Raw genomic sequence first — 69,061 nt, forward strand, 5'->3', positions numbered from 1 at the left:
GGAGGTGGTTCCCAGGCTGGGTAGGAGCAGCAAGCTCCAGAAGAGGAAGAACCCGTGGCAGGGAGAGGCAGAAGGGAAGGAGCAGGCCATCCTTAGCTATATCAGGAACTTCTGACCTCATACTGACCTTTGGGTACGTGAGCCTAGACCAGATATAGTTCTTGCCTCACGGGGGATAACATTTGGGTTAGGGAAAGGGGTCAAATGGCGAGGCCTCTGCTCTCTCTTGGGATCCCATGATTTCCAGTGGCTTCTAAGGGTCCCCTGCTTCCAATAAGGGGTCCAACCATGTTATAGGATGGAGCTCCTGGCTGGGATGGCCTTTGTGCTTTAGAATTGAGGAATTTCCTGCTTTTGCCTGAGCTCTCTTTTTAACATTCAGGTCTGGGAATGTGGGAGATAGTGGCTGAAGGGAGAGGGGGCATGGGGAGGGGTACCTCGCTAGACTTTGCTGCTCCTGCCTACTCCGTGGTCCCCTACCAGAACATGGAGCCCAAGGCCTTGAGCAGCATGTGGTTCTCTGCTTCAGAGGGCATACACCTGCTCTTAGTGTATCCACTGTTGGTCACTTTCTTCGGAGACAAGGGATCTGTAGCAATGTAAGGAATCAAGACTAAAGGATCATCTGAAGTTCAGGCCAGAAGTTTGTTTGTGAGCATACGGTGCTCTCTGGGCCTGAGGAAGAGGGAATGGGGTAGGGGCCTGGCATGGGGCTGGCTTAGAAGGGTGCAGTTATTCCCTCTCACGTGGAAATAAACATTTTGGATTGCTGATCATCTCCCTGGGGGCTAGGACACTGGTCAACAAAGTCAAAGTTGGTCCTGGATCTGCAGCTCTGTGTGTTCCAGGACAGGCTGGGGGTGGCACTTCCCTTGAGGGCTATTTCCCTCTCTTCTTTCACAGCTGGTGCCCTGGTAATCATCTCTTCCATCTGAGGACAGATGGAGCAGCCTGATTTGATTGAGAGGTTGGGGTTTTGTCAGGGTGAGTATGCGGGTTGGGAATTGGTGTGTGTGTGTGTGTGTGTGTGTGTGTGTGTGTGTTTGTGGTGGGAAATGGAATATTCAGGAAGGTGGCGGAGGAGGGAGGATTAAACTTGGTGTTTCTTTGACTCCCACTGCAGTGATTAGCACCTCCTGCTGCCCACAGGGGAAAGAGCAGCCCCGGCTTCCCAGCCTCAGTAGGTCCCTGCTCCCGCCCACCTCCTTGGTGATGTTTCTGAAGCTGCTCAGTCCTCCTCTAATTGCTTGTGCTCCTTTGGGGATCTCCAGGCTTCTTGTTGGACTCTGGCTTCTGAAGAGGTAAGGTCAAGTGAAGGATGTAGACTTGCAGTGTGGATGGCTGGATGCTCATGTCACAGGAGTTTTGGGGGAGGGGGTTAGATTGGACCTGACAATCACCATGGAGGCCTCCAAGTTCCCAGGTCAGGCCCTCTGGCAAGACTGCAGCAAGGGGTGCTGGACCAACATGAAGGGCACAGAGGACAGTCCTGTGGGGGAGAGGCTTGAACCTGCACTGTGGAGTCAGAGGGGCCAGGACATTGCATTGTCCTCGTGACTTAGGCAATGGGTGACTATACATGGAGCATCTTCCTTTGCTTCTCTGTACCTTGGAAAGGGACAAGGTAGGATCCAGCAGTCCCCAGAGCTTTGCTGGGTGGCTTTGCCCAGAGGAGGGCTCTCTATTCCCTGCTCTACTGGGGACATCTGCAGAGAGGCTGGCAGGGAATAAGCTATTCAGTTCCCCTCGGAGTTCTTTTCTTTTTCTTTTCCAAACTCATTCCAGGGTGTCTAGTAGGATCAGTGTTCAAAACTAGTGACTGTCTTGAATGTGTAAGGGCTTAGCCATTGCAGGAAGAGGGGGCAGGGGTAATCATCTAATGAGCACAGGCCAGGGACTTTCCAACAACCCCTGCCTCCCACACAGGCTCTGTCCCCATCCCACACTGAGCCCTCTTCTCCCTGACTCTTGCCCCACAGGACTTTTATTCTGAAAGGACCAACGCCCCTGGAGGTGGGGAGGTGTCCAGAGGCTGGAGCTGGCTCTGGCCCTGAACAGGCCCTGCCCTCTGGGCTCTTTTCCGGCGTATTCTGGGACCCTTAGGGAGGGGCCATGCTGTTCTCACTTCTCCCTCTTATCCTCTGCCCCGCCTTACTGGCCTTCAAGCAGAGGATCCCTATAGCCAGGTGTGTCAGTCTTCTCCCTACTGTTGCCTTCACACCCCCATGTCCCTCATCTTCCTAGCCCTTGGCCTTGTATTTTCCATCTGTTTCCCCTTTCAATCTTTTCTAGCCTTCTTGCTGCCTATCCTTCCCAAAGCAAACACGGAGGCTAGGTCACTATTCCGAAGCTTCATAACCTCCTCCAACACTAGACAAAGGTCTCACCCTGTCCCATCCCACTTCCCCAAAATGTAGCATGGAAATATAAGATAGCCAGGATTCACTCAGACATTGGTACATGTGGTCTGTTGAACTCTGTGTGGGTGAGGCCTTGCCTTGGGCCAGGTTCTGCTGAGCACATGCGGCTTTCTTGAGAATAAGGACAGGAAACAGACAAAAGACTCTACCAGTAGTTCCTGTTTAAATTCTTGAACCCCAGTCAAATTTCCAAAAGTTCTACCAGGACAAAATTCTCACTTGTCCCCAAATACTCAAAGCTTAGTTCTTTCTTAGATGGAAAATAAGGGACCAAATGAACTAAAGAGAGTTGAGATCCATTGTTCTCAAGGGGTCTTTCCCCTTTGTCCAGTTCTTTCATCCAGGAGGCCAGACCAGGAATTGGATCTGAGGCCACTACTGAGCAATGGAGTGTGAGGAAAAAGGACTTTGGCCCGGGGGCTGCAAGTTATAGATTAACATGGGGAGGGGTGAGGAGAGAACTGGAGGCAGAGTAAGTGGCCCGAGAAAGGGACTGCTGACCTGGGACAATCTGGGCTTGAAGGGTTATGAGCAAGAGGAGTCTGGGGACCAGTGCAGTCTGGAGGGGCCCTCAGCTCTCCTCCGGCTACTTGACCTTCCTGAAGACCTGCTCGCACACTGCATCCCTTGCAGTCAGTTCCTGGGGACAGAGTAGGAATAATGAGGAGAGAGAAAGAAGGTTCTTACCAGCCAGAGTTCCTTTCTCTAGGTCCCTGAGCTCTGTTTAATCCTTCACGATACAACAGCTAGAGCATTTGATGTATGGGGAATTGTATCATTGTCCCACACCTTCAACTTTTCACCCCCGAGGAAGGAAGGGAGCTGGGTCACGGAATGTGAAATGGCTAGTCTCCATCTTTGGTCAGGATTTATGGACATTCATCTGACTTGTAACCAAGGCCCACCTGGCCCCTGTATTTCTTCCTCTCTCTACTCTTCCCAGGGCTTTTGTTTTCTTTTCTTGGTTGCCCTCCTTGGAGGGGGGCAGGGAGTAGAGTAGGGGACTGATCTGATTTGGGCAAGGGGATGAGTCCTAGCTGGAGGCCCCTCTCCCAGTCCTCACCCAGCTTACCAGATACAACTTCTCTCCCTCCAGCCAGTGTCTCCAGCCTCGGTTGGGGACCTCCCCTTTCTGCACACATACCAGCTGCTCCTCTTCCCAGGTTACAGTGGTCTGTAGGGAAAGCAGGAACAAGGGAAGATTTGGGGGCAGAACACCCCAAATGCATCCAACTCACTCTGGCTGGGCTGCCCCCCCCTTCACACCACAGCTGATACGGTCTTGCTCCAGCCCCTTCATTCTGAATAAGATGACTGCTCTGAGTCAGCAGGACTCCCCTCCCCAACTCCCAAAGGCCACTGAGGGGGGCCCATAGTTCGTCTACAGTGACTGCTAGGGCAGAGCAGGGATGGAGCAGGATAACCAGGGGCAAAATTGGGGGTGGGTGGGTGATGAAGAACAAAGACTTTGTCCTTTGGATACTTCCAGCTGGACTGGAAGGTCTTTTGGGAAAGAAGAGGATTGGCTGGAAGTCCCATCAGGGAATCTCTTTCTCAGTTTCAAGGACAGCTGAAGTGTCCCTGAGAGTGAAGGATCACCCTCCCATCTCTGAATCAGAGTGGGGTGGGCCTGGGCATTCCAACCAGCATTTATTAAACCCTCCCATAGGATAGGCCTGCTAACCAAGGAGCTCAGACTCTTGGTCAGACAGAGCAGAAAACAGGTGCCTGTGATGCCAGGCAAGTGTTGGGCATGGGAATGGGGAGGCAAGAGCTGAGTCTTCAAGGAAGTGAGGAGTTAGTTAGATTGGAGACACTGGGCAATTTCTAGCAAGGAAAGGAACAGCATAGAGGTAAGAAAGAAGGTCACATGGTTGTAAGGGGCTCTAAACTAGAGTGTTTGTGGGAAAGACCCTTGTATGCCACAGACCTCATCTGGAATGTAAGGGATTGTCACTGAGAGGGTTTCATTCATGATCACTTTTACATTTTAGGTAAATCCTTGTGGCTACAGTATGCAGAGTGGGTTAAAGAAGGATTAAGACTGGGAGGCCAGATTCAGGCACCAGGCGAGAAATGAGGGCTTGAATGAAGGTGGCACTAGAAAAAGGCTAGGAAGAATCAACAGTGGAAATATAATGGCCCATAAACACAAGCCACATTAGAAAATGCAAGATTCCCAGTAGCTGTGTTAGAAAGGGAAAAAGAAACAAGTGAAATTAATTTTAATGATATATTTTATTTAACCTAGAATATCCAAAATATCATTTCAGCATGTGATTAAAATAAAAATTAGTGAGATGTTTTACATTTTTTTGGTATTGTCTTAAAAACCCACTATGTATTTTACACTTTTTTTTTTTTTTAAGATTTTATTTATTTGACAGAGAGAGACACAGTGAGAGAAGGAACACAAGCAGCAGCAGAGGGAGAGGGAGAAGAAGGCTACCCGCTGAGCAGGGAGCCTGACGCGGGGCTCGATCCCAGGACCCTGGGATCATGACCTGAGCCGAAGGCAGACGCTTAACGACTGAGCCACCCAGGCGCCCCTGTACTTTACACTTATAACACACCTCAGTTTGGATTAGTTGCATTTCAAGCATTCAAAGGCCAAATATGGCTAGTAGCAACCATACTGGACAGGAAGAAAAGTTGTAAAGACTTCTTGACCAACTAGATGTGGTGTGTGTGTGTGTGTGTGTGTGTGTGTGTGTTGGGGTGCAGGGGTAAGGGGACAGAAGATACTGCTCTGACTCCCAGGTCTCTGGTCTAGCTGGTTATTGCCATTAATGAAGACAGTAAATATAAAAGCAGGAATAGTTTGGGTAGGAAGATAATGAATTTGGCTTCGAGCTTGAGGCATGCAGATGGAAACATTGTGTTGGCAGATGAAAACTCCACTGTGGAGCTCAGGAAGCAGCTCTGGCCGGAGAATCCATGTCAAGGACAGTTTATAGATGGAAGCAGAAAGCATGGGTATAGATGATTTAGCCCATGTTTTCCTGAACAGACAAAAGAGAGGAAGTCAAGAACAAAATACTGGGGGAAACCCCAGTTAAAGGGATTAATAGGAGAGCTAGGGTCTGCAAAGGAGACCAAAAAGAGGGCATTAAGAAGCAGAAATAGAGGAGAGTGGACTCATAGAGGCTAAGGGAAAAGAGACTCTGCAGTGACCAACAGGGTCACAGGCTAGAGGGTGAGCAAATATTTCTTCTTTGGACTGAGGGTGACCTGCCCTTTTTGTCCTTTTGGCTGGCAATAAGAGGGGGCAGGAGAGAGCAAGTTGGGGGACTGTTATCTTGGGGACTCTGCAGCCTGCTGTAGTGATCACTTTTCTCTGGCTCTGGCTGGGAAAGGTCACTTCGTTTTGCCCCAGATTGTTAAGAGGCACCTACCTGCTCACCCACGTGCCCTCCCCGAAGCCCGAGGAAAAGTACCTGGCATTTTCGTCCATCCACGATCCTTAGATCCTCCTCAAACTCAACTCCCACCTCGAATTCCAGAATGTAGTTGTGGAACGTGCTGAGGGTCTTCACTATCATGTGGTTGCCCTGATGATCAATCTCCTTGTCTGGCTTGAGCAGCAGTGCTATCTTCCGCAGAGGCATGCTGATGTCTGGGGGTGGGGGGCTGTCTCTTAGCGGGGCTCCTACGAGCCAGCCAGGGGCTCCCCCACCTGCAGCAGCACCACGGGGCTGTGGGCTGCCCCTTAGCTGGGTCTGAGACTGTAGACCGACTCTTCCTACCAATGCCCTGGCTGGAAATGGATCCCAAGTCAGGTGCCACCACCTGAACCTTTCCACAGCATCCAACCCCAGCAGTCCCTTTTCTCAGTGGGATAGAGACAGGGAGGGAAAGGGGAAAGGGGGAATGAAAGGGGTCTGGGAGGGTGAGGCCATTACTTAGGGCTTGCAGGTAGTTCTCCATGTTCTTCTGTGAGACAAAGCGGTAGTAGCCGGTGAGGTTGGGAGGCATTGTCTGGGCTGGCCGAGATGCAGATGGAGATTTCAGGAGAATATAGCCGGCAGGGTGTGGAGGGAGTGGGTGTTGTCTGGCAGGTGAGGCTGAGAGACTCCAGGCCAGCCTAGACACACACACACGCACACACACACACACACACACACACACACAGAGACTGTGTAAAGGTCTATGCTTACCAGCATTTTTATAGGGCTGGGCCCTGTTGCAATAAGAGTTCCTACCAGACTTCCTCCCTCCTCCCATAATGAGTATGGGGCTGGTGCCTGCAGCCTGAGGGACGGGTAGGAACTTGGCAGCTTGGTGCCTGACCTCGGCTTTTCCTGAGGAAGGAACGTGGAGCAGGATCTGGGGCTGTCAGTCATCTAAGACTTGAGCCTTTTCGAAGGTCAGTTTTGGCTTCCAGCCCATTTTCAACAGGTTTGGGAAATGTCCCAGAGCTCTGAGGGGGGCAGTCTCCCCTGGGAGAGGTCTGGTTTTGCTGTGTGGAGTGGGGACTTCCAGGCTCATCCAGGGATGAGTTCTAACAATATCCTGAGATCCTAGGACTGAGTCAGGATCCTGAAAGGCATGAGGAAGAAGAGGTGGAGAAAGAGGGGGGACAGTCTGCTGGCCAGGAGCCACAGTGAAGGAGAGGCTTTAGTGCTGCCTCCCACAGCTCCCTCAGACAGCTCTGCTGAGCTGGGGCCCTGACTCTGGCATTCCAAACTCTTTGTCCTATAGGGCCATCAGGAAGGAGGCAGAGAAACTGCTCTTCCCAAGCACGGAAGGGGTTGTCAGCTTGATGAGGTGTTGAGTTCAAAGTCTGGGGCAGAAAGTGAGGGAGGAGTTTGGTTGGCTATTCTGGAAAATTTTGGCTTGGGACCCAGGGGTTTCCCTCTCCCTCTGGAGTCACTGATGGTACCATCACCTCCAGTTCCCAGCCTTTGGACAGCACATGCTTACCAGATGTATTACCATGGTGGGGGCTGCCACCTTCACCCACACCCCCTTCTGTGTCTCTCCCTCAAACCTACCAACTTCCTTGGCTTCAGAATCAGCTGAGTTGGTTCATCATGGTTTAAGATGGGAAATTCGGGGAGAGGGAGACAGGGAGCCTAGGCAGTGGAAAAAATCCCACCTAGGAGTGAATTGTCTGGACAGGTGTGGGTGTGTGTGTGTGTGTGGAATCTCTCACTCTTCCTCCAGTCCCGGAACCCTTTCCACCTCCCTGCTGACCATCCCATGGTTTCCTCAGACACCTGGGGCTGGGAATGGAAATGCTAGGATCTTTTGGGTTCAGGCTGTGGGTTTTGCTTCAAGGCTCCCAGGAGGCACGCAGCAGGGACCTGCTGATGGGCTGGGCTGTGAAAAGAGGTTAATGCAGAGTTGGTTGTGTGTGTGGGGGGGAGGGTGACGTGATACTGCCCCTCCTCGCCTCCCTCAGGTCTCCGTTGACGTCTCCCTTTCCCACCCCCGGGCTTCTAGCTTCTCCATTCTCCCAACGTCCCTCTTATTTCCCACCCCCTCTACGGTTTTCCAGCTTCCGCCCCAGCCCCCGCAGTTCCCTTGCTCCCCCAAATTGCAGTCTAGGGAAAAAGCCCTAACACAGTCTCCCGCCCCTGCTCCCCAGTCCCATTGGCTCCCTCCCCCCGCTGCAGCACCTGGCCCCCCCAGCCACCCGATTGGCCAGCGGCCCCATCAGTCCTCGCCTGGCCGTGCTGACGTCATCCTGCAGTAGCGGGGATGGGGTGGGAATGAGGGAGAGAGTGAGGACGCCCGGCTCGAGAGCGAACGAGAAGCCACTGCAAGTCCCCCACCTCAGCCACCCAGGTTGGGGTCTGACTAGGTCTGCTCTATGGACTAGTGTGGGCGGCAGGCTCTTTTCTCTCCCTGCCCTGCGGCCCACTATCTTCCCTCCCCTCCTTGGAGAGACCCTGCATCCCTCCCCCAAGGTGGAATCAGCCGGCTGGAGGCTCCTGGGGGAGAGCAATCGCCCGGCCCTGCCGTGCCCTGCCCACACCACACCATGACCCTTCTGCTGTTGCCCCTCTTGCTGGCCTCCCTGCTCCCCTCCAGCTCCTGTAACAAAGGTGAGTGAGGTGGGGGGAGGGGGGCACTGAAAGAGGGGTATCCGGCAGAGCCATGTGGGGGTAGGGGTGAGCAGGGGCTGTTGAAGCTCTCTGGCAAATGACAGGTGTGGGTTCTTTCCATCCGTTTTCTGAGAGCTGCCCCCTTCTCTCCCTCACATCCCCTTCCCCACATCATCCTCTCTGGGCTGTTTCTACCCAGTGCTTCTCTGGTTCCCATATGGTCCTCATTTCCATCCTGGGGTCTGTGTCTCCCCCTCCTCCAGTTTTGCCTGCTGGAGAAATCTCAGGTCTCAGAAGGACTTGCCCCTGAAGGGTGACAGACATCTCTGGATGGTTCTCTGTGTTCACTGGGGTGTGCCCGCACTCAGGGTGTGTGGCAGATCCATCTGGTTCATCTCCATCCCATCCTGGGGAGAAACAGTTCCTTGCAGCTCAGCAATTCGGAGCACGTATGTTTTGGCGTGTTCCTCTGCATCCATATCCTGCATACAGCTGGGCTGAGGGTTACCAGAGCTGCCCTCTCTGGCAGACAGCAGAGAAATTCAGCTGGGTGAGGCCAGCACAGGGACCAGGGTGGAGGGGGCAGGGAGAGAGGGGTTGGGGGAAGAGGGCTCAGGTAGGTGGAGAAAGGCAGGTAAGGGGAGAAGTGGGGGTGTGTGTGGGGGGTGCTAAATGAGTGGTGAGAGGGAAAGCTGAGAAGGACAAGGGAGATGAGGCGTGGGAGGGGGATGAGAAGGAGGGTAAAGAGGGTAAAGGTGGAGGCGGGGGGGAAAAAAAGAAAGAAGATTGAAAGGGGAATCAAGAACAGGTGAGGAGAGGGGGAAGGGAAAGTCAAGGAAGGAAGGGCAGGGAGCCAGGAGTGAGTGAAGGAAGTGAACACATGGAGAGTCTGTGGCCAAGAGGAGAGGAACAGAGAGACCTGGGGGCAAGCTGTGGAGAAGGTGCCCAACATTGGCCTTGCTGCTCTGCAGCCCCTTCATCTTCAGGCTGTGATTCCTCACCTCAGTCTCCGACATCAGCCCAGGTTCTTAGCCTCCTGCCACTTCCTGTGCTTGCTTTCTGAGCACCATCTTGTGGCTTTCTCCTCTGCCATTAGAGAAGGGGGTTTTGGTGGTCATCTGCAAGAAAGGAGCAGGCATTCGGGTACCAGAAGGCTTTTAGTGGTGTGGTTGGAGGAAAGATAGGAAATCAGGATTTTTTATTCACCATCACATACGGGGCATGTTTCCTTTTGGTGACTCAGTTTCCCTTTGATGATATGTCTTCCTCCACCCATGTTCCACTGACAGGCCATCATGAATGTGCTTTGGGAGCTTGGTGGTTGGCATGGTGGGATTAGATAGAGCAAGCAGTGGCAGTTGGGGTGGGGGGTGGTTTAGAGGGGAAGGGAAAACACTGTGCCTTCCCCGTAGCCCCTCCTCAGGCTAATGGGAGGTCGGTCCTGGGGAGGAGACACAATTGAGTGAGCTGAGTGTGGCAGGAGATGGGGAAATCTAGAGGCTGAGTGAGTCTCGCATCCCTCCTGGTTGGCTGGTGGTTGAAGGGAAGAGGGGTGGGGTAGGCAGGAAGTAGGACTAAGTCATGAGTCTGTATAAAAAGTGGGGTTCAGGGAGTGTGGGGTTTGGTGGTCTTATGGGGGACACAGAGATGTGCTGGCTATGAGTGTGCTCTCTTGCGTGTAGGGATGAGAAGCAGGGAGGGGATTTGTCCTGTTTCTAGGCCAGTTCAATAATCCCTTAGGATGTCGGCTGTGCTGGGTCCAGTCATTTGGCATTGATTCCTCTACTCCATCCCTGCCCCTCTCTGTCCCCCTCCTTCTGTCCTATATTTTCCCTTCTCTTAGGATGAATGGACTTAGGTTGGGGTTTGGCTGGGAGAAGTGCAGAGTGGAGGATCAGGACTGAAATGGGGTGATAGTGGCGGTGGAGAGGGTAAACACTCAGGATCTCAGGAAACATCTAGATCTTCTTTTTCTGATCTCAACTCTGCCCTTAATCTATGCCTTCCCTTTCCCAGGGCCTGCTGATGGCCCACCACTGCTCCCTGAATCTCCAGTCTCCACTCTCTAGCACTTGAAATCCCTAAAGAAAATTCTTCACCTCTGACCACGTTTCCCAGGGGAGAGAGTGGTCCCCCTCCTCCCCCAGGGTAGGCTGTTGCCACGGAAACTACCAATCCTGCCGTAGGAGAAGGCTGTGACCTCTCGCAGACCCTCTGGCTCTTTTAATGCTGATTTCTTGTCCTCAGCCCTTCCTCCTGCAGGTGTTTCTGCAGCGGGTGGAAAGGGTGATAATGCTGGAGTGTGTGTCTGGGTTGTGTGGGAGTGGAGAGCCAGCTCACAGGTGCTTCCTCTCCTCTCCCTGGGTGGGGGTCAGCCAACAAGCACAAGCCATGGATCGAGGCAGAATACCAAGGCATCGTCATGGAGAATGACAACACGGTCCTGCTGAACCCACCACTCTTTGCCTTGGACAAGGATGCCCCCTTGCGCTATGCAGGTGATTGGGGTTGGGGGATGGCAAGGTGGGTGGGACAGAGAAAAGTGGTTGGGAAGGCAGAGGGCAAGGGAGGAGAGGGGAGGAAGTCCCCGGAGGGAGAGCAGTGGAAGTGGGGAAGAGGTCTTGGCAAAGTGGTAGAAGTAGGCTTAAGGATGGTGGCTGAGTAAAGGGAGCCAGAGAGAAGGACGTGGGCAGGCAGGGGTTAACCACATCAAGATTTTGTCAGATCTCAGACCCAGTAGCTCTGAGAGGTTGCAGCTCCAGGAAGCTGGTGTTGGAGCTGTACGTCTGATAATTAACAAATTAACATTTTCACATATGCAAGAGAAGGGCTGGGGTTTGGAAGGAGAGGTGAAGCCGAACCTGAGGCAGGGAGGTTGAGGCTGGGAAGAAGATGCTGAAAGTGGCAAAAGAGAAGGAGCCTCATCCCTCCTTCCCCCCTGGACCAGGTGAGATCTGTGGCTTCCGGCTCCATGGGTCTGGGGTGCCCTTTGAGGCTGTGATTCTGGACAAAGCAACTGGAGAAGGGCTGATCCGGGCCAAGGAGCCAGTAGACTGTGAGGCCCAGAAGGAGCACACCTTCACCATCCAGGCCTACGACTGCGGCGAGGGCCCCGATGGGGCCAACACCAAGAAGTCCCACAAGTGAGGAAGCCCTTGTCTCCTGCTCCCTGCTGCTAGGTCCTCCTCCCTCTTCCTAAGTCCCTCACTGTCCTCTGTCCTTGCTGTCATTGTTACCTACCCCCTCCCCTCTCTATTCATTGGGGTCAGGGACAGGGGCCGTGTCCTCCAGGAGCCTTCACTCAATGTGATAGAAACATGTAGTAGAACTTATGGGATCCAATCCTGGTTCTGCATCTTATGACCTTGGGTGACTTCCTTAGCCTTTCTTGGAACATGATGATCCCTATTTCTCTAGGTTGCTGTGAAGGGTAAAGGAGATGGTTTATGTAAAAAGCGTGCACCACAGTGCCTGATACATGGGAAAGGCTCAGTACATGGGAGTTATGATGATGAGGAGCATAATGAGAAGGACAATGAGCACCTCAGCACACATCCGGATTCCTTCCACCTGCCCCACCAGTCTGCAGTATGCACATACTCACACACATGGTATACTCATGCCCAGCGCTAGGTGAGGGTGGGCAGGAGAGGGCTCCAGCATGAATGAAGCCGGGGCCTGAGAATCTTATGACTGTGTCCAGCTAACTTCTCATCTGAGAATGGGAGAAAGATTGGCAGTCAGGGTTCCTGGGCCGCTAAGAGGCTGTGGTGATACACCGCTCCTTGTGATTCAGTTTCCCATTTGGAGATAGGGCCCTGCCTCTGGGACCTGGGTGCCTAGATCTTGGTGAGGGGCAGGGCTCAGTACGAAGGGCAGAGCCCCAGGGCTGCTTGCCTCATGGGGCCTGAGTATGGGGGGGCACACCTGACATGCACATTGCACACGGATGCACAAAAGGCAGCACTCCTCTTGCGCTCATATCAGATGACTTATGGCTCTTATATAAATACCACTTCCCTTCTCCTGGTTGGTCTTAAAGATTTTATTTTTATTTTTATTTTTATTTTTTTTAAGGACTTATTTATTTGAGAGAGAGAGCGGGAGAGCGCGCATGAGCTCGCGGCTGGGAGGGGCAGAGGCAGAGGGAGAGAGAAACTCAAGCAGACTCTGAGCTGAGTGGGGAGCCCAATGTGGGGCTCGATCTCAGGCCCCTGAGATCAGGACCTGAGCCAAAACCAAGAGTCGGCCACTCAACTGACTGCGCCATTCAGGCGCCCCATAAGGATTTTTATTTTTTGGTAATTTCTACACCCAATGGGGGCTTGAACTCACAACCTTGAGACCAAGAGTTGGGTACTCCACTGACTGAGCCAACCAGGCACCCCATCTCTTGGTTGGTTTTAATTTGGCTTTTATTCTGTGTCTTCCTTGATTATCCCATTGGATTTGATTATTGTGGAAGAACAACCGGCTGGATATAAAATTCTGTTTTACCCCATGTCTTGGCACCCAACCTATAGCATTTTGTACAGGAGTCCTCCAAGTCAGCTGCTGGTGTCCCCTGGGGTTGTTCCTTACCCCTTCTATCAGTCACCCCTTCCCTTGTGGGGCCTGGTGTCCTGGGGGCGGGGATGAGCATGTCCAGGGCCTTAGGCTTAGGACACACGGGCTCCTGTCTGCTCTGACTCCCTGTCTGTGTTCCTACTTGTGCCTCTCTTTGTGTTTTGAGGCTGGCTGACTCTTGCTTGTCCCCTCTCCTGCTCTGGTACATGCAGGGCGACTGTGCATGTGCGGGTCAACGATGTAAATGAGTTTGCCCCCGTGTTTGTGGAGCGGCTGTACCGTGCTGCGGTAACTGAGGGGAAGCTGTATGACCGCATCCTGAGGGTGGAAGCCATCGATGGTGACTGCTCCCCCCAGTACAGCCAGATCTGCTACTATGAGATCCTCACACCCAACACCCCCTTCCTCATCGACAATGACGGTGTGTCCATCCCCCGCCCGCCCCAGCTGCCCAGCCCTGTACACCCACATCCATCAGAACACCCCGGGGCTGAGCTCTCCACTTGTGCCCCTCAGATCCTCATTCCATAACCTCCTTCCCAATGTAGAGCCTTTTCCCCCAGATACCTCCTTCCCAGCTTCCTGCTGCCTAATTCACCTGTTGCCCAATAGACTCATGAGTCTTCACCTTGCCCCCTAGGCTTTCTCTAGTGCTCCTTACCCTCTTTGTCTCCCCCCACACCCATCCCAGGAAACATTGAGAACACGGAGAAGCTGCAGTACAGTGGTGAGAGGCTCTACAAGTTCACGGTGACGGCTTATGACTGTGGGAAGAAACGGGCAGCAGATGATGCCGAGGTGGAGATCCAGGTGAAGCCTACCTGTAAACCCAGCTGGCAAGGTGAGGAGCTCCACTCTGTGACTCATCTTGTGAATCATCTTTCCCCTTGGTCTCCCTTCTTGTCCCTTCTGACTATTGTACAGGGGAGAGATATTTGGGGGCAGGCTTGCAGCTGTCTACCCTGGCTGTCTACCCAAGAATGTCAGGGGACATGACAAGAGCAGAATGGTTAAGAGGGGCTGCCTTCCTCTCTTCTCTCTCCACTACCCTCTCCCTTTCCCCTATGCAGGCTGGAACAAAAGGATTGAATATGCACCAGGTGCAGGGAGCTTGGCTTTGTTCCCTGGTATCCGCCTGGAGACCTGTGATGAACCTCTCTGGAATATTCAGGCCACCATAGAGCTACAGACCAGCCATGTGGCCAAGGGCTGTGACCGTGACAACTACTCAGAGCGGGCCCTGCGGAAACTCTGTGGTGGGTGTGCCCTCCCCTTTCCAGACCGCTCCCTGACCTTCCTCTGCCTCTTTCCTAAGGCTCTGCCTTACACCTTCCCTTGCCCACCCACAGGGGTATATATCTACAGAGGTTATAGCATGTGGTTAACTCTGTGGCCCCCAAAGCAAATCAATATGTCGTTTGCAAAGACCCATGATCCTAGCACAAGACCATCACCAGGTACGTTGTGGAACAATGGTAGGGAGAGATGAAGAGCTGGAGCATGAGTTAATTGGAGAGCCATTCCTAGAAGAGAGGTCCACCCTCTGGTGTCTTTGAAAGGCCAGAAGAGGCCATGAGACTAGCTGTGGGAAATCTCTCTCCTTCAGTCACTCTTGCCCTGGCTGCTTCCTGTTTCCCCATCTGCTGCTTCTCAGCTCTGACACTTGTGCCTTCTGGGGCTTCTGTAGGTGCTGCCACTGGGGAGGTAGATCTGTTGCCCATGCCCGGCCCCAATGCCAACTGGACAGCGGGACTCTCGGTGCACTACAGCCAGGACAGCAGCCTTATCTACTGGTTCAATGGCACCCAAGCTGTGCAGGTGCCCCTGGGTGGCACAGCTGGGCTGGGCTCTGGACCCCAGGACAGCCTCAGTGACCATTTTACTCTGTCCTTTTGGATGAAGCATGGTGTCACTCCCAACAAGGGCAAGAAGGAAGAGGAAACCATCGTGTGTAACACTGTCCAGAATGGTGAGCCTTCCCCAGGGCACTGGCCTGAGAGTGAGGAAACTGGCCTCTTATCCTGCCTCTGTCACTGCCCAGTTTCTGGCTGTGGACAGGTCACTTCCTCTCTCTTCATTTGTAAGATGGCAGTGCTAGGTTTGATGCTTCCTGAAATTGTGTGACTTACTGCCTGCATAACAGGTTGAGACCCTACTGCTCTCAGAGTGCAATGGGACCACTCGCTGCCCTTCTCACCTGCAATCACCCAATGCCCCTGCATCCCACCATGTGGTAGGCTGCCCCCCAGTCTACTCCCATTAAGCCTGTCCACTGGAATGGAAAAGCCTGGATAGTGGTGTACCCCATTCTTTCTCTCCCACCACCCTCCTATCCTCCTCTTTGAAGGGCTAGTTGGCTCCATTTCCAAGCCCCCCCTTCCCTGGACCGCAGTGGCATAGTCCCGCTTGGCTCAGTCTTGTCCAGACCTTTCATTTCTGCCACTTCTCCAAGCTCACTTTTCTGGACCTGAAAAGAGTTGTCACCCATGGAGTTTTCATCAACCAAAGGACCAGTAGAGATCTGGGTGGGAGCAGGCTGGCCAGTGTTGCACCTTGGCCAATCAGAATGCTCGAGAAACCCTAGTGATCACTTGGACTGGACTCTGTGTGTGTCAGAGGGAAAGAAAGGGAGGAGACTCTAGGGAATATGGGGTGGGGGGAGAGCACCTGAGAGAGTAATGAGAATCCCATGTCCTCTCTCTCTCTGGTGCTTTGAACCTGTTCTTGCCTCAGGCCCTGTGTTTGACCCCTGTCTCCATCCTCTCCCCCTCAGAGGACGGCTTCTCTCACTACTCACTGACCGTCCATGGCTGTAGAATTGCCTTTCTCTACTGGCCTCTGCTGGAGAGTGCCCGCCCAGTCAAGTTCCTCTGGAAGCTGGAGCAGGTGAGGCCAGTGCCAGGCTCCTGGGAGAGCTGGGTGGGTATAACTTACTTCCAGGAAAGGAGGGTCCTGGGGCAGGGGTTGGCATTTTCTGGGTTGCTCTGTGCCCCCTTCATGCTCCACTTTCAGTTCCTGACCATTCCGCTCCCAGGTTCTCTTGTTCTCCTTTTCCAAGGCTTGTCTCCTGCAGAAAGCACTCTGGGATTAAAAGGAAATTGGGAACACATTACTACTAACATCATACCCAACCAAACATCTTTTCTCCCTTGTTTTATTTCATCCCTTTATTACCTAGAACTTTAACAGTACATATCTCTGACTCCCAAGCAGTTAGCATGTTGTAAGCCAGAAAGTAAGTAATTCTGAGGTATGCAGATTGGGTTTGAGTCTGGCCAGGGCAACTCACTAGCCATGAAATCTTCCTTGGTATGTCTAAATCTCAGTTTCTTGGCCTATTAAATGGGAATAATAGGAATTGTATATCCCAGGGGTGTTGCAGGATTAAATGATGTGATAGACCTTATAAGTCAGAAGAAGTGTTAATTCTCAGTACTAGTCTCTGATTATGAAGGATAGACAAAAAAATTGTAAAATCCTTTCTTGAGCTGACAGTTGCAGCCTGTGCTTTATTCATTCTCTAAGCTGACCACGAGGACCAGTGGGGACTAATTTGAGTTCCCATCTCCTTTTATTTTTCTTGTAAGCCCCAGTGGAGTGTCGAGTAAGCAAATAGCTGAAAAAAGGCAGGAAGTGGAAGAAAGAGAAAAGGAAAGGAAGGGTCTAGAAAATCCACAAATTGGATAATTGAGGGCTATCTACAAAAGCTTTTGCTTTCTGTGGCACTCTTTAAAAGAGACAGTCTGCCATTTGCTGCTGCTTGATCTTCCCCCCTTGTTGCGAATATTAGTAACACGACTCTGCTTTTCTTTTCCCTTATTTATTCAACAAATATTTGTTAAATACCAGGCAAGGCTCTGCCATTCTGCTTGGTTCTGAGGATACAGTGGAGTATAAGATGGAACAAAATCTTTGCCTTCTTTGAGCTTACATTTTAGTTGGAGAGGTAGATTTTTAAAAACTAAGATAGTCATATACAAATGGTAGATTGTAATAAATTCTCTGAAAGAACAAGCAGGGGACTGAAGTAGAGAATGGGGGAAGGCAAAGAGAGAGGAATTCACCTTAGATCAGATGTTCAGGGAAGGCCTAATTGAGGTGAAATTTAAGTTTTGTTCTAAAGGATGAGAAATGGGTGAGAAGAAAGTGTTTTAGGCAGAGGGAAGAACTGATGCAAAGGCCCTGAGGCAAGAAAGCGCTCAGCATGTTCCAAGCATGGGAGGAAGGCCAGTGGGGTTAGAATATAGTGAACAAGGGGGAAAGACTGGACATGAGGTTGGAGAAATGAGCAGTGATCAGGTTGTACAGTGGACTTTGTCAGCTGGGGTTTGTTTAGATATTGTCCTATGAGAGGCAGGAAGCCTTTTGAAGGGTTCAAATCAGGGAGCTGATCTGATCAGATTTACATTTTAAGACGATACCCTTGGCAACTATGGGAGGAATGTATTGAAGGGACATAAAAGTGGAAGGACCCAGATAAGGCTGTTGCCACAGTAAAGGTTGAGGTCTTGACTGATGCATGGCAATGTAGAGAACTGCACAGAAACCCACAGCTTTTAGCTCTGTTTGGACCTAGGATCAACAGCACTGCTGATGGATTGGATGTGGAAGGCGAGGGAAAGAGAAGGATCAAAGGTATCCTGTAGGTCATCCATTTGAGCAGCTGGATGGACAGTGGAGCATTTATGCTGCCCCAGGGAGAAGTGAGGGGATTGGGAAGGGGTATGGACTTCCATCTTACACATATTAAATTTGAGAGACCTGTGAGACATCCAGGTGGAAAGCCCAGCATTCAAAGGAGAGCTCTGCACTGGAGATGTAGATTCTGGAGTTACCGGCATAAATATCTGAACCCACGGGAACAGATGAAGTAACTCCTAAGAAGAGCATGTAGAGAGAAAAGGGAAAAGGGTCTAGGTTGAATCTTGAGAGGCATTCCAGTACTTAGAAGCTGATAAGGCAGAGAACTCTCTACCCCCTGATTCCTGTGACTATCCCCCACCTCCATCTTGACTGACCCTAGGAGAAACCTTCAAGGGGAGCCTCTTTGTTTTACTGTTTGGTTACAAACTTCTCTAGACCTTCCAGTGCATACATACATACATACATATACATTTTTGGGGAAAAATTTATTCATAAAATAGTGTGGTCCTCCTCTTAGGAATGTTTATAGTTTTAGAGATTTGCCTGAAAAATGGAATTTTAGGTACTTACTTGGTGCCTGATAGATTTTGGGCAGGGATGTTATTTCTTGAGCTGGGTAGGCAGCAATTCACTAGTAAGCCCTGCTGATAGAGCTGGGAATATGAGGGACTGTACCCTGCCTCCCAGGAGAAGGGGCAGTACCTTGTGTTAGTTCCCTGAAGATAAAGTAACTGAGGGTTCTTGCCCTTATGCTGCCCCCCCCCCAGGTCTGTGATGATGAGTGGCACCACTATGCTTTGAACCTGGAGTTCCCCACAGTGACACTTTATGCCGATGGCATCTCGTTTGACCCTGCCCTCATCCATGACAATGGTCTCATCCACCCACCCCGAAGGGAACCTGCTCTCATGATTGGGGCCTGCTGGACTGGTAAGTCCCCTGAGCTCAGTGAAGACACTGAAGGTTGGAACCTCTAGTGGCTTAGGATTATTGGTGAAGGAGAAAGGGCAGCTTGACTTCATGCATCACCCTGCAGTTGGGCGGGATGACTCAGAGAGATCTCCAGTGGAGGAGACCACAAAACCCCCAGAACCCCCTCACCCCATTTGCAACCTATTCAACCAGTCATCACCTCAGGCAGCACCGGAATCTCTCTTTGTATAACTCTGGCCAGTGCCCACATTGTTCCATCAAAGGGATGATTTCCACAGTACATTCCCTTGCTGGAAGTCAGTAATATTTCAGAGAGTCATCAATTTTCCTTAAGCTACTTCTTTCATTTTTTCCTTCTGGGAGCATGTGTGCACGTGTGTTCCCGTGTGTGTGTGTGTGTGTGTGTGTGTGTGTGTGTCTTACCCATTGAGGGCTATCTACAAAAGCTTTTGTTTTCTGTTGCACTCTTTAAAAGAGACAGTCTGCCACTTGCTGCTGCTTGATCTTTCCCCGCTTGTTGCGAATATTAGTAACATGACTCTGCTTTTCTTTTCCCTTATTTATTCAACAAATATTTGTTAAATACCAGGCAAGGCTCTGCCATTCTGCTTAGTTCTGAGGATACAATGGAGTATAAGATGGAACAAAATCTTTGCCTTCTTTGAGCTTACATTTTAGTCGGAGAGGTAGATTTTTAAAAACTAAGCAGTCATATACAAATGGTAGATTGTAATAAATTCTCTGAAAGAACAAGCAGGGGACTGAAGTAGAGCATGGGGGAAGGCAAAGAGTGTTTGTGTTTTCTCAGCAACATAGTTGGGGGTTGGTCTCTAGCAGAGGCCAGAGAGATTGAGATGTGACATCGGTGGACAGGTTGCCAGTCCTACACAGGTTGGGACAGAGCAGGGAAGACCTCTTCTTCCTTGCTGCCAATCTGTCCCCACAACCCTAAACTCATTGCCACTTTTTTTTTTTCCTCCAGAGGAAAAGAACAAAGAGAAGGAAAAGGGAGGAGACAACAGTACAGACACTACACAAGGTACTCTGTGCATAAGAACTGGAGACCAGAGAGCTCTCACCTTAACTTTCTGTGCTGTGCTCCTGATTCCATCCCAACCCCAAATCCCAGCCAGCCTCATAGTTACTGCTGCCCATGCCACCAGGGGCAGAGCCTCCATGAACTACTGCAAGGCAGGGCTCCCTTGGAGAGGTAAGGCCAGATGGAGCTTGGTGGCATCCTGGGTGTCCCTTCCTGCCCACAGAAGGAAGTGGAGGAGTTCTCTTGCTGGCTTTCCACGTAGTGGATCGGATTGTGGGAGGCAGGCGGCGGTCCCACACAGGGAGATCTGGGCATCTGCGAAGCTCCACACGTCCCCCTGGGTCCCCTTGCATGACCTGTGACCACGTCCTCTCGCCTTCTTTTCCTCCACTGGCTCCTCTTTCCTCCCTTTGGTCCCACTCCTGTCCTTCCTCCCTCTCCTGGGAGCTTTTCTCATTTCTGTTGCTTTTGGTTTTCACCCTTCTCTCCTTGGATTTATTCCCTCTTTGGTCTTCCTTTCTGCTTTCTCCAGTCTCCCCCAGCCTCATTTCCTGGTCTCTTCTTTCTTTTTCATTTCCACATTTCTCCTTCTCATGCTCTTTCTCCAGCCTTCTGCCCCTCCTCTGTGCCCCTTTTCCTGCTCCAGCCGCCTCTCCCCTCACCCACTCTCACCTCCCGTTCGCCCCTGTGTTCCTGCCCTAGGAGACCCCTTGCTGATCCACCACTACTTCCACGGCTACCTGGCTGGTTTCAGCGTGCGCTCAGGCCGCCTGGAGAGCCGCGAGGTTATCGAGTGCCTCTATGCATGCCGGGAGGGGCTGGACTATAGGGATTTCGAGAGCCTGGGCAAAGGCATGAAGGTATAGCCCCTTCCTCTAGCCCTGTCCTTCCGGGCATGCCCCCTGCCCCGGAACCCTGCCCACCTCTCCTCCTCTGCTCCCTTCCTCTCCTGCCTCCTGGTCTTGCTCTCAGCTGTCTGTGTCTGGGACCCAGGTCCACGTGAACCCCTCGCAGTCCCTGCTCACCCTGGAGGGGGATGATGTGGAGACCTTCAACCATGCCCTGCAGCATGTGGCTTACATGAACACTCTGCGCTTTGCCACGCCTGGCGTCAGGCCCCTGCGCCTCACCACTGCAGTCAAGTGAGTGTTGGGTGGGGCGGTCAAATCACAGAGCAGAAGAGCCAGATGGTGTCAGAACTCCTTGGCTTTAGAGGTCACCCAGGGCTAGGCACACCTCCCTTACTGTATGGATGGGGAGATTGGGCCCCCAGAGACAAACTGACCTACCTGCTCAGTTGACATAGCAATGTTTGTAGAAGAGCCTGGACTAGACTGAAGGGTTAAACAACGGATTCATTACTCTTTCTGCCAACCACCCTTCCAGGACTTTGGGGTTTTAATTTTCTCTGTGCCTCTATGCTGATATGTAAAGTGGGACGGACAGGGTACTGGATTGGGAGCTGGGAGATCTGACATTAATTCTGACTCAATACTAATTGCCTGGATGACCTTGAGCAAATAGCTCTAGTTGTTTCACCTATTTTAGTCTTGATTCATCAAGTTCTTGCAAAGTCAAATAAGATGATCTAAATCTGGGGGTTGGCAACCAATGGCCCTGGAGCCAAATCTGGCCTGCTGCCTGTTTTTGTAAATAAAGTTTTATTAGAACACAGCCATTCCCATTCATTTGCATATTATTTCACACTATGATGGCAGAGCTGTTACATGCAGGCATTTTCACCCCTAGTGTTTGTGGGGGAGTTTTTAGGAGATACTGCCATCTAGTGGGTGGATTACACAATGTAGGAGTCAGGATTCCTGAACAAGCATACCCATGCTCTGCCTCAGTTTCTCCATAAGCGATATGAAGATAACCATCTTTGGCTTGTCCCTCTCCTGGGAATGGTGGGTTTAGAGATGGGGGAGGAGAGAGCTCTGAGCCCTACAGAGTGACTGGGCATGATTATCAGATCTCACAATTAGAGGTCTGGAAGGCCAGGCAGCCGATTTTGGGAATCATTCTTCTAGCCTGTGGTGTGGTCACAGTATAGAGCTGAAGGCCACAGGTAGCTGGGGTCACGTGGGCACAGACCAGAGCTGAGCATGCCCCCCCTCCCCCATGTTCTAGCTGGAACTCTAGCTGTTGAAGGGCAGTCATGCAGTTATATAGGGTTTAACTCACCAGAGACCAAGCAATTGCCTCATGCCCTTCACGTGACTCAGGAGCCATGTCAGAAGGGACAGCACTGTCTTTTGGCTTAGGATGGAACTCTGCAAGGAGGAGTTGACATCCTCTGTGTTGATGGATTCATCTGAATTCCTCCTACCTCTTTCAGGCCCGGGGGAGAGGCTTATCCAAGGGCTGGCAACCTGACTTTGGTCTTTTAGTAGGGGGCAGGGTCTTGTTGTTTTCCGTATGAGGTCAAGAAAGAGAGCTCTCATTTTTCCATTTATGGGGCTACCATGGGGTTAGTGCTAACCTAATACATCCTTGAGGTCATTGGAGAAAATAGAGAGCTGTGTGTGTGTGTGTGTGTGCGCATGCATGTGCAACTGTGAAAGAGAGAGAGGCAGGTACCTAACAGTACCTCCCGATCTCTGATACATAGCCTTGCCCTAGTCCATGTGGCTTCCCAAGGTTCCCAAGTTCAGTTCTTGGAGCTCTGTCCATTTAGAGCCAGATTTATGCAAGTATTTTGTCAATGCAGATTTTCCCTAAGGTTTTTTTCCTCTCTTTTTTTTGGAAAGCCCACCTAGTTTGTGGCATTAACCTCTGAATAAATGGCTACCACATCTTTTTGTCTAACTTTGTCCTTTTCCCTTAGCCCTTGACTCTACCTATACCTTGCTATAACCTCTATCTAGAAGTTCTGCCAGCACCTCAAACAGATGAGCTGAAGATGAAATGATGACCTTTGATACCCAAACTAGCCCCTCCCCCTGAAGTCTATTTCTGTGATGGTGTCTCTGCCCTTGCAATCACTCAAGCTTGAGACCTCTGAGTCATCTCAGATTTCTCCCTGTCTGTTCTCCATGCCCCATCAGTTGCCGGGTCACCCTGATCCTGCCTGTGCTGGGTGTCGGGGAATCTGTCTCCTTTTTTCCCATTTCTGCTGTTAGGACTCCAGCCCTGGCTCTGATTATCTCTCTCACCTGGCCTATTGCCATAACCTCCTAATGAGTTGACCCATCTCTAGTATTCTAACTTCAGTTCACCCTTCACCAGAGGCTAGGTTAGTAGTGGTCATAAATCAGAATTTTCATCCTCATATTTCCCTGATGTAGAAGATATCAATGGCCTCCTCTTGGCTAGTGCTCAAAAACTGCACTCAAAGCCCTCAACCATCTGACCCCAGCTTTCCTGCCTCATGTTCTCTATTCCCCTTGGTACACTCCTCACCATCCAGTCAAGCCTCTACCTTCTGCCTGGTGAAGTCCTACCCTCCCTCAAAGGCAGCTAAGTGGCTGCTTCTTTTGACTATTTCTGTCCTCCCTTGCCAAATGCCCCAGTCCCATCATAGCCAGAAATAACCTCTCCCTCTCTAAACTCTCAGGGGTTTTGGTTCGTTCTGCTTACATGATAGTGACTACGTTTGCCATTGTTTTGAGGTTGTGTGTCATATCTAAGCTCTTGACCAGATCATCAGTGCCTTCGGGTCAGGGCCGGCCCCCTGTTGCCCCTTGGGTCTCCTTTGGACTGCTCACTGCAGTGGGGATGTATGTTGGAGCCTGTGTTTTCAGGGTCAGCTGACGTTGGTTTCCAAGAGGCTTTGATCTGGGCCCCTTGGAATGACCGTGCAGATTCTTAAGCCCCACAGGTTGTGGACATTGGTAACGTCAGGGGCTCTGAGTTCATCGTATCTGCTGAGGTTACCCCTTCCCCCTTCTGCTCCCATGGTCAAGCCAGGCACACTCAGTAATACGCCCTCAGTTAGCACAAGCATATGGACCATAGGCCCTGCTTCTGAGTTACCAACTCCCTTGCGAAGGCTGCTTGTTCAAGGGGTACTTCTTTATAAATAAATTTGACTGGTGCAAACCCAGGCCCCAAATAGTGACCGTGGTTCAGTGGAAAGAGTGTGACCTTGGAATAAGAAGAGTAGGTTTAAGCCTTGACTTTGGACACATAGTTCTTGTGTGACCAAGATGCTTGATCATCTTGGTTTCTTATCCTGAGTCCACAGTGCTGAAATAAGGTTGAATGAAATAATATGCACAAATGCTTCAGAAACTAGCAAGTGTGATGATAAGGTGAGGTGCCATTCTTATTGATTGGCAAAGCATGGGGCTGGAGGTGACCCTGGGAACACCTTCCTGAGCAGCTGTGCTGTGGGTTGATTGGCCTGGCTGAGTGCTTTAGGGAGTCTCTCCTGGTGCCAGGGTCAGTGAGGCTTCATGGGGCCATGGAAGCAGGTCTAAGATTGTCACATTAGCTTACCTACCAAAGTAGGTTTCTCTGATATTGAAGGGAATGAATGGAAGACACACTAAGGAGGAGGACATCCTTGGATAGGCTCCCCCACCATATCCCTGCCCTCCACTTTTGTTGTTGAGTATTTTTGGACATGTATCTTCTAGATATTTTACTGAATATGTTTTAATTTAAATCCCCTGAGTAAAGAACTGTGTATGTGTAAACATTTTTGTAGGTTCAGTTTGTAGAATGAAGTTTGATAGATGTTCCATAATCTTGGATTAGGGCATTGGTGATGTTCTCTTCCCTGCAGGTCAGGGTCGCCTGATCTGTCCCTGACCCTTTCCCGAAGTGGCATCCTCCCAGGAAAGGCCATCTCCCCTCCAGCTTTGCTACGAAGGGGTAGTGGTGCTGCGGCAGAGACACTATCCCTCTCTCTTCCCCTCCCTCTCCCTGACATGGGGTGCTCTGTTGTAGAGATGGAGGCCCGGAGGGGTGAAACAGAGTATGGATCATAGGGGAGGAGATGTTAGGGTCACAAGTTGCCTCCCTCCCCTCTTGTCATATAGGTGCTTCAGCGAAGAATCCTGTGTCTCCATCCCCGAAGTGGAGGGCTACGTGGTGGTTCTTCAGCCTGATGCCCCCCAGATCCTGCTAAGTGGCACTGCTCATTTTGCCCGCCCAGCTGTGGATTTTGAGGGACCTGAGGGGATCCCTTTGTTCCCCGATCTTCAAATCACTTGCTCCATTTCTCACCAGGTGGAAGTCAAAAAGGATGAGAGTTGGCAGGGCACAGGTAAAGATGACTCCAGGGAGTGATGTCATCCTGAGAAACGGCCCATGTCTGGAACCAGAGGGAGGGAGAAAATCTGGGGCTAGAAATGCGAGTGACTTCATCCTGCATTTGCTTGCCTAGAACCATTTACATGAGGACATAGAGCCAGGAGGAGGCCTGTGGGTGTGAGGAAAGTATGGGGTAATGGCGTTTTTGAAAATGATGCTGACTGCTCTCAGGGGCTGAGCCTGGAAGGGGAGGAAGAATGGCCACGAGGTGGGTCCTTTGGCTGTGACCCGTATGCTGACTCTCTCCCATCCAGTGACAGACACACGCATGTCAGATGAGATCGTGCATAACCTGGATGGCTGTGAGATTTCCCTGGTGGGGGATGACCTAGACCCCGAGCGGGAAAGCCTGCTCCTGGACATGGCATCCTTGCAGCAGCGAGGGCTGGAGCTCACCAACACGTCCGCCTACCTCACCATTGCCGGTCAGTGGGGACTGAGAGCCTGTCTTCTTTCTCTGTGTGCGCCCCTCCCCACTATCAAGTCTCTGGGAATTCCAGAGGGTCCTCCTTCCAGGCCTAGGGACGTGACCAAGTGCCATCTTGCACCTTGCCAGCCTGGGGAAGCTCCTCTGGCTTCCAGATTGCCCCCAGAAGGGCTGTGCTGGCATTTGGGCTCCCAAGTGGTTCTTTCTCCCTGCTTCTCTCTACACCCTGGCTCCCCTCTGTTCCTGGTTTCACTCCTCCTGTGGCTCAGTCTTCCCTGATGAGCTTTCAGTCCTCCAGCTGTTTGGTCCTAGCTATCTTCTCTATGTCTTCCACCTCTCCGATCTCTTGTACACATCAGAGCTTTAACTCATGTGCCCACATCTTAATGAATAGTGGTAATGACTTGGTAGCTTTGAAGGAAGCCTGCTGTTCTCTGAAGGACCCTCCATAAGGGTGGAGAAGATCATCATAACTGGTTCCCTCCTATTTCCATTCCCTTCCAGAGCCTCACCGAGGACTTCTGTATTTTCCACTCTCTCTGTTTCCCTCCTGCTTGCCTCCTCCCTTTGTCTTGCAGGGTGTCCTTATTGCCCTCTCTTCAGCCACAGAGTTTTTAGAGAAGAGCAGAGCAGGAAATGGATCCCAGTCACTCTATCCCAGTCAGTCAAAGCCAGGCTGGGGATGGAGGGGTACATCTCTCAGGAGAACTCAGGTCATCCCCTGAGTTCTGAGAGAGAGGGTCTGAGAGAGAGGTCTGAGAGAGAGGGTCCTGCCCTGAGCTGCTTCCTCCTCCTGCAGGGGTGGAGAGCATCACTGTGTACGAAGAGATCCTGAGGCAGGCTCATTATCGGCTAAGACACGGAGCTGCCCTCTATGCCAGGAAATTCCGGCTGTCCTGCTCAGAAATGAATGGTCGTTACTCCAGCAATGAATTCATTGTGGAGGTATTCAGAGAGTCTCCTTCCCTCCCCAGCTCCCCCACTGGAGCAGACTGAGACCCCATAGTTGGTGGGAGTGGGCATCGAAGCACGGGGGAGCCACCTGGTGGTGGCAGAGGAGATGCTGTGGGGCAGGGTTAGCAGATGGGCTCTAACGAAGTGGAGTGGGACCTGCAGAGAAGCGGGTACCCACTGAGCTCTCCCTCCCCAGGTCAATGTCCTGCATAGCATGAACCGGGTGGCCCACCCCAGCCACATGCTCAGCTCCCAGCAGTTCCTGCACCGTGGTCACCAGCCCCCTCCTGAGATGGCCGGACACAGCCTGGCCAGCTCCCACCGAAACTCTAGTACGTAAGACCGTGCGGGGCCAGGCAGGGCGGGGTGGTGGCGGGGAGCGGGCTGGGCACAGTCCTCTTCTCCTCCATCATTCAGAGGGGAGGAGGCTAGTGGAGCTATGGTTCTGTTCCCTGTGCCACCTGACTTAATTGACCACTCTGTGCCAATCCCTGTAACCCCCTGGACCATTAACTTTCCCTCAGGGAGAATATGAGCCTGTGTCATTCATCGCCAGGGATGTTCATGCCCGGCATCATAAAGTTGGTATGGGGTTTAGGTGCCTTTGTTGTTCCTGCTGCCCTCCCCCAGCAATATCAAATTAGCCCTGGACCTAGGGATCCTCTGTAGTGAAGCCATCAAGTATTTATGAAGCACCTACTGTGTACTAGTACTGTCGTAAAGTGCTATTAGGAACATAAAAGAATTATATGATAAATACAGTTTCTATCCTGAAGGAGAAAGTTGGGGCTATTACATGTATTATTATGTGCTATCTATAAAGTCGTAAGTCTTTCTAGAACAAAGTGTGCAACTAGGCAAAGTACTAAATCTAGATGGACAGCTGCCCTTCTGAGCAATCTTGTTCCCTGGCCGCGGTCCTTTACCAGTGATGCAAAGTTTAATTCCCAATCTAAGAGTTGCTTAATTGTAGACAAACTAGAAACTACAAGTATAAAGAAGAAAAATCAGCCATCACGGAGAAGAAGCCATTGTTAATGTTCCAGTTTTTTTCTGTGCCTATTTTTTTTTTTTTACAAAGTTGGGATCAAACTATTTTATAACCTGGTATTTACACCTAATATTATAAAATGATTTTCTTCCACATTATTAAAAGCTGCAACATGATTCTGACGATGCTGAAAATGATTTTTGGAATCCCTTTTAGAATTGCTTTTGAAGTCAATTTATGTGATGCATTTATTTTTATTACTTTTTAGATACACCTTGCTGTTGACCCATTTCAGTATTACCCAGTTTCATCAGCCACTTTTGTCAGACTTGGCTCTGGATATCATTTGAAGTTTTTAAACATACAATCTACTCTCAGAGGGCCCAGATTTGTCACTTTGGAAGAAAGTCAAAAGGTGTATCACGGGCTCTGAAGGCAATTCCCTAAGGAATTCTGAAAATGCTTCCTTGGAAGAAGTCCATGCCACCAAACATGACTTTGAAAGTTACAGAGCTCATATCAATACATTTAATAGTGAACACATAGATGTGTACCAGGCACCACGCTCATGGGCTTTTACACATATTAACTCATTTAGTCCTTACAAACAACAAACGAAATAGGTACTAGAATTATGCCCTTTAAAAAAGGCAAGGGAATGGAAGTCCAGAGAGGTTAAGCACTTTATCCAAGATCACAGAGCTAGAAAGTGATAAGGGCCAGGATTCAGATCCAGGCAGCAGGATTCCAGAGCCTGTGCACTAACCATTGACTTCCATACCTTCTCCAGTTATGTTTGATGCTTGCTTTTTCTTTTCTTTTCTATTCGTTTCTTTTCTTTTTTCTTTTCCTTTCTTCCCTTCCCTTTTCTTTCTTTTCTTTCTTTCTTTCTTTTCTTTCTTTCTTTCTTTCTTTCTTTCTTTCTTTCTTTCTTTCTTTCTTTCTTTCTTCTTTCTTTCTTCTTTCTTTCTTTCTCTTTCTTTCTTTCTTTCTTTCTTTCTTTCTTTCTTTCTTTCTTTCTTTCTTTCTTCCTTCCTTCCTTCCTTCCTTCCTTCCTTCCTTCCTTCCTCTTTCCTTCAATCCTTCCTTCCTTCCTTCCTTCCTTCTTCTTTTTTTCTTTCTTTCTCTCATTACTTTATAGTTGCATATAATTTGGGGGAGCTCCTGAGGGTTTCCTAGGGCTTTTTTGACTGAGGCGAGCTCCCTGGTACCCCCAGGGATTCCATCTGGTTTCTTCTCCTTAAGTGGTGGCCACCACTAGAGTCTCCTGTGTTCCCTTTCCCTGGGACTGGCTCCCTTCTTCCTTGCTCTCTCCAAAAACACCTGCAGGGGCTTCTCTAAGTGTTTTTACTTACTATAACAAAACAGTTGGAGGTAGGGGTGGAGGGAGTAGGGAAGTAGGGTGAAGAGGGAGCATAATGCATAACCAAGTTGCAAAGGTTCGTAGAAACTTCACACAATCTTTAGAGACCTGTGAGCAAGCTAAACCCATTTTTGTTAAAAAGACCCTTGGGGCCAGCTGCCCCACCCCACCCCCTTATGATTCCCTAGCTCTTTGTCCAGTTCTTTCCTTGGGAATCATCCTACTCAACCTCATCTGGGTTGGATACTGGGTCTTGCTACTCAGGTTAGGCTCAAAGTAGATCTGGACTGGCGTTGCTCCTGGGCCTGGTGAGATTCTCAATCTTTGTTTTCTGTGGGGAGGGAATCCCTGTTGTAACTATCCCAGAGCTTTGTGCCCTGAGCAGCCAGTTGCCCCACAGTGGCTGGCCTGGCAGGCCATGTTTCTCACCCCTCATCCCCTGAAGCTGCCTGGGGGTGCTCCAGGCTGTGTGAGTGTTGCCCTTGCTTCACCTCCTCAGAGTGAAACCCAGCCTCCCCATCCACTGTTCTGAGCTGATGTCTAGGCTAGCCAAACTTGCCTCTGAGATTTCAATTGAGAGAGGCAGCTTGCATTTGCTTTTCCCCTTATTTTGGCTTGAGTAGGAGGCGGAGTCATAGCTCACCTAAAACCATTGGTGATGGATGTCTCCTGAGTGTACCAGGAGATCCACTTCATAAAACCCGTTCCATATGCCGTCTCTGACTCTTCACAGTGTTCCTTCCCCTCACCTCCCGACTGTCCAGGAACCCTCCCAACTGCAAGTGTGGTGTTATGGAGTCATGGCTTTGCAATTTCAAATTCCTCCAGCCAGGGGGAAACCGAAGGAGGCATAGTCCCCTCCAGTGGGATGGGGGTTCATTTCTCTGAAACTCCTAAGAGTGCCAGAAAAGAGAGATCAGTGTGAATTGGGACAGTCAGAGAAGGTTTTCGGGCGCAGGTAGAGTTTGAGCTTGGACCTTGAAGGGTAGAAGGGATTTTGGCTGGGCAGGAGAGAGAATGAGAATTTGAGAATGGAGGGTGGGCAGCTGGTTTGGGGTGTTTGGGGTTAGGGAGAATAAGGTTGTCTCAGAAGGGCGAGGCAAGACGATGAAGGCCATATTTATCTAGTCATCCCGAATTTTGATACACGTCGGATTGGCTGGGGAGCTGTAAAAACACTTGGTGCCTAGGTTACTTTACGCCCCATACTAGTTAAATCAGGATGGAGGTGGAAGCCCGGCATCAGTGGTTTTTAAAGATCCCCAAGTGATTCCGATGTGCAGCAAAGTTTGGGAACTGTTTCCCTACTTTGTTTCTTACAAGTTTCTGAAGCTTTGCAGGAAGACCTACAATGAAATAGGGTAAGCATAGGGGCGCCTGGGTGGCTCAGTCGGTTAAGTGTCCGACTCTTGATCTCAGCTCAGGTCTTGATCTCAGGGTCGTGAGTTCAAACCCCATGTTGGGCTCCATGCTGGACGTGGAGCCTACATTAAAAAAAAAAAAAAAAGGAAAATGAACTAAGGAGTGAGAAGGAAAGGACAATTCTGAAAGAAGAATAAGGTGCAGGTGGGGAATAAAGTCTGTTCATAAAATACATACTCTGAGATATTTGTGGTTGCTAGAGTGGGCCAGAATTTGGACTCTGAGCTTAAGCAAAAGGACACCTGAGCACTTATGAAAGTCATATGATAAGAGCCAATCAGTATTTCAAGAGAAGTCCTGGGACTGAGAGCAGAAAGAAGTTTCTCCCAAAGCTCTTCAGAAAGGGGGCACCAAGCAGGACTGTGGACAGGGCTTTCAACAGTGTCCTCACAACCAACTGAAACCAGAAGTTTTGCAAGGCCATTTGATAAAACACCCCTTCATGCTGGCCGTGCAGGTCATTCAAGGCCAGAATTAACTGCTTGAATCTAATGCAGCAAGAAAGGTTGAATGCACTTTTTATAAACTCTTGATTTTTGTCTGTTGCTAATTTAAAAATCCTGCCATCTCACTGGCTTCCAGGCTCATTTTAAATTAATTAACTCTGCTTGTTTGCCTGCAGATACAGGGTCTGCATTTTGTCTTTCCTGGAGCCATTTCTTATTCCTGGCAACCAACTTGTCATTTCCTTCATCAGGCTTGGGGCTCAGAAGAACAAATGCATTTGATTAAGGCACAAACCAGAAACTTTGGCTTGTCATCGTTATGTGCCTAGAGCAAGTTTACCTGCTATGGCCTGCTCTCCGAGTTGGGGGAGGGTCTCTACTCCTTCTGGAGCCTGGGCTTAGCCACAGGGGCCATCTCTGGCAGGATTACTGTTCCTGGATCTTACCCACTGACATGGAGACCTGGGAGGGACTATTTCCTGCAGATGGTCAGAAAAAGCACCCCTGTCCCCTTCTTCCCTTCTTCTCCATCCCGAGGCAGTTGAGAAATGCTGAACTAGCCATCTCTGCCCTAGAGCTGGTACCCAGGGAGCCTGCCTGACCTGTTTAGCAGGATCAGCTCTCACTGGCAAGTGGCCCCAAGTGAGCTATGGGTTGGGTCAGGATGGGGACCAACTTGGCAGGGAGCCATCAGGGTGGCCTCAGGGAGCTGTGAGGTTAGTGTGCCTGCTCCGGCAGGGCGTTCTGCACACTCCTGGTTGGCCCTGGAGCTTGTGACAGTCTGCAGGAGCTGGTGGCTGGGGAGGAGGGGTGGGCAACAGGCTGTGTGTGCGGCGCCTATGCTCTATGCTGCTTTATGTTCTGCTCTCTCAACACGTGAGTCTTAAAGGCTGTGGGTAAATTTGGGACTGGGCTGTGTGTGTGTATGGGATGCATACATGTAATCCCCCCCTTAGCCACGGGACTGTCCAGATTCTGGGCCTCACGGAGCCCTCTGTGCACACAAACAGTGAGCAGGGGTGTGCACCCATATGGGGTGCAGTGACCCAGCTGCCTATGCGGGCCCTCAGCCTGGGGACACGTGTGTGGGATCGTCACCTCCACGTGCTGTCCATGGGGCTGTGGGCTCTCCTGCTTTGCCTCCTCCTCCCGCTCTGGGTGCTGTGTGTATGTGTGCGGGGGGTGGGGGCCGGGGCTGTGCTCACGGCTGCTTGCTCTGTGGCCCTCACAGCCCGCGCGTCTGTGCTGTTTGCGTCTTCCTCCAGGGGGTTGCCGGGTGCGCGCAGCTGGTGGGGAGCTGGGGGACGCTGCACGTATGGCTCTGCTCTGCCCTGCTGGGGACCCTCAGATGCATCCCTTTGCTCCTGCTGTGCGCGCAGGCTGCCAGGGGGCTGGTGCGGGCGGGGGTGCAGGCCGGCAGAGTCCTGGCTCGGGTGCGGGGTGTGGCGGCTGTCGCCCGGCTGTGTGCCCACATGCTCTTCCTGGGCATGTGCTTGTGCGTCCACATCTGCTTTGCCGCCCTCAGCTCTAAGGTCCGCGTGCGAGTGCATGCGCCTTTCTCCATCTCACTGCCCTTCAGGCTCCACACTCCCCGGAGCCTAGGTGTCAAAGTGAGGCTGCCGGGCCAGAGGCGTGACAGGGCCAAGGGGGAGGTGGGTATACCTCAGGGGGAGATTTGGGAGGAGCAGGACCCCCAGATGCCCAGGAGCCCTGAGCCCACAGGGAGAAGGGAAGTGTCACAGAGCAGGGATGAGCTCAGTCCAGGTGGGTGAGTGAAGGGGCTGCTCCTTGCCCCTGGGACCTGTCCCCCAGCCTTGGGTGCTAGCATCTCCTTCTGGCTGCCAGGCCAGGCTTGGGACCCGCTTCTCCTCTTACGATGCAGGAGGACAGTCTCTCCTCTTGCACCATTGAGCTTGTGCGGCTGCCTCTCTCCTTACCCCACTGGGCACCAGGCACCTCTTTCTTAGGCTGAGTGGCCCCTGGGGAAGGCACAGGCAGAATAACATGGGTAGGCTCCAATCCTTGCCCTCTGTCTGCTGAGAATCGGGCTGCTCATGATAGCATTGGGCTGGGAGCTCTCCTCCCCTGGCCCTTGCCCCCCTTTGGACACCTCCTTCCCTCTCTCTCTGTCCCTTTGGCCTTAGCAGCTCTTCTACCCCCTTTCCTCCCTATCTCCTGCTCTTCTCAATAGGGCGCTAATCCTCCTCCAGCTTGCATGGGTATTCCTCCCTTCTGGGCCATCAGGAATCCTGTCTTCTCTTACTCCAGGACTCCCTCTTCCCCCGGGTACGCCCCAGCCCCCACTTCCTGCTGTGCCAAGTCCCTGCAGGTGTGCCTGGCCAGTCTCCTCACACTGCACGCTCTCCCTGCAGTGGTCCCTAGTGCGGCGACTCTCATCATTGTGGTGTGTGTGGGTTTCCTGGTGCTCATGGTCATCTTGGGCCTCGTGCGCATCCACTCCCTTCACCGCCGTGTCTCAGGGGCCAGCGGGCCTCCAGAGGTCTCCAGTGACCCCAAGGACCCTGACCTCTTCTGGGATGACTCAGCGCTCACCATTATCGTGAACCCCATGGAGGTGAGTGGCACTGGGAAGTGGGGAAGTCCACAGTCAAGATTCAGCTGGAGCATCTGCATGGCCAGGCCCTGGGCAAAAAGCTCCAGGCTGAGCTCCATGAGTGGGAAGGAGGAAGGTCTAGAGGGTGTGGGGTAAGGGGCCCGAGGGAGCGTGGTCCCCACAGGAGAGGCTCTGGGGTGTGTGCAGACCGCTGAGCCCCGTGCTCTCTGCCCTCTGCCTTATCCAGTCCTACCAGAATCGGCAGGCCTGTGTGGCGGGGGCTGCTGGTGGCCCGCAGGAGGACGAGGACAGCAGTGACTCAGAGGCTGCGGACTCCCCTAGCAGCAACGAGAGACGCATCATTGAGACCCCTCCACACCGCTACTAAGGCTACACCCCTCCCCGAACAGAGAATTCTGCCCTGGTGAGACAGAGACACCCCCAGAAAAGAGACAATGACATTCTGAGAGAAGAGACCAAGAGGGAGAGAGCTCTTCAGAATGAGTCATCCTTTAATCCCCAAATCCCAGTGGGCCTCACTGGGATCTGCCTCCCCCTGCGCCCCCAGCCCACCTCCCTACTGTGCCTCTGGGCTCCTGTTCCCCAGAAGACTCTGGCTGCCTTCTCTGCCCCCAAGGCAGCGGCCCCTGAGCTTGCCCAGGTCTCTGTCTCTCCCCTACCAGCCATGCGCTGCATGGGGGGTGGGGGCGTCACTAGCGGCCAGGGGTGGGATCGAAGGGAACCCTTCCCTACTCTCCTGTCCATGGAGGCCTTCCTTCCCTGGGGCTCCCTCCGCTGGGCCTTCACGGCTTCTCTTCTGTTCACTCCTCTCTCTCTCTTTCCATCTCACTCCGGGGACCCCTGCTTCTTCACCTTGCCCACTCTCCTTCCTTTTCTGTCCTCTTTCCCCTCTTCTCCTTGCCGTAGGTCCTACAGCCCCTGCCCCATCCTGCGTGACCTGGCTGTGGCTAGGTTGTGGGGATGGCAGGGGGAGTGGCGGGGGGGGACCCAGGTATTATATATAATGTATATTTTTTCATGTCGCTGTGAGCGCAGCCCCTGTGTTCTCTGTGCAGCTCACAGCCTCGTGTGTGTGTGTGTGGCATCGTCATGTCCTGGGGTGAGGGTAGGGGGATGGGTGTGGTGAGGGAGGGGATGCACCCTAGGGTTTTCAAATAAAACAACCAGAAAAAGCTCTGTGAGCTGCCTCCTGCCTGCCTGATCCTGTGTGGGTGCTGCGTAGGTGGCAGCTTCTCCGGGCTCAGGGCCCGTTCGGGTTTCTGAGCAGGGCCAAAGTGAGGGCACAGGGCTGTCAAAGCACCCCCCAGGTAACCTCCAGAATGCAGGCCACCGGGATGTGATACTGTTGGACCCACTGCCTTCTTCCTTCAGCACCCCCTGGAAAAGGATAGATGAGTCCGAATGCCCCGGATGCCTGGGCTTCGGGGAAGACACTGTCAGTCCCTCCCCATCTCTTGGAGATGCTGCCTGTAGCTTCTAGCCCGGGAGTCCAGGGCACGAGGGCAGGGAACCCTACTATTTGTAACAAGAGAACAGGCTCTGCTTCATGCTTCCCAGGTAGAAAGGAACGGGAACAAGATGGACTCATTTCAGAAGAGGGAACTGTATTGGGAGCATCCTTCTGGTCCCCTCCCTGTCCCAGGAAATACCAGGGATCCACGTCTTAATTCCTTTCTGTCCCGTGAGGAGCTTCGAGCATCAGTGGTTCTCTGTGGTTCTCAGTACCACAGTTGGGTGGAGCTGACTGGCCCAGTCCAGGCTCCATCCAGGGCCCAGTCTGACTCCTGCCGGTGCCCTGACCTGACCCATGGCTTCGTCTACCAGCTGCGTGTTGACGCCTCCTCCTGTGTGTCTCCCTCCCGCACCTCTTTCCGCACCCCTGTGTACAGCTACACAGTGTTGTCTCCACCCAGGCAGCTGGTGCCTCGAAGCCACCCTTTGCCCGATTTCTGCTCTTTTTACTCCTTGTTGCCTATCCATTTCCCCTTTAGCGAAGGTACTGAAGCCAGAAGCCTGGGAGTCCATCTCTATTTCTCCCTCTCCCTTCCACGTCCAAATGGTGACTAGACCCTGTCAATTTTACCCCTTAAAATCTCTCAAATGTGTCTTTCTTTCTCTTTCCCTTACTGCTGCTGCTTTCTCAGTTCATACTTCTTCAAGATAGGCCTGTTGCCTTTCTGTTGCAAGAGCCTCCCTCCTACCTGCCCCCTCCTACCTGTTCTGCTTGCCTCGGGGTGTCTTGCTCTTCTCCAGCCAAACTCTGGGTCTGAGTGACCTTTCTAAAGTGCAACTCTGGTTACGACACTCTCCTATCCGGAGAGCCGAGAGCCGTCTGGCTTCCCTATCTCTGCCAAGGTCAAGACCTGACACTGTGGGAGGTCCTCTAAGGTCAGGCCCCGCCTCCCTCTCTCCCTCTCTCCCCGGCTCTGTCTGCCCGCCACCCCTGTGCACCTGGGCTCCAGTCGCACAAACCACTGGCTCTTATCCAAGCTCACCCTGCTCTTCCTGTGCCTCCATGTCTTTGCATGTGCTCTTCCCCCGGGCCTAGCACTCCCTTTGCCCTTTGGGCGCCTCGCAGTCTTCCACCTATCACTGAGTTCGAATATTGCCTCTTGCGGGAAGTCTGCGCTCTGGCGCCCCTTGATCGCGCCTCCACCGCAGCACCTCCTCCTAGGCTGTGGCACGTGTCTGTCTCTACCACCCGGTCTGCTGTGTCCTCAGCAGCTCGCACGGTGCCTGGCACACGGCAGGAGCTCCGTGAATAATGAGAGAGGTGATACGTGTGGCTCTCAGACTGAGAGAAGACTTTATTAGCAGGAGGAGAGGGGCTCTGGTAGCCTCTGGCCTGGGGGGGGTCAGTGCACAGAGCACCCAGCAGAGGCCCCCCCAGCAGCCTCTCCTGTAGCTGGGTACTCCTAGATGCCAAGCTGATGGTTCCAGGTGTGTGGGAATACCAAGAGGGAGGCAGCCCTACCTGTTCAATCGTGAGTCCCTCAGAAGCTCAGGTGATGGCTCCATAGGTAGAGACTTCAGACATCTGAGAGCCTTTGCTCTCAAAGGGGTATGAGAGAGTTTTTAGTGAGTTACCTCCTCTCCTCCCTCTTGCCATCCCTTCCAGTCCTCACCCGGCCCTGGTCTCAGGGATTACAGCTTCCCACTCAGTGGATCCCATTGTTCTTGTGTTGGCCCTTGGAGCCCCTGCGGTGTGGCTGAGACTTGGGATCTTTATTCACCTCTGGCTCAAGCCCTGGCTCTAGGGAGCAGGTGACAACCTTGCTGTGAGGTTGTCTCTGCCCCTCCCCCCCCCACCTGCCCTTGACATACATACACCTGCAGCATTCAGCATTCAGATCAAGTGGCGGCATAGAGTCTTTCTCTTACCATCTGCCCAAACCTTGGCCTGACTCTTGGTCTTCCTGGATCATGTCTCGGGGACCAAATAGGGGTTTCTTCTGAAATGTGTCATTCTGCATTTGTTTCCTGGAGACTCTCTCCACAATTAGAACCACTGATCACCAATTAGGTCTTTTAGGTGTAAGCTTTCCTGTCTCTCTTCTTCACCCTCCCTCAGTGTCTGGCACTCCAGATCTCAGCCCTTGGTGACCACTATCTCCCTCTATAACAATTGGGCAGATAGATGTGTCATGTGGGCTGAGGGTAGAAGTAGGAGCCTGGAGGCCTAGAGAAGACCATGAACTCCTTGGGCCATTACCTGCCCCAAACTGTTGCTCTTGCTTGCTGGCCCGCCCTCCCTCTCGCAATCTCTTTGTCCCTATCTCTTTGTCCTCTCTCTCTCCTCTCCACCTCCCCACTTCACACACACACACACACACACACACACACATACACACGAGAAATAGGGATTGGGAGTGAGGCAGGATGCCAACTACAATCATGCAGAGAAAGGGCACCAGGCAGGAGTCCAAATGGGTTTTTATTTTTGTTGCTCAAGATCTCCTAGAAGGATGCTCTCTAACCTCCTCACAGCAGCTGGTAAAGCCTCAGGATGCCAGGCCTTGGACAGGGTTTCCAATTTACCTATTCTCACGTTAATTAGAAACAGCAAACACATCTTCCTTGGCCTAACTCAGATCTTTCCTTCGGCATTGGGAGGCTGTTTTCCCCTTAGGTCTATTCTCTGCAGTGTAAATTGATTAGCTTGCTGAAAGGTGCATGATGAAAAACTATGCCCTTGGGAAAAGCCATGTTGTCACCACCAGTTGAAGAACAGACTGTGTCCTTCTTCCTGTTCCCAGACCAGAGACCTGAAAACTCACCTATGCCTTCTGGGCAGGTGGACGCAGACACACGGATGGTGTGTAAGCACAGCACCCTGCCCACCTCAGGAGTCTCTGTTCCCCTCTGCACCCTTCCGGCTGATGCACCCATCAGCGACAATAAGGAAGCCTCCATTTCCCCACCTACCAACCCCCACCCCTGGGGCTTTGTTGGGGGAGGTCAAGAATGACGAATTTGCTCCGGGTCTTCTAGGAGCTATGGAAGATCTCGTGTTCCCTTCAGATTTTAATCTCTACTCCCGAAAGTGTGTCCCCCGGGTCCCCTAGACCCATGACACCTGAGGGCTCCTCTGGACTGTGTGTTGATCCATCCGGTGAGTCCCTCGGACACTGGGGTGTTTCACGGCCGTGTCTGCAAGCATGGACCAAGGATGAGTTGGTGTCTGTTATGTCCCTCTGTGGCACTGCTGGGACCTCTGTGGTACTGTGGGTCCTGTTTTCCTGGACTCGCCTCCTGGGGATCCTCTCCTCTCCTGGGGTCCTGCTGAGGGCTCCCAGTGAGCTCCCTCCTGGGAGATAGAGCAGGGGGAAGGGGGATAGAGGAGGAGGAGAGGACGGGTGAGTCCCCGGCGGGCCGGTGCGTCTGACAGACGGGGGTGGGGGGTGGGGGGCGGCGCGCTGGTGTCACCGCCTCTCCCGCGGCACCACGCTGTCACTCCCTTAAAATACTCGCATCCTACAGGAAAAGGACAGACGAGGGTTTAAATTTAGCAACAGTGGGTAGGAGGAGGGGGGGTAGAGGCTCTGGGATGTGGTGGAGCTGGCTCTGTCAGAAAAGGAGTAGGAACCCCAGGGGGCCTGGTGAGGCTTCTAACCCACAAGTATAAGGGAACCTCTGTCCCGAATATCCAGTCTCAAAGACCTCACCCAAAATTTGAAGTTCTCACCCCAACTCTACAGCCCTCTCCCATCTCCCCCATCACATGTGGTCTTTTCTCCTCAAGTGTGTGTGGGGTGGGATTATGCTGCCCTTTTTCCATGGGCTGCAGTGTGGCTGGCTCTGGGGGGTTGTTAACTGGCCAAAGCAACCTTTGAAAAGACCTCTGATTTTTACTCTGGCCACTGGAAGGGGAGTAGTCTTCCTTCATTCCGTAGCACTACAGAGAGGGTAGAGTACAAAAGGCAGTCAAGAGAGGGTAGTGCAACTTCCACCCAACAACTGGGCAAGGGTCCAGGGTACCAGGCCCAAGGTGGACTTGGGTGGTTCACATTAGCTTGTCTCCTGAAAGTTCAGCAGTCCCCTCACAGACCACTGGGCCAATGAACTTCTACCTCAGGACCCTACTCTTGAACTGCCATCTTGTCATTTTGAGAAAGTCCTAAAGCCCAGAGGAGCACCTCTTGCCAGGGGTGGTGGTGAGGAGGAGGGGGTGAGGTGGGCTTTGCTGTCAGGCTCCTGTGTTCAGATCCCAGCAACTTAGGGTCCAGTCTTGGTCTTTAACTTCTCTAAGCTTTGGTTCATCACCTAACAAGGGGTAATTGCTTACTCAAAGGGTTGAATGAGGTTTAAATAAGGTAACTTTTTCTGTAGTAACTCAGAATCAGCATATTACATTAGCTATCATTATCATTAATTATCGGGAGATGGGCAGAGCCATCCCTAGTTCCAGTGGCAATGGGGTCTTTAGAAACACAAAATCTTGGCAATGGCAGGATCCCTGAAGTTCCTTTCATCCAAAGCCATCCAAAGCTTGTGGTTTTGAACACATACTTTGGAGTCAGGCACACCTGGGTTTTCTCTCACCTTGGCAGCTTACAGAAGCTTATTGTGGCTACTGGCCATAGGAGAGTGACTATTTTTATAGTTGCCAGGCTGTTTTAAATGGGCACAGGGTTATTTTTTAAGAGGTGGGGGCTTCAGCAACAGGAGATGCTAGGGTCTTAGTAGTCAAGAGCTCACAGGCTTTCGGGTGCCCACACCTGCGGCTGACTTTGGGCTAGATGGGTGAAGGTGACCTGGAGCTGCAGTTAAAGCAAAAATAGAGATTAGTTCACCAAATAGATGGTCTTTTGATCTCACTTCAAAATGGGCAGAATTTTAGCTATGAAGTCTTTCCAGGTAAGGTGTTGGTGGATGGAATAACTTTTTGTTCTGCTGTGTTTCTCAGCCAGGTTTTCAGGTTGGGCCTCAAAAGTCAAAGGAGCCAAGTGCCACTCCCAAGCATGTTTGTGTGTGAACTTTGTGCAGGCCCAGGTGGGCTTTGCCTGGTCAGCCTCTTACTGTCACTGGGGACTGTGTTATGCAACAAGGGGATGGGGTGTGGAGAGGCCTGGAGTTACCTCCAATCATCTCAAGGTGGCTCTGGAATTGTATCCTTTATACTCCTTTGGTTAACTATACAGTCCTTGGCCATGAATTTGAATCTTGTAGACCCATACTGCAGCTTCACCTACCAAGGGTGGCATATTTTTTTCCCAATAAAGAGATCAAAAGAAGTGGGGTTCCTTTATTATATATAGGGGATATACTGTTTTCTTGTTAAGATAAATAATTGAATTTATGGCAAACCCAAAAGCTCAGGAAGGTGATTAAAAAGGTCTGTGTCTAGAGGTTTCTGGCCCTAAGAATCATGTTTGCTCAAGAAGTCGGGAAGGACTGCTTAAGAACAACAACAATCATTTCTCGGCCTTTTGGCTAAGATCAAGTGAAAAACAACAGCAACAACAGAATTTGGTTTTACTCCTGGAACAGGAGAAGTGGAAAATGGAAAGAAAAATGAAGGCTGATTAAGCCGGAGGAAGGGATAGATTTCATTGGAAGAAAAGTTTACGGTCTTTGGAAGACAGGCTAGGCACATAGGAAAGAAGCATGGGGTCTCAGAGGTCAGGCCAGGCGGGTATGAATGGGAAAAGATTTATGTGAATTTGATGCCCCTTAATTAGAGGATTAGAAAAGAGGCCAGGGACAAGGCTAGAGAATTGGGTAAGACAAGCAAAATAGAGAAGGAATGGAGGACCTAAAAAGTGAAGGGAAATTTGCTGAGAGCTAGGTGGGGTGCAGTAGGGGTTCATCTATCCAAGATGGGATAAGGTAGCATGCGAAAGATGCCCTGATTTGAATTGTGAATTGTGAGCTGGTCTAACTGAAAGCCCAGCCCTGTGGTCCACATAGGAGACTCCACCAGGAGAATGTGCAGTGAGTTCACTGGTGAGAATTATTCTGACAGCATGTAGCCCCTTCGCCCCTGGTGCTCCTGTCCTGCTCTTTAATCTGATAACTGTTTTATTGGCACTAATTTTTTGACCTAATAACCTCAGCCTTCCTGACGTAGTCAAACTGATCTTCTGAGAAGGTATAAAATTTGATATAGAAACAGTGAAGTAAATAATAATATTTTGATGTTAAGTTTAAGGTAAGTTTAAAAATCTGTATGAATTTAAGTTAAGCTTTGCATCTTCAACTTAAAATCTGTTGATTTTAGAGGTATGACTTACTTGAAAGTTATAGTGATCAAGCTTATAGACAGTATTAGAATATTTAAGACAAATCTAACATCTGAACAAGGTAAATTAAGTAATGAGATTTATAAGAGTCACTTATGTTATAAGAAAGATTTTGCATGTAAGGATTTTAACCCTACCTTGTCATGCCATTAAAGTGAATGAGGAAAAAAAATAAAAAATCAAATACATTAAGCATATGAATGTGGTCTAAAACAGGGAAATTTTAGTAAGTTTGTGGATGGGACTAATTGTTAAGGAAATTTGAATCTGTTCATACTGAGTTAAACACCAATCGAAGAACAAGTGGAAGTGATTAAAATGTACCATTTGGCACATTTATAAATAGAATTTCAGGATTTGTAAGTTGAATTTAAAGATTTAAGCAAAACCAGACTTTATGCTTACAATTTTAATAAATTAAATATTAAAACCCAGATAACTGGAAGTAGTCTCTTCCGCACACACTAAACATTATAGTTCTTCACAATGATGCAGTGTGTGGAGCTCATATCAGTTGTTGAATCAGAAAGAGTGATGAGATCTAAAGAAATCTAAGATGGAGGACATGTGTCCCAGAGAAGACTGGAGATATCACCAGAGAGCTTCCGGCCAGGGCACAGCTGAGAGGTGGCTCCTCAAAGTGCAGTAGAGCCCATGATGGAACAATTGAAAATCAGAAGATTGAAAGATTGAAGATTGGAAGACTAAAGCAGCTACACCAACCTGTTGATTGACAAATCCTTTCAATGGAGTTTAATTTCATAGTCATTGGCATAGCCTGATACTGGTATGTGAGTCACATACTATATTTGCCTTATTAAAACCCCCAAAGTTTTGAACACTGAGACACATCTGGCTCCAAGAGTTTAAGATGAGGGACTGTGGACCTGAGAAAATGTGGGTCTGGGTTGTATATGTGTTGTCCTAGATTCTGGGATATCTTGCTTGGGCTAATCAGTTTTGAATTAGAAACTCAGGCTAATACCTTCTGGTGCCTCCGCCATTTTCAACACATGATTTCCAAGGTCACTGGGCATGGACGGCTACACCAAGCTGGAAAGAGCAAGAGTCAGAGGATGGCACGTGGGGGCATTTCAGGCCAGACCTGGAAGTAGTGCTTATCATTCTGCTCAGGTTCTGTGAGCTAATGTTTAGTCACTTGGCCACCTTAACAGCTGAGGAAGCTGGGAAATGTAGTTTGGCTGCGTGCCCATTCCTCCCATGAGGAAGAATGAGGCTTTGTAATTAGCTGGCAGTCTCTCTATGACAGTCCATTCTTCTGGTATTTTTGGCAAAATATCCATTTCATCCTTCTTCCCATATAGGGAATACACTCACCCTTTTCCCAAGGGACACACCCAAGTCCCAACCAGGCATTTCTGGATGGTGTATAGTATTCTCTAGGTCACTCCTCAGGGTCTGGTGACTTGGCAGCTAAAAGACAAGTTATCTGAACGCTGCTATGACTGCACTGGAACTCAGCTTCTTTCTTTGCTCAGTCCTGCTTTCTTTGCTCCATCACGCATATGATCCTAGAGGCACTCCCCAATAAACCTTGTGCAAGTAAATTTCCACATTCAAGTCAGCTTGCAAAGAAGTCCAACCTGTGACAAAAGAGGTATGTGAAGTAGTCTCATATTTTTTAAAAAAACTTCCTGTTTTATGATTATTTCTTCCTTGTCATTTCTTATTTTGCATATTTATATTTCCCCTCCTGCCCCTCTTGACTAGGTTTACTAGTAGTTTATTTATTTTCTTAATTTTTCAAAGAACCATATTTTTGATATATTTGTTTTGCTATTTACTAATTTAAAAACATTAATAGACTTTATTTTTTAGAGGAGTTTTAAGTTTACAGAAAAACAGTTTCAGGTTTTACAGAAAAATGAGCAAGAAGTACAGAGTTTACGTATACCTTCTTATACCCCCCCTTCTATTATTAACATCTTGCTTTAGTGTGGTTATGTTTGGTGCAGTTGATGAATCAATACTGATATATTATTATCAACTGAAGTCCATAGTTTACATTAGAGTTCACGTTTTGTGTTGTACATTTTATGGGTTTTGACAAATGCACGTCATGTACTCGCCATTATAGTATCGTACAGAATAGTTTCACTCTGTGCTCCATCTATTCATCTCTCCCTCCTCCCTGTCCCTGCTGGAAAGCACTGATCTTTTGATCTTTTTACTGTCTCCATAGTTTTGTCTTCTCCAGAATATTACATAGTTGGAATCATAGAGTATGTAGACTTTTCAGTCCACTTCTTTCACTTAAGGTTCTTCCATTTCTTTTTAATGGCTTGATAGCTCTTTTTTTTTTTTTTTTTTGAGAGAGAGAGAGAGAAAGAGAGAGATAGAGAGTGAGAGCATGCACACAAGCTGGGGGGAGGGGCAGATGGAGAGGGAGAGAGAGAATCCCAAGTAGGCTCCACGCTCAGCACAGAGCCCAATGTGGGGCTCCATCTCACAACCCTGAGATCATGACCTGAGCCAAAATCAAGAGTCAGATGCTTAACTGACTGAGCCACCCAGGTGCCCCTCATTTCTTTCTCTTTTTAAGTTTTAGCACATTTCTTCTTGTGACTGAATAATATTCCATTTTATGAATGCATCACAGTTTATCCATTCACCGACTGAAGGAATCTTGGTTGCTTCCAAGTGTGGGCAATTATGCATAAAGCCACTATAAACATTCAAGTACAGGGTTTTGTGTGGACAAAAATTTTCAATTCATTTGGTTAAATACTAAGGATCACTACTGCTGGATTGTATGGTAAGAGTATGTTTAGTTTTGTAAGGAACTTTCAAACTGTCTTCCAAATGGCTGTACTGTTTTGCATTGCCACCAGCAACAAATGAGAGTTCCTGTTGCTCCACATCCTTGCCGGCATTTGGTGTTGTCAGAGTTTTGGATTTTGGCTATTCCAGTAGGTGTGTAGTGGTATCTCATTGTTATTTTATTTTGCATTTCCCTAAGGACATAAGATGTTGAACATCTTTCATATACTTATTTGCCATCTGTACATCTTTGGTAGCATGTCTGTTCAGATCTTTTGCCCATTTTTTAATTGGGGCTGTTTATCTTCTTATTGAGTTTTAAGAGCTCTTGGTAAGGGTGCCTGGGTGGCTCAGTTGGTTAAGCGACTGCCTTTGGCTCAGGTCATGATCCTGGAGTCCGGGGATCGAGTCCCACATCGGATTCCCTGCTAAGTGGGGAATCTGCTTCTCCCTCTGACCCTACCCCCTCTCGTGCACTCTTTCTCACTCTCTCTCTCTCAAATAAGTAAATAAAATCTTTAAAAAAAAAAAAGAGCTCTTGGTAAAATTTTGCTACCACTTTTTTTTTTTTAAATTAGGTACGTGTTTTGCAAAATTTTTCTCCTAGCCTGTGGCTTGTCTTCTAATTTTCTTGAAGTAATACTTTTTAGAATCAATAAATGCAGAAGAGATCTCAGTGGAAGTCAGGTTGGGAAGATGGGTGGGATAGAATGCTCCTAAGGGCAGGAAGTGTTTGCGTGTGGTGGTGGAAGATGGGTAGGTAAGGTTAAACCCTGGGAGGGGATTTAAAGGTAATGTAAGTATCATGGTAAATGCCTAGTACCAGTGTCAATAATAAGGAATCAAGGAATTAGCATAAGGATTTGAGCTCAATACATACTTGTTGGCTTAGTGAATTAACTCTCTGGCTTTTATACAGGACATTTGATAAGACTCACTGCATGATAGTCACAGATTTTAGAGATGGAAGCCTTTTGGAGATCTAATGAATCCTATCCCTGCCCCAGCTGTAAATGAGAAAATGAGGTGTCAGGCCAAAGTTACTGCAATTCATAGATGGTGAATATAACTAACTAGTGGGAGACTGGTGATTGAAACCCCGTTTCATGCCTTTACCTAATGCTTATTCCAAAAAACAAACAGTGATATAACATTGCTTCAACTATCAAACATATTTTTGAAAACTCAAGCATATTATATTTGTCCATATTTTTGCTTACTGTATTATTTCTTTTTGCATGATGTTGCACTTTTTCTTTTAATTTTATTGTTTCTTTTCTGCTCAAAGAACTTCCTTTAGCCATTCATTTAGGGTAAGTCTGCTGGTGACAAATTCTCTTCATTTTCCTCCATTCATTCCTGAAGGATATTTTCACTGGGTATGGTACAGAATAATGTCCCCCAAAAGATATCCATGTCATCATCCACAGAACCTGTGATTATTTTAGGAAAAATGGGTTGTAGATGAATTAAGATTGCTAGCCAGCTGAATTTAAGATTATCTGAGTGAGCCCAATATAATCACAAAGGTCCTTATGAGGACCTTTACAAAAGGGAGGCAGAAGTGAGAGAAACAGAGGAATGGCAGGGTGACAAGAACTTCGCCCAACCTTGCTGGCTGAAGATTGGGGAAGGAGGCCATGAGCCAAAGAACGTGAGTAGCCTCTAGAATCTGGAAAGACAAGGAAACAGATTTTTCCCTAGAGCCTCCAGAAGGAATATAGCTCTGCTGACCCCTTAGTTTTAGCCTGACTAGACCAATTTCAGACTTCTGACCTCCAAGATTGTAAAATAACAAATCTGTGTTGTTTTAAGTCACCAAATGTGTGATGATTTGTTATAGCACCAGTAGAAAACTAGAGTTAATATATCCCAGTAATACAGGATTTTGGGTCGATAGCTCTTCTCTTTGAACACTTGAAAAACATTGTGCTGCTTCTTTCTGGCCTTCTTGGTTTCTGATGAGAAATCTGCTATTATTTGTTGCTTTTTCCTGTATGGGGAGGTTTCATTTTTCTCTGGCTGCTCTCAAGATTTTTAATTTGTCATTAGTTTTCAGAAGTTTAATTATGATGCATCTTAGTGTATATTCCTTTGGGTTAATTCCGTTTGGGGTTTGCTCAGCTTCTTGAATCTGTAAGATTATATCTCCTGCCAAATTTGGGAAAATTTTGGCTATTATTTCTTTAAGTTCTTTTTCAGCCCTTCCCTTCTTTCCTCTCCTTCTGGGACATTGATGACACAAAGATCTTTTGTTATAGTTCTACAGATCCCTGAGGCTCTGTTCTTTCTTTCTTTCCTCTTCTTCTTCTTTTTTTTTTTAGTGTACTTTTTCTCTGTTGTTCAGATTGGGTAATTTCTACTGTCCTATCTTCCAGTTCACTGATATCCTGCACCCCACCCCTGCCCCACCCCACCTTCCTATCCAGTCTCATGTTGAGCTCATCCACTGAGCTTTTTTTTGGGTTGTTGTATTTTTCAGTTCTAAAATTTCCATTTGGTTCTTTGTGATAGCTTTTATTTCTTTGCTGAGGCTCTCTATATTTCATTTGTTTCAAGTGTGTTTGCAATTGCTTGTTGAAGCATACTTATAATGGCTGTCTGAAAATAATTCCAATATTTCTATCTTGGTATTGGCATCTATTGGTTGACATTTTTAAAAAAAGATTTATTTATTTATTTTAGAGAGAGAGAGCATGAGAGCGAGAGGGAGGGAGACCCTTAAGCAGACTCCATGCTGAGCACAGAGCCCAACTCGGGCTCACCACCCCGATATCATGACCTGAGTTGAAACCAAGAGTCAGATGCTCAACCGACTGCACCACCCAGGTACCCTAGATGACATTTTTCATTCACTTTGAGATCTTCTTGATTCTTGGTATAATAAGTGATTTTGTATTGGAATCAGGACATTTTTGCTTTATGTTATGGAATCTGATCTTATTGATGCCTTCTCTTTTAACTGACTTTTTTTGGACGCCACTCCTGCAGAGAAAGAAAGTATACCATATTACTGCCATGTGGAAGTAGAAGCCCAGGTTTTCCATTTGGCCTCCACTGACATGTGAGAGGCTGAGGCCTCTCTTAACTGATGGGCTGGGTAGGGGTATTAATTCCAACTCCCTACGTGGTGTCCACTGACACTGCAGGGGATGGAGGAGAGCCTCATTACTGGCCTGTGGAAATGGGCTCCCTACCTGGCCTTCTTTGATACCACCCCATGGTAGGTATTGGGGTATCTTGTAGGTATCTTGATATAGCCTCATGAGGGTGGAGGTCTGGACTTCACCTCTTGGCCTCTGCTGGTGTGAGTGTGAGTAGAGCCACAGTTTTTTATTTAGTGTTTTGCTGGAGCAGAGTGGTTGTCTAGAAGATTCTGTCTTTGCAGGCTAACCTTTTCCTGGTCTTCTGGCTAGAGAGAGCAGGGCTTTTATTGGAGCTTTTTTTTTATCTGTGCATGTTGGTGTTAATAGGTTGCTGACCTTTCTAGCACCCAGTCTGGGATATAAGAGGCAAAAAGAAAACCCATAAAACTCACTACCATGTTGTTTCTTCGGTATTGAGGTCCCTAGTTAGTCTGCTTTTTTCCACCTTTTGGAATCTCCTTATGTTTATTTTACATACAATGTCCAGGGTTTTTAGTTGTATTTAGCAGGAGGAATAGGGAAAAGTATGTCTATTCTATTTTTCCGAGAGCAGAAGTCTTCCTGAAAACAAACACATTGCTTATCTATGTAAGCTATGGATATTTGGTGAAAAATCCCGAAGGAGCAAAACTCATTTGGGGAAAGACTCCCAAGTCAAAAACCTTGACTTCTTCTTTTCTTTTTCCTTCCATTCTTTGAGGGAGAGAGGATAAAAAGTTTCCCAATTAGATTTTGGCAAAGGTGACATATTCTGAAACTTCTCTGGATTTCTAAAGGTGGTAAAATTGGGGTAGAGGGAATATGTACTAGAGTCCTTATTACTGTCTGGGGGAATTCCCTGCTGTGTGTCCAGGAAATGGGGTTAGGTACTTTGCACCTAAAGCTAGGTTGGTAGTGCTGGATACACCTAGGTATATCTAGATCTCACTATTCTTTTTTTTTTTTAAATCAAATTCAATTAACTAACATATAATGTACTATTGGTTTCAGATGTAGAGTTCAGTGATTCATCAGTCTTTTATCATATCCAGTGCTCATTACATCGCATGCCCTCCTTAACGTCCGTCACCCAGTTACCCCATCCTCCCTCAGTTTGTTTCCTATGATTAAGAGTCTCTTATGGTTTATCTCCCTCTCTGATTTCATCTTGTTTTATTTCTCCCTCTCTTCCCCTATGATCCTCTGTTTTGTTTCTTAATTCCACATATGAGTGAGTAGATCTCACTATTCTGAACACTTAAAGCAAACTGAGATTTTTGTCCAGGTATATTTAGATAGGCCTAGCTTTGGGATTTGCTGTGTCTCACTGCACATAGAGCTTTCTTCCTCTGCCGAGTTATCTCTGCCAGTGATAGTACTGAGGCTGAAAGAAGGATAGGTAAATCATAACCAATAAGCTCTGCCAAATGTACAGGTATAAAGACTGACTGTACCTTGATTTGCAATTTCCAGAGCATGGACAGTTCCGTAACACTACATCTTATATCATTAAAAAACTAAAGAATCAAACCAGATGAGGTGGTTCCCCATTTCCAACTCCTCCCCCCCCCCCCAAAAAAACGATAGAAGCCAACACTTCTACAATAATTTGTTTGCTCCGGTGAAGTTGTAAAGAAATTAGTTGCATCTAAATGAGACAATAAAAACTAGGTAAAATTGAAACCTGTGAGTCAGGTATCATATTAGTTGAAGGAAATGGCCTTAGGGACTATGTTACAGCAGAAAGAACTCATCTCTAAAATTGGGCTGAGAGTGTTTGCTTGTTATTCAGACAGCACTATCTTGGGACTGTGTAGCTCCTAAGTCTTGTGCCTTGGTCTCAAATCTCTTTTAAGGGCTTTTACTATGGTCCCAAATTTAGCCTAGTAATCTTGACCTACCTGAGCCAGTAAATTTACTTTCCAGAGGTATAAGTAAGTGACTTTATGAATTAAAATATTTGATGTTTAAGAGAATCCGATGTATTAGCCTTCAATTTGGGAAGTAAAATTTTAAGACTTGAAATTTTAAGAGGATTAAGGGAATCGGATAAATATTTACAAGTTTGATTTATTAGATGTACAGTGTTGAATAAATTTAGAAAGGTTTTGCCTGATAGGGTTGTTGGCCCTGTCAGGCATTGAAAATGCTTAAAATGTATGTATATTAAATGCCACACAGTTAAAAATATTTAAGGAAATGTAAATTTTTATTTTTAAAAAGGGGAAGTCTAGCATAATGTTTAAGAGCATGGCCTCTGGAACCAGATTATGTAGGTCAGGGGTCAGCAAACTATGGCCTGCTGCCTGTTTCTGTACAGTCTGCAAGCTAAGGCATTTTTAAATGGTCAAAAAAGATCAAAATAATTCTTTTGTGATGTGTGAAAATTACATAGAATTCAAATTTCAGTGTCCATAAAAAATGTTATTGGAACCATGCTTGTTCGTTTGTGTATTATCTTTGGCTGCTTTCATGCTACGAGAGCAGAGCTGAGTGGTTGTGACAGAGATTGTGTGACCTGAAAAGATAATATTTACTGTTTGGCTCTTCACAGATAAAGCTGGATGACCCTGGCATAGGTTCCAATCACAGCTTCGCTACTTATTAGTATGAGCTTGGGCTAGTCATTTAACCTCTCTGTGCCTCAGTTTTCTCTTCTGCAAAATGCGCAGAATTATAGTTGCTATTATGAAGTTATTGTGAGGGACATCTGGGTGGCTCAGTTGGTTAAGAGTTGGCCTTCGGCTCAGTCATGATCCTGGGGTCCTGGGATCCATTCCTGTATCGGGCTCCTTGCTCAGCGGGGAGCCTGCTTCTCCCTCTGCCTGCCGCTCCCCCTGCTTGTGCTCTCTCTCTCTCTCGCTGACAAATAAATAAAATCTCTATGAAGTTATTATGAGGATGAAATAAATTGATATTTGAAAAATGCTTAGAACAATGCCTGGCATACAGTAAATATAGTCTATAACTAAAAATTGGAGAACTTTAACCTATTAAACTTGAGTTAATCCTTAGTTAAAAGAATAAGAATTTGGGGCACCTGGGTGGTTCAGTCAGTTAAGCGTCTGCCTTCGGCTCAGGTCATGATCTCAGGGTCCTGGGATCGAGTGCCGCATCGGGCTCCCTGCTCAGCGGGGAGTCTGCCTCTCCCTCTCCCTCTGCCCTTCTCTCTGCTTATGCTCGCTCTCTCTCTCTCTGTCTCTCTCTCTCTCAAATAAATAATCTTTAAAAAAAAGAATAAGTAGAATTAAACATTAAAGTATGAAATGAAATTTTCATTTTATAAAACTTATTACTTTTATGAATAGAATAAAAATTTAAAGTTGAACCTAGTATTTTAAATCTAGAACGTCAGAAACACCCAAATGGCTTTATAAGTCCTTTCTTAGCCCCCGAGTCCCTCTTGGACTTGTAAGCCAGGTCCTGGGCAGAATTCTATGGCCTGGGAGACAAAGCTCTCTGGGACTTATAAATAGGGCTTCTTTGAGACTGGGAGGCAGTGTTTCATAACGGGTAGGTATTTGGAGTTATGTCTGGATTGAATTTTGATTTCCTAGCTGTGTGATTTTGGGTAAGTCTCATCTGCAAAGGGGGGTTGGCAATATCTATTTCATAGGGGGTATTATGAAGAATAAAAGCACTATAGCCCATAAAGTGTTTAGTGCAATGCCTGGGTTTTAGTAAGCATCAAATAAGCGTCAGTTATGATCATTATCATCATCTCCTAGGAGGCGGGCACACACTGAGTTATTGATAATCAGTTACCTAGCACAGCAGGTGGCTATGTGTGTGGTATGATTTGAGTGGTACTGGGAAGTCCCTTCTGGTTGCCTTGATTTTCTAAAATTCTACCATATCATATGCTTTCCCTTAAACATTCCCCTCGCCAGGGATCCTTTACACTTTACAGAGCGTCCCTTCCTCCTCGGCATGGTTTAGTTTATTAGGTACCAGTTATTTTCTTTACAGTGGCAGCCTAAGAACAGTGAACATGCAAGGACTGGGATTTGTATTCTCCAGGGAAAAGGGGTGGGGGACGGGAGTTCTGAAAGATGGTGAAAAGGTAAGGAAAAGGAGAAATTCTGCACAATCTCCAGGTTTGCCCTGCCATTCTGTTCCCCTGAGGTGTCAGAGCAGCTTCTTTACTTTCCCAGGGAAGAGTTTCCAGAGCCAAGCCTCTCTGGTCCCCTGGGGCCTACACCCTTGAAATCTGCTGGACAACCAGGAAACAAGCCTGGCCCAGGGCGCCACCTGCTGTCTACCTGTCTCCTCTCCTGCACCCTGGGCTGGGATGGTGCTTCGGTCCTTTTGGTACTAACCCATCCTTGCTCAATTACCAGCAGCCCTGAGCCCCGTTCTGCCCTTCTTTGTGGCACCAGGACTCCCTTGGTCTTGGAGCTAGGTGAGATACAAGGGTTTATTTCCTGGTGACCTTGAAGTTTGACATCAGAGCCAATGCTGTGGCAGATGGTGGGACCCGAGGCTTATTCCGTGATTAAAAGTCATTTCTTGGATCATGTCTGTGTTTCCCAGTCTGGAGCAGTGGGAATACGGCCACCATGGTGACCTTGACCACGGGTGGAGGAAGGAGGGGAGAGGAGTGATTCACTGTGCATCTTCCCTGTGTGTTACCAGCCTGAGGACTCAGGATGCGTTGGACCCTATTTTAGTCTCCGGAATTTGTCATCATCCAGTGCTATCTTCCCCACTACGCAGAAGTGGAGAGGGATTGGGGGCAGGCCTCTGTCTCCAAGGAGACTGTGACGATGTCCCACTAGGGGCAACTTGGAAGTGGACATACTTAGAGGGCTGAGGAACGCCTCGGATTTGACCCCTGCAACTCCCGTGTTAGGGCCTTTCTCTTACCTGTTTTGGGGCTTAGGAAGACTAGCCAGCCCCTTTTTAGAAGGGGAAACTGAGGCCCAGAAAGGGCAGGGAATCCCCTTGGGTCACAATGTGCCGCCAGGAAGAGTCAGGATGGGCTGAATCCAGGATTACGCTCCCTTGGCTTTCCCTCAAAGCTCAGGAAGCCCCTCCTAGCTCCATTCTCCTTTGAGCTTTCCATCAAACCTGTCCTAGCGTCGGTGATCCTTTTGAACGCCCTCAGCGTCGCTGCTCCGAGACTTCCCCTTTAAGGCGCTCTTCCCCTTTAAGATTCACGGCGTCTTAAGGCCCCGCCCCTACAAACTGCTTTCCGCAGGGCAGCGACTGCGGCGCGGCCGCCACGGCCCCTTTAAGCTCGAGCCCCGCCCCTGGCTTCCCGCCCCCTCCCTTCCCCTCCCCCTTCAGCCCGCACCAGGTGCCCCGCGGGTCGTGCGGTGCGGCGCGCGACGGTGAGCGCAGGGTCCCGAGGGGGCGCGAGGACGCGTTCCCGGTCTTCCCCCGTCCTGGCCTGGTCCTCGCGGGTCCCGGGGGCGGAGCTGGAGCTGCGACTGGGGCGGGGGAAATGGGTGGTCCGGAGCTCAGGAGGGGTGGGCCGGGACGCGCCGAATGGGGGGGAGGGGCTCAGGTGACTTACGGGGAAGGAATGGCTCCCCGCGGAGCTGGCCGGACGACGGGGGGTCTGGGGGACTGGGCTTACGTTTTGGCGGCGTTCCCACTCTTCCTTACCCGTCCAATGCCCCGGTACAGCCCAATTGCGGAATTGTCCCCCTTAGTGCCCTGGGGTCCAGGCCCCTCTGTGGGGGGCGGCTGCCGGCCTGTGCCGCCGCCTGAGACCGCAGTCGTGGAGGCCGCTGGAGAGGCCCAGGCTGAAAGCGGTGGCCTTTGAGGGGGGCGGCAGGAGGGCACCGGCCCCCTCTCGGACTCCTGGCAGAGGTGGGGGCCATAGCAAAAGGCACAGGGGTGGAGAGTGGCGAGTGGCTAACAACCTGGGACAGACGTCTGCCCGTCTCCCCCCAGACACCGGCTGAGTTGTGGGTTGGGGAAGGATCTGGCAGCGGGACCTCAGTTCCAAACCTTCTCTGCCCGTCAGTGAGCTGGCGGTCACCATGGCAATGCGGGAGCTGGTGGAGGCCGAATGCGGGGGTGCCAACCCGCTCATGAAGCTGGCCGGGCACTTCACCCAGGACAAGGCCCTTCGGCAGGAGGGGTTGAGGTCTGGCCCTTGGCCCCCAGGAACCCCAGCCTCTGAGGCGGTGAGTGTTCTTGAGGTAGAAAACTCAAGTGGTGGCATGGGATGGAGGGGACAGTTGAACACTTTGGGGTAACTGCATTTTCTGTTGTGTTGCAGATAATAGTAGTTACCACTTAATGAGTGTTTACTTAACACTGTACTAAGCATTGTACATCTTTATACAGCTGACGGCAGTCATTTTGTAGGTGAAGAAACGGGCTCAGAGAAATTTTGTGACTTGCCCAAGGTCACTCTAAATGCTAGAGCTGGAATTTGAACTCCTGTTTAACTGAGTTGTGTTTGTGGACTTCATTACTGTACCATTTTGCTTCCCTTTCTTTTCTATCTTAGGTCTCTAAGCCTTTGGGAGTAGCCTCTGAAGATGAGGTAAACATGCCAGTCTCTTCTGCCTCATTTTTCTTTTGTTGTGTTTTTACTTTAAACTTGGCTCATCTGTATTTCACTCTTTGGAGCTTCCTGACTAAATGAGATTTGCCTTATTTCTTCTCCTGCTTGTTCTTAGAAATCTATTCATTGAGTATTTCCAAATCTGTAGTTTCTGTGTTTCCCTTTCCTCGTGTTTGATGTTAGTGTCTCCCGTTCATGGGCCCTATCTCTTGTTGAGTTCATTTCATCATCTTTCTCCTGGCAGTTGGTGGCTGAATTTCTTCAGGACCAGAATGCACCACTTGTATCCCGTGCCCCTCAGACCTTCAAGATGGATGACCTCCTGGCAGAGATGCAGGAGATTGAACAGTCAAACTTCCGCCAGGCACCCCAGAGAGGTGGGTCCAGAGTCTGGTGGGAGGGCAGATCACCATTTTCTGTGCGGATAGGACCAAGGGGGTTCCATATTTGGATGCTGCTGGCATTAGGGAACTGAGATGCAGAAGGAGACAAAAGGGACAAAGTGTTTTCATGTGCACTCAGGGTTCCTGAGGCATGATAGAATGATATGCATTTCTTTTCTTTTTTTTCTTAGTTCTCTCTCTTTCTTTTAAGCTCCTGGTGTGGCAGATTTGGCCTTGTCTGAGAACTGGGCCCAGGAGTTTCTTGCAGCTGGAGATGCTGTAGATGTAACTCAGGATTATAATGAGACAGACTGGTCCCAGGAATTCATCTCTGAAGTTACAGGTGAGGCTTGTCGTGGGTAAACCTAAAGTGGTTCATATGGGGCAAAGTTCTATTCTGTTCCCCCAGTTCATCTTAGGATATAGAGCGATTTCAGCTTCTATAACTTTTCTGGACTCTTGACTCATTTCTCTAGGGCACTGAACCTGATTTCCCTTAGGTGATAATAGGGAGTTATTGAAACTTAATGTGAAAGAGGGGACTGGGTTTGAACTGGGTAGGAGATTTTGGAGATTATATCTATGTATCTCTTTATATCTCTACTTAAAGAGAGAATGTAAGAGAGGATGAGGAGAGAGAACACGAGGAGTTAGGTACTCTTTTGTTATCTGGAACTTTACTGCTGTAGTTTGGTGGTGAGGATCCACGGATTGGATGCATGGCAGTGTTGCTCGGGAAGAAATACTAAGCATAGCCAGTGGGATTCTGGCATTAAGTGCTCTTGAACAGGGACGCCTGGGTGGCTCAGGCGGTTAAGCGTCTGCCTTTGGCTCAGGTTGTGATCCCAGGGTTCTGGGATCGAGTCCCACATCAGGCTCCTTGCCAGCAGAGAGCCTGCTTTTCCCTGGGCCTGCCGCTCCCCCTGCTTGTGCTCTCTCTCTCTCTGACAAATAAATAAATACAATCTTAAAAAAGTAAAAGTCCTCTTGAACAGAGTTGGGGCCTTGGAAAATGGAATTGTGTTTAAGGGCTTGAAGTATGAGGTCTTAGAGGGCAAAGACCGTATCCTGATGATAATAATAAATATTCATAATAATAGCCAATGTGTACTTACTATGTTCTAGGCATTGTACTAAGTGCTTTCAGTGTATTCTCTGTTTAATCCCCATGAGAATTCTTGAGGTAGCTACTGTTTTTATTCCCAGCATATAGATAAGAAAACAGATTTAAGATTAAGTGATTTGCCCAAGGTGATACAGTTTTGTAAGTGGTGGAGTTGGGATTTGACTCTGGGTTTGAATGATTCCAGACCCTGTGGGCTGAACCACGGTGCTCAGGCCTGCACCCGAAGCTCTTCAGGGTCCCAGCCTAGTTCTCCGTCTTTGAGAGTGTCCATGCTCATCCTGTCCTTTGGGATTGATTCTTCTCCCCCAAGCCTGTCTGATTAGGGGAATGGGGGAAGGACATTCTCTTCAGCTTTCCTCTTCCTCATTGCTTCCAAAGAGAAGCACTTGTTAGCTTTTTTCCAATTTAAGAAATTAAGAATAACAAGAGATACAAATGGACAAAGTTATAAAGATTCTAGACTCTCAGGGCATCCCCATCATCATAGTTCTTGAACATTCCTGAGATCATTAATGGCACCTAATTGTTTTCTTCCGCCATTGTTTTTATTCTCTAAAAATAGGGCTTTCCGTCTCTAGGGAAAAAACCCCAAATCTAACAACTCAAACTCATCTTTAATAAAAGCTCTTGATCTCTTTTATCATGACTACCTTTCCCACCCGTAAGTTGGAGTTTAAGGTAGAATAATAGATATTCTTGGTTTCATTAATAGTACTTTGCACTTTATAATCTTCATTTGGTCTTCACAGTTACACTTACCTTGTAGGTATTCCTTCCCCATTTTATAGATAAGGAAACTGAGATTTGGAAAGGTTAAATACTTTGTTCAAAGTCACTCAGTAACAGAGATGACATTCGGACTCCTGTCTTTCTGACTCTAGGCTCCATACTTAGAGCCATTATGCTATCATTGAGAATCTTCTTCGGGGAACTGCCTCAAGTGAAAATTTGAGTTGTAACAAACACCCTCCACCAGACAAACTCAGTTTTTCATACAAACCTTAGATTTAAATGCGATCTCCTTATCGTAGAGAGACGACTTTTGTAATGTGTGGGCATCTGTCATTTTTGGGAACTCAGAAAAAAAAAGTCATTGCTACTATAAGCATTGAGATTGAAGAGATTTTTGTTATAATTACCAGAATTGCTTGCAATCAGTGAAATCTTCCTTAACCTGTAAATGAAAAACAACTTTAGAAAAATGTGTTGGACCTCTCTTACTTGTTAAGTCCTCTTTGGGAGATTTCTTCTGTTTTATACATTCTTTTGGGACTGTGCCTGCTTCATGGAGGCAGGGAGATGGAGAGCTGGAAAGGGAAATTGAGCTATTTGGGGTCTGCCTTCATAAAAATGCCAATTGCAGTAGTTATTGCTTTGTATGGACCTTCAGTATTTATTGAATTGAGATCTGGGAGAAAGCTAAAGGAAATTAATTTTCTGATCATTTTTTATTATCCTCATAATATTTGTGGCTGATATTATATTGATGATACAGGTTACCTATTGCTTTATGGATAAGTAGACTTCAGGATGAATGGAGGTTATATTTAAATCTTTATTATCTTCAAATCCCTGTTGTTCTGATTCTAGACTCAAGTTTAAAAGGAGCCTTGACAGTTCATTTTTTTTCTTGTTTTAATGTTTTATTTGGAAATAATTATAGTTTCACTGGAAGTTGCCAAAAAATGTAGAGGAAAGTTCTGTGTATCTTTTACTGTTTTCCCCGTGGTAATATTTTGCGTAACTGTTAGTTTATGTACAGTATCAAAGTCAGGCAATTGCCATTGGTACAATGCACAGAGTTTATTAAATTGCAGCAGTTTTACATGCCTTTGTGTGTGTGTTTATGGTTTTATACCACTTTATCATGTGTGTAGATTTGTGTAACTACCACCACAATCGAGTTACAGAATTACTCCATCGCCCCATGAAGCTCATTTTTGAGTCTGCAGTCCACCCCCGACCCCTGCCCCTGAGTCTCCTGGGCCAAATAATTCTACATCTTGTGCTGTAGGGATGAAATACGTCTTTAAGGGGTTTTGAATTTAGACAGCCTCAGCTAACATGGTGTGTGAGGTTCCTCTGGTAATCTTAAGAGAGAAACCTGCACTTTCCTCGGAAAGGCGGTAGGCAGCAGTAGCAGATGATAAGTGGCAATAGATCTCCCCCAATGGCAGCAGAAGAGGCCGTGGAAGAAAACGAGTAACCATCTCATCGCGATGTTTTCTACTTTCGGTATGGGTTTGCTGCGAGCAGACAGTAATGATAATAATAACTAACATTTGTTACTCTGTGCTTTATGTATGCATTATCTCACTTGGTCTTTGCAAGAATCCCTATGAGGTAGTTATTATTATCTCTATTCTATAGATAAGGAAAGGGAAACATCGGTTAAGTACCTTGCACAGTGAATAAGTGGTGTTGTTGGGATTTGAGTGCCCGGTAGGCTGATCTGGAACCTACATTCTTTACCATTGGGCTATTTAGCAAACTCAGAAACCTTTATGTTAGGTAAGGGTGGGAAATTCTGAGTTTTTGACTTTGGAGCTTGGGCTAGATGTGCCAAGGAACACACAATGAGAAACTAAGTAAGACAACATTCTGAATTGGATATTTGGTATCTAGGTTGTTGGTTCTCACTCTACTAATTTATGTGACCCGGGATAGCCCCTTCCCATCTGTAGGTCTTAATTGTTTCAATCTCAGGTACCCAAGTGGATCTGATTTTCTGTAAGAATTTCTCAAAAAATAGCGTGAAGGCCAAATAGAATTCTTTTGGTCATTTCATTTTGACTCCTTTGTCGGAGCAGGTTCCCAATGCCAGAAAATTCTGAGGTTTGTGGCTAATATGGCCAAATACCAGATTACAGATATTTGAGGATGATTTTTCTCACCTCTGGGATTTTTGTCTAATCTGCCTCATGTCTCTTTTAAAGTCCAGATGCTTTGCATTTTTTTCCATTGTTTCTTGTCCTTGAAAGGAGCATTTCACAGAAACAGTATTCTCTATAATCTGAGGAGCACTTGTGGCCAGAGTATGCTTCTGCAAAATCCTCTAGTTGAGAGGAAGGAGTGACTGGAGAGTAAGGAGGAGGGGTGGCTAGTTTTCAACAGAATGGGGCAAAGGGACCAGGAGGCATTGTAATGTCTACTTAAGTATTAAGTATCTCCTTACTAGGTCTCCACTCTTGAGCCAACAGTCTAGTTGGGGCAAAGGAAAGAAATGTTGTCTATAAGAACTAGTGAGGGAATCTGGGTAAAAATATTGAGAGTCCTTGAAGTTAAGGGATTGTATGATCAAAAAAAATCATCAACCACATCTTTTATTATATTAGTAATTTTTATTATTTATAATTAGGTGTATTTTGAGAGTCTGGGGATCCTTTTTTTTTTTTTTTTCAGATTTTGACATTACTTTCTCAGATGTTGTGTTTACTTTGTTGAAATTGTTCAGGCAAAGTCTTGGTAAATAGAATAGACAGTTCTGTTACATATTTAATACTGAGGGGATGAATCTGCCTTCTCATGTTAAAAGCAATGACAGATCTTTAAACTGGGGACAAAGATAGGATGACCACTTCAGTGTTGATGTGGAAAGGTATGGATGCAGAGCAGAAGGAAAGCATACCGCAGGCTCCTGTCTTCTCTGTGTTTACTCATTCTTTAGGGCACCTTTGAACAATGTCTTAATGCTTTTGTTTTGTTTTAGTTTGGGTTTGTTTCCGGCCCCAAAATAGTACAGGACAAAGCCCTGGAGGTTGAGAAAGGGTTTAGCGCCCTCATTCCATCTGTCGCCTTGGTATGTTTATTATGTTGCAGTGGCGCCCTTTGTCACTAGAGCTTCTGAGACAATTTCTAGAATTACACTTAAAAACATAGCCCTCAAAATGAATCAAAAATGACAAGTCAGACTAGTGTTTCTTCCTGGGGTGGGGGGGGGCGGTCTGAGGGAGCCTGTGAGAGAGCTATAAACCTTCTGTGTCTTGATCGGGGTGGTGGTGATCTGAGTGTATTCATGTGTAGGAGTTAATAAAGCAGCACATTTATGTTTGGTACACTGTATGTACTTTCATGTTTGCATGTTACATCTCAGCTAAAAAAATGGAACAGACATCCAATGAGAGGAGTGGACCAATGTATTTTTAAATTCTAGCCCAGCATTCTGCTTCTCAGATTCTCTAGGTAGTTATATTAAGATGAAATATGAGGCTTGTTTTCCTGGGAGAGGGTGAACTTTGTCAATGGAGAACGGACCAGAGGTTTGGTTAAGGAGCAGGGCCTCTTTTGTTCTCCCTTAGCTCCTTACCAGTTGTCTGCAGTACCTTTGCGGAAGTTGGAGGCCCTAAGTGCCTGCTATTTCGTATTGAAGTCTCTGGCACTTCAAGCAAAAGGGTTTGGTCTGTACTCCTTTCCTGAGTTTCCTCATTTGTTCTCGTTTCCAGCTCTGTAAACTTCCACCCCAGGCCCCTTGGAAGTGGGTTGCATATTGAGAATTCAGTAGTGTTTTCTTTTGACCAGGAGTCTCTGAGGGATTCAGTAGGATCTGCTCTGCTTTGGCTTGGGTACGAGGGTCAGTTGAGTATGTGTCATACTCTCCCTTTCCCTGATCCCTCACTGAGCCCTGTGTGATTTCTCCACCTCTGCTCCTTGCAGATCCTTTGTCTGTGTCCCCTGCCCGCTGGGCTGAGGAATATTTGGAACAGTCAGAGGAGAAGCTGTGGCTGGGAGAGCCTGAGGGAACAGCAGCCACGGATCGCTGGTGAGTCCAGCTACTTCTTCCTGGATGGATCCCTGTGAAAGGAGTACTAGATAGTTTTCCCAGCCTCCCTCACCTCCTCCATCTACATTCTCAAACCCACTTGCAGTCCCCTCATTTTCTATGTTAAGGTTCCCACTTGTATTATTACCCCTAGAAATTTGTCTCAGATACAATTGAGTCAAGAATCCTAAGTGTCCTAATCAGAAGTTCCTAACTTTACCATATGCACCCCCTCCCTCTTTACTTTGGAGGCTGCTACTGTATGCCTTCTCGCTACAAACAGGTGCTTGGGAATGGGAAGGATAAAAGAATGTAGCTAGTGCTTTGCCACTTCTGCCCAAGTGTCCTTTTTTAATATAAATTGGAATTTGTAGGTCCTCAATGAGAGAGTAGAGTCGTGTCACCCCCCCCCCCAACTGTGATTGCCATGGGCTGGGAGTAGGGAATAGTGTGGGAAGGTGGTGGCAGACTGGTGGGTGGAGCTAGTTTGTCCTTACCTGTTCCAGGTACGATGAGTATCATCCTGAGGAGGATCTGCAGCACACAGCCAGTGACTTTGTGGCCAAGGTGGATGACCCCAAATTGGCTAACTCTGAGGTGAGCCACATCCCACTGCTGCTTTGCCCAGCAGAGCTGGTCTTGGAAATCAAGAGTCTAGCTTCTCTTACCCCAGTTTAAAGAGAAGGAAATAAGATCCGAAGTCCGTTCCTTCCTGTCTGGAGAACAGAGACTTAGGATCCTGCTTCTTCCTTCCAACATTCTTTCCCTCATTTCCTTGCATACTAACCCTTCCGCTTTTCTGTGTCTTCTCAAATCTTTAAGGCCAGAAATCCCTTTCTTTTTGCTCTCGACGTTTTTCAGGGTCTTTAGCAAATCTTGTCTGCAGCTAGAGATGGTCAGGGGGAGGGGTAAGTGCAGGCTTCTCTTGGGCATGGTTGAGAGTGCACACCTGGAAGTCCTCTCCCAAGTGGCCTATGTGTGTCTCTGTGCCCCAGTTCCTGAAATTCGTGCGGCAGATTGGCGAGGGGCAGGTGTCCCTGGAGTCCGGTGCAGGGTCGGGCCGAGCTCAGGCAGAACAGTGGGCAGCAGAGTTTATACAGCAGCAGGTAGGACATTGTCACTTCCCAGTCCCACTTCAGAGCTGGCTGGTGCCCCAGGCCTTGGGTTCAGTGTTCAGTGGTCCCAGATGGGGAAGGGATTTTATTGCCAGCTTGTCTTGGTAGCATCCAGGTCCTGAGTGGGTGGGAAAGAGATTCTGAGACTGTTCTCAGAAGTGTCCAGGTTGCTGGTGTTTAGTGGGTGTTCAGTCAGTAGAAAGTTGGCGGTGGTATGACCATCCTTCTTTGTCACAGGGTACATCAGAGGCCTGGGTTGACCAGTTCACAAGACCAGGAAACACAGCTGCCCTTGATATGGAGTTTGAACAAGCCAAGTCAGCTATAGAGGTGAGAGCAGGTAGCACAGGAGACACCTCAAGGGAACACAGTCCATTGGAGAGTTGGTGTTGGAACATCACAGATGATGAACATCGTATGCCATAGTGTTCCTGGACCCTCTGTGTCAGAACTGCTGAGGGTAGGGTGGGTAACTACCAAAAATGCAAATCCCAGGACATCACCTTCCACTGCAGAATCAGAATCTGGGGGTAGGATCTAGGAATCTGCATTTAAAAAAGCTCTTCAGGGGCTCTTGGACGCTTTGAAATTTAAGATTTACTGCCTTAAGGGATCCATCTGAGTGGTGCTGAGGGTGGGGTGGGGCGGTCATGATGGATCTCCTTTTTCTACCTGCCTTCCCTTCCTTACAGTCTGATGTCGATTTCTGGGACAAGTTGCAGGCAGAGTTGGAGGAGATGGCGAAACGGGACGCTGAGGCTCACCCCTGGCTTTCTGACTATGATGACCTCACGTCTGCTTCCTACGATAAGGTAAGAACTCGGTGCTCAGATGGCAGGGTTTCCTTGTTTTGTTGTTTCTCCTCTAATCCTGAATTTGAAGGGTACTTACTTTCAAGTAATGACTTCTTTGAGCCCCTTTCTATGAAAGGAATTCTGAATCATTCTCTTGTCCCACTCTTCTTCAGTAATTGAAGGTATGCTTTATTCTTAGGACATGCAGATTAATAATAATAGACTGTCCTTGTCAAATAACGATAAGATGGTGACATAATACCTGTGACATAGATTTGCACATGATGCATTCAGAACACAGATGAAGGAGCTCTGCTTTGGAGGTTGATTTGAGAACATTTTTGAGGAGATCGGTAACTCCTAGAGAGTGGTAATTGGTAGACTATCTCTCTGTCTCCATATCTTAATATCTATTGACTTTTTTTAACTCACAAATTTATTTTAAATTTGGATCTGTTTCTCTAAGTACTGACCACTTGTGCCAATTTAGGGTGTTTGCAAAGAATTATATTAAAGTGTTAGGAAAATTTCCCAGTAGTCATTGGTCAAAGATGATCTAATTTTGTATATAGCATAGACTTTGAAGCATATGCTATTTCAGAGGTATCACTGTAGAAAAAAATCTACTTTGAAGTTGTAGGGTATTTAGGGATGTGGTTAATAATTGAGCTGCTGAGTTGAAGCATCAGGTGGAAGGGAGAGAATTGTTGGGTTTTGAAAGAAGCAAAACAGGAATTGAGGAGGTGAGTAGCGATACCTCTTCTCAGCTCAGATCTGGTTGGGAAAGGTTTCTGGGGCTAAAACCAGCGCCTGAGATGTAAAGCAGGATGCTGGAGGTAGATCTTGACATCAGGGAGCTGTGTGTGCAAAGATAAGGAAGAGTAAAGTTCAAGAAAACTTTGAAAAAGTCTAGCATTTGAAAGCCAATGAAAAACTTAGTACTGGGAAAAATAGGATTTTGTTTACTATTGCAATCTGATTTTTTATGAGTTATCCTATTACATGTAATAGAAAACAGCTTACTTGATCCTGCCCTGTGTTTTGCCATAATAAGAGTTTCTTCTGTAGAATTCTGAGGAGGAAGAACTCAAGGAAATACCTGGAGATAATACATTTATTAATTTGTATTAGCAATTTGGTAAGTTGCATAGGTTCTATCAACTTACAAATGGCAAATTATAAATTTTAGATGAAAATTTCTGTGCTTTTGATAAATATAGACATAGCACTGATTTTATATGAGTAACATTTTTTACTCTCATGTTAATGACTTGCTAGGTGGAATAAAATTTTTTTGAATAAAGTTGTTTTTTTAAAATTTTATTTTATTATGTTAATCACCATACATTACATCATTAGTTTTTGATGTAGTGTTCCATGATTCATAATTTGCGTATAACACCCAGTGCTCCATTCAATACATGCCCTCTTTAATACCCATCAGCAGGCTAACCCATCCCCCCACCCCCTCCCCTCTAGAACCCTCAGTTTGTTTCTCATGGTTCGTCTCCCTTGAATAAAGTTTTTAATTCAAAACTTAATGTTTTTAGATTCTTGAACCCTATTTGATATCATTGATACCTTGAGATATTGCAGATTTAGAACTAGAAATATTTGTATTAATGTTCCACAGAAATGTGCTATACTTTGTTGCTCACTAATAATGAACAATACAGATTTTATCTGGCTTTGTGCTAACTATTACTGAATTATATGTCAATAGTGCTTTCTTTGTTTTTAAATGTGAATCTGACCCTGATTGTCCTATAAATTCATGGGTCTCTGAAAACGCTGTTTTTTACTGGATGGTCCTTGAATTTTCAAGACAACATGTGTAGCTCAAGCAGATAGTGTATCCTTTTAGCATAAAGGAGAAGTTTCTGTGATGGGCAGACTCTTAGTAGTGATCCTGTTCTTGCTGTGTGATCCTGTGAGATTTTGGAGTAGACCAGACAGTGGATCAGACCTAATGACCGGCTCAGATTAGACTTTTTAGGTTGCAACAGCGATCATAAGCTCATGCCCCATTCTTTGGTGGGCTGTTGAAGCTTCCTCCAGCATATTCTTGTTCCTATTTCTGCAGGTACTCTGATTGTGAAAAATTCCTCTCTGATCAGCAATTGATAAAACAGCAAGGAGGCTAGACAGCACAGACGAGAGGGCACTTAGAGAACATTGTGATTGCAACCTGATGGCCTTGATGTGTTACATTGTCTTTTCAGGATAATACCCATTTTATGAAGAGTATTTTCTGCTTTTTGGTAATAAGACTTGGGTGAATATTCTCATTTGATGCTCTCAGTAGCTCTGAGAGGCAGGAATTAATTTCATTAGGAAATTGTGTTACGGATGACAGTGATCTCTCTTTCCTACAGGGTGGCTTAAAACATGGATTGATAATAGATAGTAGTTGAGATTGAATGCGGGGGGATTTATTTTCTGGAAACTGATAGTCTAGGGTAGGGGTCAGCAAACTATGGCCCGCAGGTAAATCTGGCCTGCCACCTGTTTTTGCCTGGCCTGTGAACTGATAGTGGTTTTAACATTTTTAAATGGTTGAAAAAAAAAGAAAAGTACTGTGACGTGTGCAAATTATATAAAATTCAAGTTTCAGTGTCCATAAATAAAGTTTTATTGGAACACAGTCATACTTATTTGCTTACCTATCTGTGATTCCTTTCTCTCTCCAAAGGTGGAGGTGAGTAGTTGTGACAAAATATTTATTTATTTATTATCTGGCCCTTTACAGAAAAGGCTTGCTGATTCCTGGTCTAGGGTCATTTTCTAAGTTTTCATATTGTACAGAAATATCCCAGGCACCTTACCTATTCTCAACATGAATATACTTTTAATACATTTATTTTTAATCCATCTCCTATTATATGTCTTGCTTTTTAGACTTCCATTGTAATTATTTAATTTCTGTTCATCACAGATAATTTATATCTGATGACTTATCATGGTTTAGAACTTGGCTGGTTAGATTTAAGTGTTTCCAGTTTTTTAGCAGTTCCACAGTAATAATGAAAAAGGGCCTCGCTCATGTCTGTATTATGTGTGGTTTCATTCTTATGTGTCCTTAGCTCTATTTAGAAGGGCTCTGCCTGGTATTTTGCATCTTGTTTTCATTCTGGTATATTGTTTGTGTTGGTAACCATTTACTCCCCAAAAAGAACATTTTATTTGCTTGTCCTAGTGACTCCCATTTTACCTTATTACCTCTTTGCCTAACATGAAATAGCAGTAGGCAAAGCTTTGCACGTAGCATCATAATTCTTTCCTTAAATGAGAAATCCTCAGCGAGAAGAGAATGGTGTTTTTCTGAAACATATTCTGCCGTCAGGATTTTGGGATCTAGCTTTCATTTACTATCAGATAGAGATTAATATTAGTAACTTTTAAGAGTGCAATTAGGGAACAACTAAGATTTTCAAAGTGCTTCAACACACGTTATCCAGTCAATGCACACAGTGATTCTGTGAGCTAGGTAAGAGTGGCATCTGAGTGGTAGGGCCTCTGACTCCAAATGGCATTTCCATTATTCATTTTCACACTGTTGTAGAAAAATAAGAAGTGCCCTTTGAATAGCTAAGGAGAGCTTATCTCATAAGATAAGATCTCATAAGATCTGCTTATCTTAAGCAGATCCTGTAAGAAATGTGTTCTGTCCAGTGATGAGAATCAAGGATGTGGAAATACAGGCCTTTAAGGACTTCCTAAAATTAGCTTATTCCCAGCATGGATCAGAGTTTGTAGACTTGCTTAGTTTTTCAGGAGATAGCAGCATGAGCATGATACTGAATGGATTTACTGTAGTCATAGATGATCTCTTTTCTAATATGGAAAACTTGCCAGCGTTTAATTCAGATACCTTTTTGGAGGTCTTCAACTTCTCCACCTCTGTCTTGGTTGTCATCTCCCATTCCTGCTGCTTTGACTGTGATGGCTCTTTCTTAGACAGGTTTTCACTTGGCTTCCTTTCCTTCTAGGGGTACCAGTTTGAGGAGGAGAACCCCCTGCGTGACCACCCCCAGCCTTATGAGGAGGGGCTCCGGCGACTTCAGGAGGGGGACCTGCCAAATGCTGTGCTGCTCTTTGAGGCAGCTGTGCAGCAGGATCCTAAGCACATGGAAGTGAGTGACTCATTACTCTGACTTCGTATTAGAGACGGCTTCCATCAGTTTTGAGGGAAGCCCCACAGAGTAGTGCAGATAGATTAGGGCCTGGGTGATGGCCTGGGGTGGGGGAGTAAGAGTGAGATGGTGAGTGGAAGAAGCCAGAGGAAGGGAGGTTGGAAAGGTGAATGCAGGAGTAATGGAATCTGACACCTTCTCTCTAGGCTTGGCAGTATCTGGGTACCACCCAAGCAGAGAATGAACAAGAACTATTAGCCATCAGTGCACTGCGGAAGTGAGTACATGAAAGGTGGGGTGAGGTGGTTCCCGGGCTCTCTAAATAGCCTTTAGAATGATAGGATTCCAAACCCAGATCCTTGTCTTCTTTCTGATCACTAGCAAGAGTGTTTTCTTGTGGTGAAACTCTTAAGGTTTGGAGTGAATTGGAGATACCTGGTTCCATTCCTCATCAGCTTTTAATTTTATATGTGGGACCCTCACTGATTCCTTGGCTGCTAAAACATTCCCCTTCTCATATCTGTAATTTTTTTCAATAACTTCCATGTAGAGGATTCCTCTGTATCTTTAATCTGAGGGATTTGGCAGGTGAGGCCATTGTGACTCTGCATTCCATACCAGCTCTGCCCACCTCTGTCCAAACAGGTGTCTGGAGTTAAAGCCTGATAACCGGACGGCACTGATGGCGCTGGCTGTGAGCTTCACCAACGAGTCCCTGCAGCGACAGGCCTGTGAAACCCTGCGAGACTGGCTGCGCTACACACCGGCCTATGCCCATCTGGTCACGCGCGGTGAAGAAGGGGCTGGGGGGCCAGGACAGGGCCCCAGCAAGCGCATCCTGGGGTCTCTGTTGTCCGAGTGAGTGAAGGATTCCTGGGATGATAGATGGTAACCTGAGTTCCAGTAGGCGGAGGGCCTTGATTTTGGAAGCTTGGAGGGATTGAGACTCAAGGACCTCAGAGTGGGATGGGAAACCCAGGATGCATGTGAAGGAGGTCTGCATTCTATGGTGCAGTGCTGGGATGAAATAGAAAAAACAGTTTCTAAAGTGAAATTTGAGAGTAGGAGGATGACTGATAGATTGATGAATCTTGGGGATATGAGTGACTAATTAAGGATTTGTTTTGGAAGGGTAGGAATATAGACACATCCATCCACCTATTTTTGCATTTTTTTTCTTTCCTATTTATGCAGCTCCCTATTTCTTGAAGTGAAAGAGCTCTTCCTGGCTGCTGTACGCCTGGACCCCACATCCATTGACCCGGATGTGCAGTGTGGCTTGGGAGTCCTTTTCAACCTGAGCGGGGAGTATGACAAGGCGGTGGACTGTTTCACAGCTGCCCTCAGCATTCGTCCCAATGTGAGCCTCAGGGGAGGAACAGAAATAGGACGTGATTGCATCTTATTGAAGGATCATTTGTTGGGACCTTCGGGGTCCTGGGAGCTTCCGTTCCATATACTGATTGTCTTGGGAGAATTGGGCAAAGAAGGCTGGGAGTACAGGGTCACCTGGACTGGACGGCGGGGAGTCTGCATGAGACGAGAGCAGTTACACTGTGTCACGCAATGAACAGCTGAGGAGAAAGGAAGGGATAGTAACATGTATTAGCTGAACAGAGTGGTGACCCGGGGAGGAATGGGTGGAATTGGATCGGAGCCTGGCTCTTGTCTCTAACCCTTCTTCATCTCTGTTCCAGGACTATTTGCTGTGGAATAAGCTAGGGGCCACCCTGGCCAACGGAAACCAGAGTGAAGAAGCAGTAGCTGCGTACCGTCGGGCCCTCGAGCTACAGCCTGGCTATATACGGTCCCGCTATAACTTGGGCATCAGCTGCATCAATCTCGGAGCTCACCGGTGAGAGCGTCTATTGAGTAATTAATGAATGAACTCTTTCTCCCTGCCTTTGACCCTAGCTCCTCATTCTCTGATCATCTCTTTGACTAACCGGCCCCAGCTATCTCCCCATGCCAGCTGACCTGCCTCCTTCCAGTAATGTTCTGCTCACCAGCTCTCATTCTTCTTCCCAACAGGGAGGCTGTGGAGCACTTTTTGGAGGCCCTGAACATGCAGAGGAAAAGCCGGGGCCCTCGGGGTGAAGGGGGCGCCATGTCGGAGAATATTTGGAGCACCCTGCGTTTGGCATTGTCCATGTTAGGCCAGAGTGATGCCTATGGGGCAGCCGATGCCCGGGATCTGCCCACCCTCCTAGCTATGTTTGGCCTGCCCCAGTGACAGTGGGATGGGCTGCCCTGTGAGTGTCTGCTTGGAGGGGTCCCTGCTCTGGATGTGACTCCCTCTCCCCAAATGGGCCTACTAAGGGGGTGGGCTGATGACCACAAGCAGCATGGCCTCTCAGGAGCTGCCTCAACATAGGGGTGGGTAGTCTGTGTTCTTCCTACATCACTGTAGGAAAATGAGCTGTGTTGTCTCTGAGTCCCTTGGTAATTCAAGGGTTGTGCAGCCAGCTACAGATCTCTCTGCTCATCATGCCCTTTCTTGGTGCTGCTTTTTGGGTAGGACCCAAAGATATAGGGTAACTGTTGTCATCAGCTGCCATTTCTGATAGGGTCTACCACATTTGTAATGTCTGTCCTCCCACTTACTGGGAACTGATGATAGTACAGCTCTCTTGGGCGTTGTGTGTGGCAGGTTCTTCTAACGTGCACCTCTGTGATGACTGTATCTGGGATGGGATGTTAGGAGTTGGCCTGTTGGGTTGAAATGTTGCTTTGGCTCAGCAGAGCTGAGTTTTGATAGGGGTCCTCATAGTTCTCTTGCTCCTGGACCCATTCTGGCTGTAGTTCAGAGTCTTTGGGTACAATGCTGCATGCGCTACTGCTGGCATCATTATTGAGGGGTCCTTAGGAGTTGCTGGGGTCAGTTGTACAGAGTGCTTGTGTGTGGGGTAGGAGGATGGCATATTTGTGGAATGAACCTAGAAGGGACCAGATAGGGTCAGAGGGCTCTGTTTTGGGGCCTTTGGTGGGAGGACAGAGCAGGTGGGCTGGGGGTGTGGTGAGTGCAGCCAGCCCTCCTCTTAGAAAGGCCTGCGAGTAGGAATTGAGTTAACTCTTCTAGAAAGTTGGTTCAGAAATGACAGTCTTGCCAAATTCCTAGCAAAGAGGCAGTTCAGTGTTACCATAAGCCTTTTGTTGTACTTCTTGAAATGTTTCTAGGGGAAAGCATTGAAAAATCCCCTTCCCCCATATTACCTCCACAAAGTGAAGATTGAGGGAGCAGCTTGGATTCTTAACTGTCCCGTGCATGGGGAGATACACCAACCCCCAGAAATGACTGCTAAGCCTCTTGCCTTGTCTTCAGTAGCTAATGATCAGAGAGATTTTTTTTAAACTACCATGGTCCCAAGGTTCCATCCTGAAATTTATTTTTCTTTGTATGAATATGTGTAAATGATTTAAAAATAAAACTGTATGAATAAAATTTGTATGAAGAATAAATGGAACTGACATGGGTGTGAGTTCTGTCAGGT

General features: G+C 48.1%; 3 protein-coding genes across 8 annotated transcripts; 2 read left to right on the forward strand and 1 right to left on the reverse strand.

Annotated features, from left to right (window-relative positions):
• Positions 1-2,650: 2,650 nt before the first annotated feature.
• On the reverse strand, positions 2,651-6,468 carry RBP5 (retinol binding protein 5). Its single transcript, XM_036116138.2, has 4 exons — positions 6,323-6,468; positions 5,858-6,036; positions 3,493-3,594; positions 2,651-3,060 (listed from the first exon to the last, which is right to left on the reverse strand). Exons 1-4 carry the CDS (start codon positions 6,393-6,395, stop codon positions 3,007-3,009), a joined length of 408 nt encoding a protein of 135 aa, XP_035972031.1. The 5' UTR covers positions 6,396-6,468; the 3' UTR covers positions 2,651-3,006.
• A 1,639-nt stretch (positions 6,469-8,107) lies between these two features.
• Positions 8,108-33,690, forward strand: CLSTN3 (calsyntenin 3). Its single transcript, XM_036116279.2, has 18 exons — positions 8,108-8,470; positions 10,846-10,968; positions 11,418-11,613; positions 13,249-13,457; positions 13,728-13,877; positions 14,107-14,292; positions 14,724-15,005; positions 15,810-15,922; positions 18,448-18,610; positions 19,596-19,652; positions 20,355-20,512; positions 20,646-20,794; positions 24,638-24,864; positions 25,166-25,336; positions 26,138-26,283; positions 26,489-26,624; positions 32,887-33,089; positions 33,316-33,690. The coding sequence occupies exons 1-18, from the start codon at positions 8,407-8,409 to the stop codon at positions 33,454-33,456; spliced, it is 2,874 nt and encodes a 957-aa protein (XP_035972172.2). The 5' UTR covers positions 8,108-8,406; the 3' UTR covers positions 33,457-33,690.
• Positions 33,691-51,924: 18,234 nt separating this feature from the next.
• Positions 51,925-69,044, forward strand: PEX5 (peroxisomal biogenesis factor 5). Of its 6 annotated transcripts, none has more exons than XM_036116335.2 (16): positions 51,925-52,070; positions 52,712-52,874; positions 53,204-53,239; positions 53,505-53,637; positions 53,855-53,986; positions 59,423-59,528; positions 60,035-60,125; positions 60,524-60,634; positions 60,881-60,973; positions 61,336-61,455; positions 65,427-65,570; positions 65,777-65,847; positions 66,216-66,428; positions 66,765-66,930; positions 67,268-67,425; positions 67,602-69,044. In XM_036116335.2, exons 2-16 carry the CDS (start codon positions 52,728-52,730, stop codon positions 67,801-67,803), a joined length of 1,923 nt encoding a protein of 640 aa, XP_035972228.1. In that variant the 5' UTR covers positions 51,925-52,070; positions 52,712-52,727; the 3' UTR covers positions 67,804-69,044. The 6 variants fall into 6 exon arrangements, with proteins under 6 accessions (XP_035972228.1, XP_035972238.1, XP_035972213.2 ...); XM_036116345.2 differs by having other exon boundaries at positions 52,012-52,070; positions 52,639-52,874; XM_036116320.2 differs by lacking the exon at positions 51,925-52,070 and having other exon boundaries at positions 61,360-61,455.
• The last annotated feature ends 17 nt before the right edge of the window (positions 69,045-69,061 follow it).

This window comes from Halichoerus grypus, chromosome 6 (genome assembly GCF_964656455.1).
Source record: "Halichoerus grypus chromosome 6, mHalGry1.hap1.1, whole genome shotgun sequence".
NCBI classification, from domain to species: domain Eukaryota; kingdom Metazoa; phylum Chordata; class Mammalia; order Carnivora; family Phocidae; genus Halichoerus; species Halichoerus grypus.

Bases quoted from the DNA above. Each gene is read 5' to 3' on its own strand.
- CLSTN3 (XM_036116279.2), top strand. From the start codon at position 8,407: ATGACCCTTCTGCTGTTGCCCCTCTTGCTGGCCTCCCTGCTCCCCTCC. The intron at 10,969-11,417 runs GTGATTGGGGTT...CCCCTGGACCAG, and splicing joins TGCCCCCTTGCGCTATGCAG to GTGAGATCTGTGGCTTCCGG. The intron at 33,090-33,315 runs GTGAGTGGCACT...TGCCTTATCCAG, and splicing joins TTATCGTGAACCCCATGGAG to TCCTACCAGAATCGGCAGGC.
- PEX5 (XM_036116335.2), top strand. From the start codon at position 52,728: ATGGCAATGCGGGAGCTGGTGGAGGCCGAATGCGGGGGTGCCAACCCG. The intron at 60,126-60,523 runs GTGAGCCACATC...TCTGTGCCCCAG, and splicing joins CCAAATTGGCTAACTCTGAG to TTCCTGAAATTCGTGCGGCA. The intron at 67,426-67,601 runs GTGAGAGCGTCT...TCTTCCCAACAG, and splicing joins ATCAATCTCGGAGCTCACCG to GGAGGCTGTGGAGCACTTTT.
- RBP5 (XM_036116138.2), bottom strand. From the start codon at position 6,395: ATGCCTCCCAACCTCACCGGCTACTACCGCTTTGTCTCACAGAAGAAC. The intron at 3,595-5,857 runs GTACTTTTCCTC...CTTTCCCTACAG, and splicing joins TGGATGGACGAAAATGCCAG to ACCACTGTAACCTGGGAAGA. The intron at 3,061-3,492 runs GTAAGCTGGGTG...CTCTGTCCCCAG, and splicing joins AGGGAGAGAAGTTGTATCTG to GAACTGACTGCAAGGGATGC.